The sequence below is a fragment of the Ovis canadensis genome, chromosome X, assembly GCF_042477335.2.
Source record: "Ovis canadensis isolate MfBH-ARS-UI-01 breed Bighorn chromosome X, ARS-UI_OviCan_v2, whole genome shotgun sequence".
NCBI classification, from domain to species: domain Eukaryota; kingdom Metazoa; phylum Chordata; class Mammalia; order Artiodactyla; family Bovidae; genus Ovis; species Ovis canadensis.
The window spans coordinates 109,904,122-109,976,210 of record NC_091727.1 but is presented as its reverse complement, the minus strand read 5'-3'; positions in this window follow the sequence as shown (position 1 = coordinate 109,976,210).

Here is a 72,089-nt window from a genome sequence, read left to right as displayed (position 1 = left end):
ATGTTAGTACGTATTCTAGTTTCATTCTTTTAGAAGTGGTTGACCAGTTTTCCCAGCAGCACTTGTTAAAGAGATTGTCTTTTCCCCATTGTATATTCTTGCCTCCTTTGTCAAAGATAAGGTGTCCATAGGTGTGTGGATTTATCTCTGGGCTTTCTATTTTGTTCCATTGATCTATATTTCTGTCTTTGTGCCAGTACCATGTTGTCTTGATGACTGTGGCTTTGTAGTAGAGCCCAAAGTCAGGAAGGTTGATTCCTCCAGTTCCATTCTTCTTTCTCAAGATTGCTTTGGCTATTCGAGGTTGTTCCATACAAATTGTGAAATTATTTGTTCTAGCTCTGTGAAAAATACCATTGGTAGCTTGATAGGGATTGCATTGAATCTATAGATCGCTTTGGGTAGTATACTCGTTTTCACTATACTGATTCTTCTGATCCATGAACATGGTATATTTCTCCATCTATTAGTGTCCTCTTTGATTTCTTTTACCAGTGTTTTATAGTTTTCTATATATAGGTCTTTAGTTTCTTTAGGTAGATATATTCCTAAGTATTTTATTCTTTTTGTTGCAATGGTGAATGGAATTGTTTCCTTAATTTCTCTTTCTATTTTCTCATTATTAGTGTATAGGAATGCAAGGGATTTCTGTGTGTTGATTTTAGCTCCTGCAACTTTGCTATATTCATTGATTAGCTCTAGTAATTTTCTGGTGGAGTCTTTAGGGTTTTCTATGTAGAGGATCATGTCATCTGCAAACAGTGAGAGTTTTATTTCTTCTTTTTGAATTTGGATTCCTTTTATTTCTTTTTCTGCTCTGATTGCTGTGGCCAAAACTTCCAAAACTATGTTGGATAGTAGTGGTGAAAGTGGGCACCCTTGTCTTGTTCCTAACTTTAAGGGAAATGCTTTCCATTTTTCACCATTGAGGATAATGTTTGCTGTGGGTTTCTCATATATAGCTTTTATTATATTGAGGTATGTTCCTTCTATTCCTACTTTCTGGAAAGTTTTTATTATAAATGGATGTTGAATTTTGTCAAAGGCTTCCTCTGCATCTATTGAGATAATCATATGGCTTTTATTTTTCAATTTTTTAATGTGGTGTATTATATTGACTGATTTGTGAATATTGAAGGACAGAAATGGTATGGACCTAACAGAAGCAGAAGATATTAAGAAGAGGTGGCAAGAATACATGGAAGAACTGTACAAAAAAGATCTTCACGACCCAGATAATCATGATGATGTGATCACTTATCTAGAGCCAGACATCTTGGAATGTGAAGTCAAGTGGGCCTTGGAAAGCATCACCATGAACAAAGCTAGTGGAGGTGATGGAATTCCAGTTGAGCTATTTCAAATCCTGAAAGATGATGCTGTGAAAGTGCTGCACTCCATATGCCAGCAAATTTGGAAAACTCACCAGTGGCCACAGGACTGGAAAAGGTCAGTTTTCATTCCAATTCCAAAGAAAGGCAATGCCGAAGAATGCTCAAACTACCACACAATTGCACTCATCTCACACGCTAGTAAAGTAATGCTCAAAATTCTCCAAGCCAGGCTTCAGCAATACGTGAACTGTGAACTCCCTGATGTTCAAGCTGGTTTTAGAAAAGACAGAGGAACCAGAGATCAAATTGCCAACATCCGCTGGATCATCGAAAAAGCAAGAGAGTTCCAGAAAAGCATCTATTTCTGCTTTATTGACTATGCCAAAGCCTTTGACTGTGTGGATCACAACAAACTGTAGAAAATTCTGAAAGAGATGGGAATACCAGACCACCTGACCTGCCTCTTGAGAAACTTGTATGCAGGTCAGGAAGCAACAGTTAGAACTGGACATGGAACAACAGACTGGTTCCAAATAGGAAAAGGAGTACGTCAAGGCTGTATATTGTCACCCTGCTTATTTAACTTCTATGCAGAGTACATCATGAGAAACGCTGGGCTGGAAGAAGCACAAGCTGGAATCAAGATTGCCGGGAGAAATATCAATAACCTCAGATATGCAGATGACACCACCCTTACGGCAGAAAGTGAAGAGGAACTAAAAAGCCTCTTGATGAAAGTGAAAGAGGAGAGTGAAAAAGTTGGCTTAAAGCTCAACATTCAGAAAACGAAGATCATGGCATCTGGTCCCATCACTTCATGGGAAATAGATGGGGAAACAGTGGAAACAGTGTCAGACTTTATTTTGGGGGGCTCCAAAATCACTGCAGATGGTAGTTGCAGCCATGAAATTAAAAGATGCTTACTCCTTGGAAGAAAAGTTATGAGCAACCTAGACAGCATATTCGAAAGCAGAGACATTACTTTGCCGACTAAGGTCCATCTAGTCAAGGCTATGGTTTTTCCTGTGGTCATGTATGGATGTGACAGTTGGACTGTGAAGAAGGCTGAGTGCCAAAGAATTGATGCTTCTAAACTGTGGTGTTGGAGAAGACTCTTGAGGGTCCCTTGGACTGCAGGAAGATCCAACCAGTCCATTCTGAAGAAGATCAGCCCTGGGATTTCTTTGGAAGGAATGATGCTAAAGCTGAAACTCCAGTACTTTGGCCACCTCATGCGAAGAGTTAACTCATTGGAAAAGACTCTGATGCTGGGAGGGATTGGGGGCAGGAGAAGGGGACGACCGAGGATGAGATGGCTGGATGGATGGCATCACGGACTTGATGGTCGTGAGTCTGAGTGAACTCCGGGAGATGGTGATGGACAGGGAGGCCTGGTGTGCTGCAATTCATGGGGTCGCAAACAGTCAGACACGACTGAGTGACTGAACTGAACTGAAGAATCCTTGCATCCCTGGGATAACGTCCACTTGGTCATGGTGTATGATCTTTTTAATGTGTTGTTGGATTCTGATTGCTAGAAGTTTGTTAAGGAGTTTTGCATCTATGTTCATCAGTGATATTGGCCTGTAGTTTTCTTTAATTTTTGTGGCATCTTTGTCAGGTTTTGGGATTAGGGTGATGGTGGCCTCATAAAATGAGTTTGGAAGTTACCTTCGTCTGCAATTTTCTGGAAGAGTTTGAGTAGGATAGATGTTAGCTCTTCTCTAAATTTTTGGTAGAATTCAGCTGTGAAGTAATCTGGACCTGGGCTTTTGTTTGCTGAAAGATTTCTGATTACAGTTTCAATTTCTATGCATGTGATAGTTCTGTTAAGATTTTCTATTTCTTCCTGGTTCAGTTTTGGAAAGTTGTACTTTTCTAAGAATTTGTCCATTTCTTCCAAGTGTCCATTTTATTGGCATATAATTGCTGATAGTAGTCTATTATGATCCTTTATATTTCTGTGTTGTCTGTTGTGATCTCTCCATTTTCATTTATAATTTTATTGATTTGATTTTCCCCCCTTTGTTTCTTGATGAGTCTGGCTAATGGTTTGTCACTTTTATTTATCCTTTCAAAGAACCAGCTTTTGGCTTTGTTGATTTTTGCTATGGTCTCTTTTGTTTCATTTGCATTTATTTCTGCCCTAATTTTTAAGATTTCTTTCCTTCTACTAAACCTGGGGCTCTTCATTTCTTCCTTTTCTAGTTGCTTTAGGTGTCAGTTCAGTTCAGTTGCTCAGTCATGTCCGACTGTTTGTGACCGCATGAATTGCAGCACGCCAGGCATCCCTGCCCATCACCTTCTCCTGGAGTTCACTCAAACTCACATCCATCGACTCAGTAATGCCATCCAGCCATCTCATCCTCTGTCTTCCCCTTTTCCTCCTGCCCCCAACCCCCCCCCCCCAGCATCAGAGTCTTTTCCAATGAGTCAACTCTCCACATGAGGTGGCCAAAGTACTGGTGTTTCAGCTTTAGCATCATTCCTTCCAAAGAAATCCCAGGGCTGATCTCCTTCAGAATGGACTGGTTGGATCTCCTTGCAGTCCAAGGGACTCTCAAGAGTCTTCTCCAACACCACAGTTCAAAAGCATCAATTCTTTGGTGCTCAGCTTTCTTCACAGTCCAACTCTCGCATCCATACATGACTACTGGAAAAACCATAGCCTTGACTAGATGGACCTTTGTTGGCAAAGTAATGTCTCTGCTTTTCAATATGCTATCTAGGATGGTCACAACTTTTCTTCCAAGGCGTAAGCGTCTTTTAACTTCATGGCTGCAAACACCATCTGCAGTGATTTTGGAGCCCAAAAAGATAAAGTCTGACACTGTTTCCACTGTTTCCCCATCTATTTCCCATGAAATGATGGGACCAGATGCCATGATCTTCATTTTCTGAGTGTTGAGCTTTAAGCCAACTTTTTCACTCTCCTCTTTCACTTTCATCAAGAGGCTTTTTAGTTCCTCTTCACTTTCTGCCGTAAGGGTGGTGTCATCTGCATATCTGAGGTTATTGATATTTCTCCCAGCAGTCTTGATTCCAGCTTGTGCTTCTTTCAGCCCAGCATTTCTCATGATGTACTCTGCATAGAAGTTAAATAAGCAGGGTGACAATATACAGCCTTGACGTACTCCTTTTCCTATTTGGAACCAGTCTGTTGTTCCATGTCCAGTTCTAACTGTTGCTTCCTGACCTGCATACAGATTTCTCAAGAGGCAGGTCAGGTGGTCTGGTATTCCATCTCTTTCAGAATTTTCCACAGTTTGTTGTGATCCACACTGTCAAAGGCTTTGGCATAGTCAATAAAGCAGAAATAGATGTTTTTCTGGAACTCTCTTGCTTTTTCGATGATCCAGCGGATGTTGGCAATTTGATCTCTGGTTCCTCTGCCTTTTCTAAAAGCAGCTTGAACATCTGGAAGTTCATGGTTTACGTATTGCTGAAGCCTGGCTTGGAGAATTTTGAGCATTACTTTACTCGCGTGTGAGATGAGTGCAATTGTGTGGTAGTCTGAGCATTCTTTTGGCATTGCTTTAGTTGTAGAGTTAGGTTATTTATTTGACTTTTTTCTTGTTTCTTGAGGTATGCCTGTATTGCTATGAACCTTCCCCTTAGCACTGCTTTTACAGTGTCCCACAGGTTTTGGTTTGTTGTGTTTTCATTTCATTCATTTCTATGCATATTTTTATTTGTTTTTTTATTTCTTCTGTAATTTGTTGGTTATTCAGCAGCCTGTTGTTCAGCCTCCATACGTTGGAATTTTTAATAGTTTTTCTCCTGTAATTGAGATCTAATCTTACTGTGTTGTGGTCAGAAAAGATGCTTGGAATGATTTCAAGTTTTTTGAATTTACCAAGGCTAGATTTATGGCCCAGGATGTGATCTATCCTGGAGAAGGTTCTGTGTGCACTTGAGAAAAAAGTGAAATTTATTGTTTCGGGGTGAAATGTCCTATAGATATCAATTAGGTCTAACTGGTCTATTGTATCATTTAAAGTTTGTGTTTCCTTGTTAATTTTCTGTTTAGTTGATCTATCCATAGGTGTGAGTGGGGTATTAAAGTCTCCCACTATTATTCTTTTATTGTTAATTTCCCCTTTCATACTTGTTAGCATTTGTCTAACATATAGCAGTGCTCCTATGTTGGGTGCATATATATTGATAATTGTTATATCTTCTTCTTGGTTTGATCCTTTGATTATTATGTAGCGTCCTTCTTTGTCTCTTTTCACAGCCTTTGTTTTAAAGTCTATTTTATCTGATATGAGTATCGCTACTCCTGCTTTCTTTTGGTCTCTGTTTGCGTGGAATATCTTTTTCCAGCCCTTCACTTTCAGTCTGTATGTGTCCCTTGTTTTCAGGTGGGTCTCTTGTAGATAACATATATAGAGGTCTTGTTTTTGTATCCATTCAGCCAGTCTTTGTCTTTTGGTTGGGGCATTCAACCCATTTACATTTAAGGTAATTATTGATAAGTATGATCCCATTGCCATTTACTTTATTGTTTTAGGTTCGAGTTTATACACCCTTTTTGTGTTTTCTGTCTAGAGAAGATCCTTTAGCATTTGTTGGAGAGCTGGTTTGGTGGTGCTGAATTCTCTCAGCTTTTGCTTCTCTGTAAAGCTTTTGATTTCCCCTTCATATTGGAATGAGATCCTTGCTGGGAACAGTAATCTGAGCTTTGATTATTTTCTTTCATCACTTTAAGTATGTCCTGCCATTCCCTCCTGGCCTGAAGAGTTTCTATTGAAAGATCAACTGTTATCCTTATGGGAATCCCCTTGTGTGTTATTTGTTGTTTTTCCCTTGCTGCTTTTAGTATTTGTTCTTTGTGTTTGATCTTTGTTAATTTGATTAATATGTGTCTGGGGGTGTTTCACCTTGGGTTTATCCTATTTGGGATTCTTTGGGTTTCTTGGACTTGGTTAATTATTTCCTTCCCCATTTTAGGGAAGTTTTCAACTATTATCTCCTCAAGTATTTTCTCATGGTCTTTCTTTTTGTCTTCTTCTTCTTCTGGGACTCCTATGATTCGAATGTTGGGGTGTTTAACATTGTCCTGGAGGTCTCTGAGATTGACCTCGGTTTTTTTTATTCGTTTTTCTTTTTTCCTCTCTGATTCATTTATTTCTACCATTCTATTTTTTACTTCACTAATCCTATCTTCTGCCTCTGTTATTCTACTATTTGTTCCCTCCAGAGTGTTTTTTATCTCATGTATTGCATTATTCATTATATATTGACTCTTTTTAAAATTTCTTCTAGGTCCTTGTTAAACCTTTCTTGCATCTTCTCAGTCCTTGTCTCCAGGCTATTTATCTGTGATTCCATTTTGATTTCAAGATTTTGGATCATTTTCACTATCATTATTCGGAATTCTTTATCAGGTAGATTCCCTATCTCTTCCTCTTTGGTTTGGTGGTCATTTATCCTGTTCCTTTACCTGCTGGATAGTCCTCTGTCTCTTCATCTTGTTTATATTGTTGTGTTTGGGGTAGCCTTTCTGTATTCTGGCAGTTTGTGGAGTTCTTTTCATTGTGGAGTTTCCTTGCTGTGGGTGGGTTTGTACCAGTGGCTTGTCAAGGTTTCCTGGTTAGGGAAGCTTGTGTTGGTGTTCTGGTGGGTGGAGCTGGATTTCTTCTCTCTGGAGTGCAATGAAGTGTCCAGTAATGAGTTATGAGATGTCAATGGGTTTGGAGTGACTTTGGGCCGCCTGTATATTGAAGCTCAGGGCTGTGTTCCTGTGTTGCTGGAAAATTTGTGTGGTATGTCTTGCTCTGGAACTTGTTGGCCCTTGGGTAGTGCTTGGTTTCAGTGTAGGTATGGAGGCGTTTGATGAGCTCCTGTCAATTAATGTTCCCTGGAGTCAGGAGTTCTCTGGTGTTCTCGGGATTTTGACTTAAGCCTCCTGCTTCTGGTTTTCAGTCTTACTTTTGCAGTAGCCTCAAGACTTCTCCATCTATACAGCACTGTTGATAAAATATCTCCTTTCCAAGACAATGGGCTGCTTTTCTGGGTGCCTGATGTCCTCTGCCAGCATTAAGAAGTTGTTTTGTGGAATTTACTCAGTGTTTAAATGTTCTTTTGATGAATTTGTGGGGGAGAATGTGGTCTCCCCATCCTATTCCTCTGCCATCTTAGGATCACCTCACATTAAAAGAATTCTAAAACATGACTAACTGGGATTTACCTCAGGAAAACAAGGATGGCTCAAAAATGAAAATCAATGGCTTTAATACACCATATTACTAGAATGAAGGGGGAAAAAATCCACATGGTCATCTAATAAATACCAAAAAAAATTTTTTTTAAACTGCAACACACTTTCATGAGGGAACAAAAAAACACTCAAAAAACAAAATAGAGAGGAATGTCCTCAACCTGATAAAGGGCATTTATGAAAAACCCATAGCTAGCATTATACTCGGAGAAGGCAATGGCACCCCACTGCAGTGTTTTTGCCTGGAGAATCCCAGGGATGGGGGAGCCTGGTGGGCTACCATCTATGGGGTCGCACAGAGTTGGACACGACTGAAGCGACTTAACAGCAGCACAGCAGCAGCAGCAGCATTATACTAAATGGTGAAAGACTCAAAGCTTCCCTGCTAAGATCAGGAACAGATAAATACCACATGTACCGTTGCTATTCAACATTGTCCTAGAACTTCCAGCTCAAACCATTAGATAAGAAAAAGAAAAGTTACCCAGATTAGAAAGGAATAACTAAAATTGTTTCTCCTTATAGAGGACATGATCCTATATACAGAAATCCTCAAAAAATCCACAAGAAAGTACTAAAACTAATAAATTCAGCACAGTGACAAGGTACAGGATCAACATGCAAAAATTAGTGGTATCTCTATTCCATTTCCAGAAAATTATGAAAAGAATTTCACTTTCAGTACTGTCAAGAGAATAAAATACTTAGAAATAAATTTAATCAAAAAAGTACGAGACTTATACACTGAAAATCATGAAGCATTGCTGAATGTCCTGCTGCTGCTGCTGCTAAGTTGCTTCAGTTGTGTCCAACTCTGTGTGACCCCATAGACGGCAGCCTACCAGGCTCCCCTGTCCCTGGGATTCTCCAGGAAAGAACACTGGAGTGGGTTGCCATTTCCTTCTCCAATGCATGAAAGTGAAAAGTGAAAGTGAAGTCACTCAGTCATGTCTGACTCTTTGTAACCCCATGGACTGCAGCCTACCAGGCTCCTCCATCCATGAGATTTTCCAGGCAAGAGTACTGGAGTGGGTTGCCATTTGCTGAATGTGAAGAACACCTAAATAAATGCAAAGACACCTCATGTTCATGAATTGGAAGGCATTGTATTGTTAAGATGGCAATACTCTCCAAGTTCATTTCAGTTCAGTTGCTCAGTCATGTCCAACTCTTTGCGACCCCATGAATTGCAGCACGCCAGGCCTCCCTGTCCATCACCAACTCCCAGAGTTCACTCAAACTCACATCCATCGAGTTGGTGATGCCGTCCAGCCATCTCATCCTCTGTCGTCCCCTTTTCCTCCTGCCCCCAATCCCTCCCAGCATCAGAGTCTTTTCCAATGAGTTAACTCTTTGCATGAGGTGGCCAAAGATCTGGAGTTTCAGCCTCTTCACAGTCCAACTCTCACATCGATACATGACTACTAGAAAAACCATAGCCTTGACTTGACGGACCTTTGTTGGCAAACTAATGTCTCTGCTTTTGAATATGCTATCTAGGTTGGTCATAATTTTCTTTCCAAGGAGTAAGTGTCTTTTAATTTCATGGCCGCAATCACCATCTGCAGTGATTTTGGAGCCCCCCAAAATAAAGTCTGACACTGTTTCCACTGTTTCCCCATCTATTTCCCATGAAGTGATGGGACCAGATGCTCTCCAAAGTGATCTGCAATTCAGTACCTATAGCCTTTATTTTTTCCAAAAATGTAAAAGCTGATCCTAAAATAATCATTGAATTGCAAGGGACTCTAATAACCAAAAAAAGTAAAGTTCTAGGAGTCATGTTCCCTGATTTCAAAACTTACAAGGTTAGGGTATCAACACAGAGTGATACTGGCATAAAGATAGGGATAGAGAGTCCAGAAATAAATTTATCATCTGTGGTCAATTGATTTTTAAGGGCACCAAGACCAATCAGTGGGAAAGGAATCATCTTTTCAACAAATGATTTGGAGGTAACTAGATATCCACATGTAAAAAAATGAAGGTAGACTATTCAGTTCAGTTTAGCCATTCAGTTGTGTCTGACTCTGTGACCCCATGGACTGCAGCACACCAGGCCTCCCTGTCCATCACCAACTCCCAGAGCTTACTGAGACTCATGTCCACTGAGTCGATGATGCCATTCAACCATCTCATCCTCTGTCATCCCTTTCTTCTCAGGCATCAGGGTCTTTTCAAATGAGTCAGTTCTTCACATTAGGTGGCCAAAGTACTGGAGTTTCAGTTTCAGCATCAGTCCTTCCAATGAACACTCAGGACTGATCTCCTTTAGGATAGACTGGTTGGATCTCCTTGCAGTCCAAGGGACCCTCAAGAGTCTTCTCCAACACCACAGTTCAAAAGCATCAGTTCTTCAGCACTCAGCCTTCTTTATAGTGAGGTAATAGTCTCACATCCATACATGACTACTGGAAAAACCATAGCTTTGACTAGATGGACCTTTATTGGCAAAGTAATGTCTTTGCTTTTTAATATGCTGTCTAGGTTGGTCATAACTTTTCTTCCAAGGAGCAAGCATCTTTTAATTTCATGGTTGCAGTCACCATCTGCAGTGATTTTGGAGCCCCCCCAAAATAGTCTGTCACTGTTTCTACTGTTTTCCCATCTATTTGCCATGAAGTGAAGGGACCAGATGCCATGATCTTAGTTTTGTGAATGTTGAGTTTTAAGCCAACTTTTTCACTCTCCTCTTTCCCTTTCATCAAGAGGCTCTTTAGTTCTTCTTCACTTTCTGCCATAAATGTGGTGTCATCTGCATATCTGAGACTGTATATCTGGTAATAGGTAGACTATTACCTCAGTCCATATACAAAAAGTAACTCAATTTTTTGTTTGTTTTGTCTATTGTTGCTAGTTGTTTTGAGTTATTGTCATTTTAGCTACTTTTCTAAATTATTTTTATAAAATTTCTATTTATCATATGTGGCCATTGAAACCTCTGTTCCATTAGTTTAGTGGTCAGCTAATGTATTAACAGAGTATCTCTAAACACCTAAAGCCCAATAATATTTTTTAAAAGAATTTTTAAAACTCTTCCCCACTCTTGGAAGATTGTTTTGGCACATGGCTTCAATGCTTAGCAAAGCCATTTACAACCCTGCCCTCACCTTTACTTCCTGCTTGTGCAGAGCCTGAAGGTCAGCCAGAGGTGAAAATTTAGGATCTTTTGTGAGCATTAGGCCTTTTCTAAATATGTATCCAGTCTTGGGCATATGCATGGCCTTCTCAATTCCCTGACTTAAGCAAGAGATTTCAAAAACTCTCATTCCCCCATAGATCCCCTTTCCCAAACTCTTTCTTATCAAGGCTTTTTGATCTGTCTCTTGTTTTTCCTGATGGTTGTCCCTTGACCCAAGCTGCTCTGGCCAATAGTTTTGCTTTTAAGCGCTTTTGGCAAATGCCACTTGGGAAGCCGCCCCAGATCTGGGAATGCTCTGAACTGGGCAAAACAAAGGCAAGTGCTTGTGTACCAGTCCTTCCAGGAGCCACTAGACAGATTGAAAATAAATAAATAAACAACCATACTTCTTTTAGAATAAGGTCTATAATTGCTCCCTGAGGTGCCCAACAACCTGCACCAAGAGTACAGGCTGCTCTCCTCATGACTGCCTCCCATTTGGTATGTGGGGAAGGGCTGGTAGACAATTTAAAACACCAGAGAACTCTCTCATTGCAATGCAGCAGCATCTTTCTTCATTAAGTTTTCCCCCGGTTGTTATAAGTTTTCAACTAGATTCCAGAGTTCTGTAAAAGTTGATTCTGACAGTTTTTTGCCAATTCATTAGTTGCTTTAATGGAGGGACAGCGCCCCAGTGTTCTCTACTCTGTCACTTTGGGTATAAAGAAAGCTATCATAGCCCCAAACCATTAATAATTCAAGTAAGATTAATTTCATCTCCTTGTCATCTCTCACTCATCCTTCCAGCTCAGCTATCACCTCCTCCAGGAAGACCACTCTACATCCCATACTGTAATGAGTTTTCTAGTCTGCTTTTTCACCAATGAGTCTTTCTGGAGCAGACTGTATCCCTTCATTTCTGGATCCCTAGCACCTAATATAGTTCTAGTTACTTAATGGTGCTTGTAAATGCCAAAGGGAAGGAACAACAGAATAATGGAAGATATGGGGAAGAAAGAGGGAAAAGCAAACTATTCCATGATTTCTATAATGCTGTTTAAAATTCAAACTGAACCCTATAAAAGATGTCCCTGTCATGGTTTCAATTTTTTAAAAAAGTAATTTGGGGAATTCTCTGGTGGTCCAGTGGTTAGGACTCCACAGTGTGATCCCCCCTCCTGCCCCCACCCCCACAAAAAAAGACATACACATCCCTAAAGAAAAAAATTCACCAGTGCCAAACTGAGGCGTCTATCTTGTGGGGAAGTGCTTTCATACAATGCCAAACTTTATAACAGTTTCAAACTATTTCTAAATGAATGCAACAATGCTTCATAAATGCCAAGGTTTTTAAAAATTATTATCAAATTTAAGATACATTTGACCTTTAAGACCTTTATGGAATCAATTTCCACTGTATTGGAACAAGAAAGTGATAGATAATGGCCTATAAAGTGAGATTTTTAAAAGTAACCTGACTGAGTTATCATTCTTGATGAAACAATGATAACATCACAAATACCACCACACTTTACTTTGCAGGTGTGCAAGTTTGCAAAGTGTGAATATATGTTTACAAGAGAGTAGAACAATTCAATTGCATAAATTAATCAATCTGAGAAACCACATTAAAAACATAGCTAATTTTTACATGATTTTCAGTAAGTTCATATACTTTCAATTTTAGTGTCACCTCTCTCACAAAGCCTTCATAACAACTTTAAATGATAATCATTGATGATAAAGGAAGGAAAATAACACTTTAAAGTTCATCATATTAGTATGTATCTACGCTTGTACAGATTTAATCTCCTAGGAATCAAAGGTGGTAAATAGAATAGAGAAAAGCATATACAGTAAATATAAGCTATATATGCTGAGTACTGAGGAACAATTTTATACTGCTTTAGGAAAATTTACACCTTTTATTACATATGCTTTATTTTCTTGTACTTTGCAACCCACAGTGACCTCTGTGATATGGCTGTCCAGAAGATGCCAAAAGAAAAGAGAGGCGGCACCTGGGCAGTTAATCTTAGAAACACTAGAGCCCCGTTCCATGAATTCTTTTCCCCATGAGAACAGAATATATGGGCAGAAAACCATTGTAGATAATCAACACAAGCGCGAGCATAGCTGAATACAGTGTCACATCATAAGTAAATATAGCTTACAATCAATTTCATCTGACTCGTATTGACAACTTGCATAGTTATTATTGTTCATACAGTAAAACTAGCTACAAAGAGTAAACAGATTCTGTAAATTCATTTTATATAGACAAACTGGACTTTTGTATTTCCTTTCTCCATGTTTAATTCTCAAGTATCTGTAAGTTACAACACTGTTGAACATGTTCGCTGAAGTCACTCACAGTTTTATGTCTTCCTACCCCCATTCTCACCACAAACAACTCATACACAACTTCTTACATCTGCTCACATTCCAAGGTGTTCTGGAGAACTTAAGGAAGCAGGAACTCTTGGACATTAAGCTCCAGCAGACTCACTGACTGACAAGTCATGCTTGGATCATCACACTGGGAGGGGAGGGTGGGTACAGATGAGCCACCAACCCAGAGCCGCAGTGTGAAACAAAGAGAAATGAACTCTCAGTCCCTAAGGACCTGAGAGTTTTAAGGTTGGAACAGAAGGTAGGGGACTGAAGCAGAAGGGGAGGAACCAACTAATGGCAGACCTGTGATCAGTAATTATCTCAGGACATGCATAGACTGACTGGGACAGAAAAACTGGGGGCACAGCCTTTGAGAAAAATCACTGGACTAGAACTGAAGGAAATTGACAGGCCTTTTTTGCCCTAACAGTTCTTAGAAATAGCTTACCAGTTGTGCCATCTTTAAAATACATTTATGTTATTAATATAAATTCATTTATACAAGAGTGTAAAATGACTATTGCTCTGGTTTTATTGAAAGAGACACATGTACCCCAATGTTCATCGCAGCACTGTTTATAATAGCCAGGACATGGAAGCAACCTAGATGTCCATCAGCAGATGAATGGATAAGAAAGCTGTGGTACATATACACAATGGAGTATTACTCAGCCATTAAAAAGAATACATTTGAATCAGTTCTAATGAGGTGGATGAAACTGGAGCCTATTATACAGAGTGAAGTAAGCCAGAAAGAAAAACACCAATACAGTATACTAACGTATATATATGCAATTTAGAAAGACAGTAATGATAACCCTGTATGTGAGACAGCAAAAAGACACAGATGTATAGAACAGTCTTTTAGACTCTGTGGGAGAGCAAGAGGGTGGGATGATTTGGGAGAATGGCATTGAAACATGTATAATATCATATATGAAACAAATCGCCAGTCCAGGTTTGATGCATAATACTGGATGCTTGGGGCTGGTGCACTGAGACGACCCAGAGGGATGGTACCAGGAGGGAGGAGGGAGGGGGGTTCAGGATGGGGAACACGTGTATACCTGTGGCGGATTCATGTTGATGTATGGCAAAACCAATACAATATTGTAAAGTAATTAATCTCCAATTAAAATAAATAAATTTACATTTAAAAAATAAAAAGAATTTATTGATTCCACCTGTATCTAAAAAAAAAAAGAATGACTATTGCTCTGGTTTTGATCTAATGGCAGCAAGAAGGAGACTTTTGAGGGTACTAGATACCTAAAGGTCAATAGACTAAAGCTGATGATTGAATAAACAGGAAGAGGTGAAGTCAACTTCTATAATATTTTTATCTGGTGAGGGTAGTACCAACAAGCCTAACCCCACATTACCTCACAGCCTTTTTTTTTTTAATGCCACAGAATGCCATTTTTCAGTACTTTCCACAGGGCAAATGGGTGGTAGGTTGGCTCTAGCCATGAGTTCCAGGCTTAAAACTTAGTTTTAACACCAAGAACAGATCCAAATGCTGGACTGGATGAAGCACAAGCTGGAATCAAGATTGCCAGGAGAAATATCAATAACCTCAGATATGCAAATGACACCACCCTTATGGCAGAAAGCAAAGAAGAACTAAAGAGCCTCTTGATGAAAGGGAAAGAGGAGAATGAAAAAGTTGGCTTAAAGCTCAACATTCACAAAACTAAGATCATGGCATCTGGTCCCTTCACTTCATGGGAAATAGATGGGGAAACAGTGGAAACAGTGACAGACTATTTTGGGGGGCTCCAAAATCACTGCAGATGGTGACTGCAACCATGAAATTAAAAGATGCTTGCTCTTTGGAAGAAAAGTTATGACCAACCTAGACAGCATATTAAAAAGCAAAGACATTACTTTGCCAATAAAGGTCCATCTAGTCAAAGCTATGGTTTTTCCTGTGGTCATGTATTGATGTGAGAGTTGGACTATAAAAAAGGCTTAGCACCAAAGAATTGATGCTTTTGATGGTGGAGAAGACTCTTGAGGGTCCCTTGGACTGCAAGGAGATCCAACCAGTCCATCCTAAAGGAGATCAGTCCTGAGTGTTCATTGGAAGGACTGATGTTGAAACTGAAACTACAATACTTTGGTCACCTGATGAGAAGTATGACTCATTTGAAAAGACCCTGATGCTGGGAATGATTGAAGGCAGGAGAAGGGGACAACAGAGGGTGAGATCGTTGGACAGCATCATCAACTCAGTGAACATGAGTCAGAGCAAGCTCTGGGAATTGGTGATGGACAGGGAAGCCTGGCGTACTGCAGTCTGTGGGGTCACAGAGTCAGACATGACTGAGCGACTGAACTGAACTGAACTGAAGGTACCCCTGTGATTTTTTTTTTCCATAACCTTTTTGGGCCTTGCTCAGTTGACTCCATTTTGCTATTAAAAAGGAATGGGCAACAGGCAGCACTGACAGGACTCTATCTAGATTTCCCTAACCTGAAAAGGACATAAAGCCATTGGCAGAAGAAATCAATTATTCTTCCAGACTTGCCTCAAGGCTGAGAAGAGAAGATGATGACTTCTTCACCAGCTCTGCCAGTGTCTGAGTTCAGCACTCCACTCTGTCCTACTCTTCACAAGTCAATGGATAGGAGGACAGCAGACATCTCTAGAGGTGCCACCTCTTTCTATGGAAATTTGGGATTAAAACCTTGTATCAGATAAGGGCACTCATTCCCCACCACCCTAAGAAAGACAAACTTACACAGCTACTTCAGAGGAGACAGACGCTGTACCCAATGGAGCAGCACAATGAGAAGGCAACATTCCAGCCCTGCTCCCTCTGCCCAAGGGCACCCTCAGCACTGTGCCCTCACCAGAGGGGTTTTGGCTCTGAAGTGCCACTCATCTCCCTCTGGAATGCACTTTTTCCCATATGCCCTTACTGACCCATAGCTGAGTAAATGCTTTGGACCCTTTCTTGCTGGTAATAATAACAGCTATGATTTAGGGAGTGCTCACTTGGTGACTAGGGCTTCCCTCATAGCTCAGTTGGTAAAGAATTCGCCTGCAATGCAGGAGACCCTGGTTCGATTCTTGGATTGGGAAGATCCACTGGAGACGGCATAGGCTACCCACTCCAGCATTCTTGGGCTCCCCTTGTGGCTCACCTGGTAAAGAATACACCTGCAATGCGGAAGACCTGGGTTTGATCCCTGGGTTGGGAAGATCCCCTGGAGAAGGGAAAGGCTACCCATTCCAGTATTCTGGCCTGGAGAGTTCAATGAACTATATAGTCCATGGGATAGCAAAGAGTTGGACATGACTGAACGACTTTCACTTTCATTTCACTTCACTTTCACGTGGTGACTATGCAAAAAAAAACAATACACACACTATATATATTATCTCATTTAATCCTCAAAACAACTTTATGAATTACAGGTACAATTATTATGCCTTTTTATAGACAGAAAACTGGGGTTCATAAAGATTAATTAATCTGTCCAAGATCACAGAGCTAGGAAGTTGTGGATCATAACACTTTGGTGAAGATAGCGTACTTACTTTCAATCTTTTTCTTTAGAGAAATTTAATGTTAGAGATACAGCTAAAGTTCTCCTCCATCATATTTTCTCCCTGTCTCCCTCTCTCCTTCTTTCTCCAAAAGTAACCCAAGGTTGGTGTATATCTTCCTGGGTATGCTTTTATAAATGTATGTTTATCCATAAACAATATATAGTATTGCCTCTGTGGTAAATGGTATCAACTTTTTTTCAGACTTTTTCACTTTATATGCTGTTTTCTAAATCTTCACATGTTGATAACTGTAAATTGGTGGTGGTTTAGTCACTAAGTAGTGTCTGACTCTTGTGGGCCCATGGACTGTAGCCTGCCCGGCTCCGCTGTCCTTGGGATTCTTCAAGCAAGACTACTGGAGTGAGTTGCCATTTCCTTCTCCAGGGGATCTTCCCAATCCAGGAATCGAACCCAGGTCTCCTGCATTACAGGCAGATTCTTTACTGACTGAGCTATGAGGGAAGATTAGTTCATTCATTCTAACTGCTGTTTGGGAATTCCCTGGCAGTCCAGAGTTTAGGACTTCGTACTTTCATTGCAGGGGGCATGAGTTCCATTCCTGGTTAGGGAACTAAGATCCTGCAAGCCGTGTGTCATGGCCAAAAATAAATTTTTTTACCTGCTATTTAATAGTTCACTCTATGAATGTGCACTTTCCATTTTTTTCACCATTAGCAACAGCTGCGAACAACAACATTGTACATGTCTACTGGGATATACATGTGAGTATATGCCTAGAAATGGAATTTTCTCCATACATATACCTCTATGAGACATTCTTAAGGAATATTCACCTGATTGCAACAGCCTGTGTAAAATTAGCTCCTTAAATGTCCAGTGATTGTCTTTCACATCATCTTTATTGTTTTCATCCTTCTGCAATCTTTGAACTAATTTTTTTAACTATGAGCTTAGCTCTTTAAATTTCAACCTTTCTTCTTTTTAATATATACATTTAAGGCTGTAATTTTCCCTCCAGGTACTACTTTAATTGCATCCTACAAATTTTTATATGTAATATATTCACTGTGAAATTCAAAATATTTCTTAATTTTCAATATCTTACTTGATCCAAGTGTTATTTCAAAATCTATTTTTAATTTCTCAAATATGAGGATTTTCTAGATATATTTTTGAAATTAATACCTAATCTAATTGCATCAAGGTTGGCATATTCTCTGATTTTAATTATTTGAAATGTTAGGCATATTATTACAGCCCGGTTCATAATCATATTTGAAAAGTGTTCCACATGTATGTCAAAAAATTATATTCTGCAGATGTTGATAAAGTGTTCAGTATCTTTTTATTAGCTGAAATTTGTTCATTTACAATTCGAGCAATAAAACAGATAACAATAATATTGGATTATACAGAGAATAAAGTAAATATCCATGAGTCTCTACAGGTATAAATAGATTGAATAAATATATAAATGGGGGAGAAGGGACAAAATTCCCACACAAAAGTATTTGAAATAAATTATGTAGATATCCTACCCAAAAGGAGGGGGAGCTTAACACCCCATTCCTTGAGGGTATGCTGGATTTAATGACTCAATTCCAAAGAATAGACTATGGGAAAGGGAAAACAGTAACTTCACAGAGGAAAAACCTGGAAGACACCACCTTAACCAAGTGATCAGAATTAATATCATCAGTAATAAGTGATATTGAAGTCACATACCTCCATATGATGCAAAGAAATGGGTATTTTACTTCTATGATGTTCTTTCCAAAAACCCATAACCCAAGAGAAATCATGAGAAAAATTTCAATCATGAGAAAATATCGCATCAAACAAACCCAGATTGATAAACATTCTATAAAATACTTGATCATGCAAATTTAGCCAAGGTCATAAAAGACAAAGACTGACAAATTGTGACATACTGGTGGAGACTAAAGAGACATGATAACTAATGCAATGTGGCATCTTGGATTGGATACTGGAAAAGAAAAGGGATGTTAGTGGAAAAATTGGTGAAATCTGAATAAAGTATGCACTTTAATTAACAATAAATCTACCAATGTTAATTTCTCAATTTTTATGGATGTACTGTGGTCACTTAAGATGTTCACATGAAGGAATTCCCTGAAGGTCCAGTGGTTAAGACTCCATGCTCCCATGCAGGGGGTGTGTGTTCCATCCCTGGTCAGGGAACTAAGATCCCACAAGCAGCATAGCACAGCCAAAAAATAAAGATGTTCACATTAGGAGAAGTTTGGTGAAGAGGGTATGGGAACTCTGTACTATCTTTGTAACTTTTCTATAAAGTTATTCTAAAATTATAATCTTATTAAAAACACATTTATTCATTGTATTAAAATTATATATGTGTGTATGTATATATATATATACACACACATATATGTATGTATGTATGTATATATACACAGAGAGAGAAGGAGAGAGAGGATTTTTTTTTCTGTTTGTACTATCATCTTTTTCCAATAGTCACGTATGGATGTGAGAGTTGGACTATAAAGAAAGCTGAGTGCCAAAGAATTGATGCTTTTGAACTGTGGTGTTAGAGAAGACTCTTGAGAGTCCCTTGGACTGCAAGGAGATCCAACTAGTCCATCCTAAAGGAAATCAGTCCTGGGTGTTCATTGGAAGGACTGATGTTGAAGCTGAAACTCCAATACTTTGGCCACCTGATGCAAAGGACTGACTCATTTGAAAAGATCCTGATGTTGGAAAAGATTGAAGGCAGGAGGAGAAGGGGACGACAGAGGATGAGATGGTTAGATGGCATCACCAACTCAATGGACATGAGTTTGGGTAAACTCCGGGAGTTGGTGATGGACAGGAAGGCCTGGCATGCTGCGGTTCATGGGGTCACAAAGAGGTGGACACGACTGAGTGACTGAACTGAACTGAACTGTACTATATTGAGAGAAGTATGTTGAAATCTACCACTATAATTGTGGATTTGTTTAATTCTCCTTATGGTATTCTCAATGCTTTGCCTTTATATTTTGAGGTTATGTTATTAACATAAACATTTTCTATTTTTATCTCTTGATGAATTGAACCATTTATTTGTATGACGATTCCCTTTTCATCTCTAGTAATGATTTTTACCTTAAATTTTGTATTGTCTGTTATATTGTTGGGCTTCCATGCTCTTTACCATTTTCCCTTCATTTTTGACATGGTATTCCTTACTGTGTTGTTAGTTTTCAGTGCTTTTGAGAAGCTGTCATTAATAAGCCAAGACAATTCAATGGGGGAAAGAATGTTCTTTTCAACAAATGGCACTGGAAAAGCTAAACACATGTCAATGAATAAATTTGGACCCCTATCGCATAGTGTATACAAAACTAAACTTAAAATGGATCAAAGACTTAAATGTAATAGTTAAAGCTATAAAACTCATTCAAGATCCAATGGGGTGGGTAAAGATTTCACAATAGAACAGAAAAAACTTTCATCATAAAAAAAATACTGATTATTTGGACTTTGTTAAAATTGAGAACGTCCATCTATCAAAGAGACCATTAAGAAAAGGAAAAGACAAGCCATTTGTAATACATGTATACAATAACAAACTCATAGCATACTAAAGAACTTCTACAAAACAAGAAAAAGACAAACAACCCAATTTTTTAAATGGCACATCACAAAAGTACTGAACAAGCACTTCATGAAAAGGATAGCCAAATGACCATTAAACACACGAAAATATGCTCAGCATCATTAGTCATCAAGGAGATACAAAATCAAAACAACGAGATACCACTAAATACCTGTTAGAATGGCTGAAATTTAAACAGCTGAGAATACCAAGTATTTACAAGGATATGGAGCAACCAAACTCTCATACATTGTTTATGGGTGTAAATTAATGCAATCACTTCAGAAAACTATTTGGCAATATTTTCTAAAGCTCAATCCTAGTCTGCTTTCTGACCCAATAATTCTATTCCTGGGTACATACCCAAGATAGTTGAGTACATATACCCTTTGAAAGACATGCAAAAGAATATCAATAATAGCTTTTTTTATAATGGCCACAAACTAGAAACAAGTCAAAATGTTCATCACTAGCAGAATGAATAAATAAATTGTGGTATATCCATATAGTGGAATATGGGCAACAGCAATAGAAAAGAGCAGTCTACTGCCACACAGAAAAATATGGCTGGATTTCACATACATAATGTTAAACAAAAGAAGCCAGAAACAAGAATACTATCAGTATGACTCCATTTATATGAAGGTTAAGAACAGGCAAAATTAACAAATTGTAATGTGATTTTTTAAAAATGGCCACAAGCTTTTTTGCAGCTCCTGCCCTCAGGAAGTAGAGTTTATTTCTCCACTCCTGGAATCTGAGATGGCCTTGTGTCTTGCTTTGACTAAAAGAATGCACTAAGGGTGACACAGTAAAACTTCTTGGCAATTTGTTGTTGCCTTTTTGATGCCCTGATATCCCCATGTAAAGCAGACCAGTCTAACCTCTTTGAGGATTAAATATCCATTTGGAGAGTGGGGCCCACCTGACAGCCAGCACCAACCAGCAGATATACGTATGATAACATCTTGGGCCATCCAGCTAAAAAATCTGCCTGCAATACAGGAGACCTGGGTTCGATCCCTGGGTCAGGAAGATCCCCTGGAGAATGGAATGGCTACCCACTCCAGTATTCTTGCCTGGAGAATTCCATGGACAGAAGAGCCTGGTGGGCTACAATCCATGGGGTTGCAAAGAGTCAGACACAACTAAGTGACTAACACTTTCACTTTCCTTCCTCCGGTAGTAAGGCAGCTCTGAGAGAGCCAGGGCAAGAACAGTTCTCTTGTGCACAGCCTCAGAAAACCAAGCCCATCATCCAGGGCTGGCTTCATGGGTGTACAATCCATGCAGTCACACAATGCCTTTTGCAGAAGGGCCTTGCCCTTGGTTTAATGCTTTGCTCTTGCTGTCTTGAAATTCATACTACTTTGTGAACTAGGGGTCTGCCTTTTCATTTTGCACTAGGTGCCAAATTATATTGTCAGTTCTGCCGCCACTGTCTGCACTCCTCTTTACTTAGTGTCAGAGCCAGCCCACCAGACCAGCCTCTCTTTAAATTGCTGGTAATTTTATTTCATGAGTCCTATTATCCTTCCCTGGCATTAGGCCTTGAAAACAGCCATTCTCTCTACCTTGATAGATCCCCCTAACTCTAAATCCCAGGACAGAGGGGCTGGACGTATAATTCTCTTCCCTCCCTGTACTTCTCATGGTGGCTGGCCCACCCTTGCCCCAGACTGCTGTACATCTGCCTGGTGAACATCTGCATACATGAGATGGCCTCTCAAAGACCTGCCCTTCTAACTGCCTATATGGAGAGTAACTGGCATCTTCTTTCTCTAAAGAGGAGAAAATATACAGTCAGTCCTTGATATCCTCAGGGGATTGGTTCCCAATACCAGAATCTGTGAATGCACAAGTCCCTTATGTAAATGGCATAGTATTTGCACATAACCTACATATATCCTCTCATATACTTCAAATCATCTCTGGATTACCTATAGTACCTAATTATATTGTCAGTGTAATTCTGAAAGTAATGTAAATAGTTGTACATACAATGTAAATAGTTGCTGGTGTGGCAAATTTAAGTTTTGCTTTTTGGAATTTTCTAGAATTTTTTCTAATATTTTTGATCAGCAGCTGGTTGGATCCATGAATTCAGAACTTGTGGATACAGAAGACTGATTGTATCTTGGATAGGACACCCACTACATACAGAATAGTAGTGCCTGGAGATATTAATAAGTTACCCAGAAAAGGAGTTATGTGGCCAAGGAACTTAGTCAGACTAAGTTTAAAAAATTAAATAGGTTTTTTTCCTGAAGGACTTATCTCTCTTAATGTGCTAAAGGACATTACGATTTGCCAAGGTGGGGACTGAGGGAAAACTGAAGTATTAACATGTAGTGCTTCACAAACTTATTTGACAAGGCACCTCTTTTCTCCTAGGAAATCATGCAGGACTAATTTTCCACAGAAAAAGTTTAGGGAAATTGTCTCTTTTTCCACTGAATATAAGCATGCAAACAAACATATATCTAAGTGAGAAGACTCTCTTTGTCTCTAATTCCATCCTTCCACTTCCTTGCTGCTCACATACATATATGCTATACTAGGGGTTCCCAACCTCCAGGATCCAATGCCTGATGATCTGAAGTGAAGTTGATGTAATAATATTAAAAACAAAAGTGAAAGAAAGTGAAGTCGCTCAGTTGTGTCTGACTCTTTGCAACCCCATGGACTGTAGCCTACCAGGCTCCTCTGTCCATGGGACTTTCCAGGCAAGAATACTGGAGTGGGGTGCCATTTCCTTCTCCAGGGGATCTTCCCCACCCAGGGCTTGAACCCAGGTCTCCCACATTGTAGGCAGACGCTTTACTGTCTGAGCCACCAGGGAAGTCCTATAGAAACAAAGCACACATAAATGTAATGTGCTTGAATCATCCCGAAACCATCCCCCACCCCAATCTATAGAAAAATTGTCTACCATGGAATCAGGCCCTGATGCCAAAAAGGTTGGGAACCACTGCTCTATACAGAAGGACAGCAGTCAAGAGAGCAGAATTCAAATTCATGCTTCTTGAGTGGAGTTATGATGGTGTTAGTGATGGTGATGATGACGGTGATAGCTAACATTTTTAAAAGACTTATTGTGTACCAATAAGCTCTGTTCTAAGCACTTGTCAGATATGGTTTTAATTACTACCATGGCTTAGTTTTAATTAATACCCTGCAGAAAAAGAGAATACCCTGCCCTTATAATGCAGGAGCCTCAATTTATTTAATACAATTGATAAATCTCAATGGACACCACTAATGGTAAACCCAGCGTTATTTTTGTCACAGGGTAGCAACGTTTCCAGTGACACATCTCCACCTAAAGGATTAGAAAATTCCTTTTTTGTACATAAGTCAAACAAACCAAAAACAAACCTTTTAAGACCAACAGCGTACTACTGACAGCTTAATTGCAAATCTTAAGGGGATGAAGTTGAAACACCTGGCATTTTTTCCATTCAAATATACATCAATGAATGACTGATGATACTGCTGTTTAAGAAAACTAAAATTTGTTCTGGAAGCTGGGAGCTGATTACCCGAGTGAGCTCTAAAGCAACTGCTGGGGGAAATGTGCTCTCAGCCTCTGAAGTTACACTCAGGTCATAAAACATTTCTGTAAACACATGTGGAAGATGTTCAGCTAATGGAATATTGAACACAAAAAGGAGAACTCACCTGGTTTTTATCTTTTATATTAAAAAGTAACAATAAAAGCCAACATGATGGCTATCACTCTCACAACAAATGGCTTTAGAACACAAATTTCTTCAGGCCGCTCTAGCCGGTGGGTACTACAGAACTAAATGTAATCACCAAATTTTACTGTTTCTTCCACTCAATGTACCCCAAACCCCAAGTTCTTCAATTAAGGGTCCTCTGAAACAGTGGTTCCCAACCTTTTTGGCACCAGGAATTGATTCTGTGGAAGACAATTTGTCCATGGACCCAGGGTGGGGGTCCATGATGGTTTGAGATGATTCAAGCACATTACATTTACTGTGTACTTTATTTCTATTATTATATTACATCAGCTCCAACTCAGATCATCAGGCACTAGATCCTGGAGACTGGAGACCCCTGCCCTAGAGTGTTTCTAGGTTTTCCTGGGGAGTGGTTATCAACTAGGCATGACTGTTCCCCTCTAGGCATCTTCTGCCATCTCCTACCAGGATTCTTGATGTCTCACTGAAGCCAAGGCACTGGACTCTAGAGCTGTCAGATCTGCATGGTACTGTGCTAAGTGAAGAAGCACAGTACCCAGTACCCATTATCTTATGCCCCATTATCTTTTTTAGTGAATGGGGGAGAAATGGATATTATAAGTGAACTGAAAGCCTTGTCATTCTTATTGGGAGCATGTAGACATTGTTTTCATCATAAGTTACTAAAGGGGAGCAGAATTTGCCACATGAAACTATATCTCTTTGGCACAAGGATTATTTTAGCTTGATTATTTCTTTTAAAGGATTTTATTTGATGTGGACCATTTTTAAAGTTTTTATTGAATTTGTTACATTATTGTTCCTGTTTTACACTTCAGTTTTTTGGCCATGAGGCATGTGTAACTCCCTGACCAGGATTGAACTGGCACCCCCTGCACTGAAAAACAAAGTGTTAACCACTGGACTGCCAGGTTGGTTATTTTTAAGAAACAGTAGACACAGGAGAAGTTCCAACAACCAAGTAGAAGTTACCCTTTTATGAGAGAAATTTACATTTATTAGAATTTATTAGGACACAACTGAAGCGACTTAGCAGCAGCAGCAGAAGGGAAATATCCTAAAATTGCTCCTTGGAAGAAAAGCTATGACAAACCTAGACAACATATTAAAAAGCAGAGATATCACTTCACTGACAAAGGTCTGTATAGGCAAAGGTATGGTTTTTCTGGTAGTCATGTATGGATGTGAGAATTGGACCATAAAGAAGGCTGAGCACTGAAGAATTGATGCTTTCAAACTATGGTGCTAGAGAAGACTCTTGAGAATCCCTTGGACAGCAAAGAGATCAAACCAGTCAATCCTAAAGGAAATCAACCCTGAATATTCATTGGAAGGACTGATGCTGAAGCTGAAGCTCCAATACTTTGGCCACCTGATGCAAAGAGCCAACTCATTGGAAAAGACCCTGATGCTTAGAAAGATTGAGGGCAAGAGGACAAGGGGTCACCAGAGGATGAGATGGTTGGATGGCATCATCGACTCAATGGACATGAGTTTGAGCAAACTCTGGGAGATAGTGATGGACAGGGAAGCCTGGCATGCTGCTGTTTATGAAATGGCAAAGAGTCAGACACGACTTAGCAACTGAACAACAAGGAAATATCCATTTGTAAGGCACTCTCTCTTTTTCTCTGTCTTTCCCCCAAGAAAAAGAGGGGAGACTGACTAAATCTCTAGAAACTTATCAATGGAGAAGGCGATGACTTAATATTACATAACAGCATTACCCTTGTTTATTGTGCTTTTCCTGGTTACCTCCCAAAACTGCCCCTCTCCCACCATCTTCTTTTGTCTTTAGCTGGAGACAGTATTTAAGGTGTTGACCTTGGGCCATTTCAAAATTACTTAGCTTTCCTGGGTCTCTCCCATGTATGCAAGAGGAATATATGCTACTAAATTTCTGTTTATTTTTCTCCTTTAATCTGTATTTCATTTCAGGGAGGAGTCCTAGCTGAGACTGTAGAGGGTAGAGGGGAAATAATTTTTCTTCCCCGACAGTACTCACTCTCACATTTCAATGGACAAGGAGACAAATGTAAATGATTCTTTTTTCCTTAAATAGGAGTTCCTGACCCTTTCTTTGTGTGCCATGCAACCTTTTGGCAGGCTGGTGAACTCTGTGGACTCTTCCTTAGAATAATGTTCTTAAAGGTATAAAATAAAATACATCAGATGACAAAGGAAGCCAATTATGTTGAAAGATAGTTATCAAACAACTTTTACCACAAATTTTATATGGTAATATGTATGCTTTTTATTAGCATGTTAAAGAAATGATCTAGCAGCAAGCCTATTACCACAATAATTCAAAGTAGTGATGAGTAAATAATATTTTGAGACATCTGGAAAAAACTGCAGTGTGGTATAAAAATATCTATAATTTGTTTCCATGACAGAGTCACAGATACTGTTACTACCATTGTGGTCTGTTGCCTATGTTCATAATTGAAAGGAAATGCTAAATTTCAAAGATGTTAATTGCTTTCCCTCGTTCACAGACTCCATGAGTTCTATTCTTGAAGCCCAGGTTAAGAATCACTGCCTTAGAATGAGTTCTCTTTAAAGAGCACCCCTAGGGCCTCATGCTAAAAGACATAGCTGCCCACCCCTGCAGTTCATTGCACAAGCCCAGACAAATCCAAATCCCATTCAGGACTCAAGCTGGGAACCCTACTATATTTAGATGAAACATTTTTAAAAATAGATGGGTCTATTATTAGCATATTTCTAGATAATGAAGAGATCTTCTTGACTGGGTCAGTTTTAACCTGGCATTGCTTCCAGGTATCCACAATCCCCACCAATCTACCTACCACATTGTGACAGGAGTGGTCATTTAAAATGCAAATATTATCATTTACCTCCCCTACTTAAAATACTTGGCCCTTCTGGCCCTCTATCACTTTCAGAAAAAAAGGCATTTCATAAGCAGGTTTCCACATGTTAGCCCATCTCCTTCCCCTACCCAACCATACTTTAGACCGTCGTAATTCAAAATCACTAAAACACATGCAGTTGCCTCCTACTTTTGTACATACCATTCTTTTTTTCTGGAATGTACTCCCACCCCATCCTCACCCAGACATTTCTTCTTATTCTTTAAAATCCAGCCCAAGCATTAACTCCTCTGAGAGAAGGTGTCAGGCCTTCCCTGGCCTCCCTGGAAAAAGTTTATTACTTTCTCCTGTGTGCTACCACTCACTGAACCTTGACTATACATATAGTGTGGCACTTATATAAACTAGTTTATTGAATGAGCTAGACACAGTAGGGTGTAAGCAGAAAGCAATATAATTCTTTCACACCACTGCTTCACACCACAAGCTCTGTGGAATCATTTTTCCCCACCCCTGCATGAAATTTCAGACAGAGCTCATACCTTTTTCAGTCACTCTCAGATATTAAAAAATAGTTTTGTTTTTTAGGCATTAAAAATTCTACTCTAGTCTAATATATCACAGTTTCAATCTGTCACCCATTTCCAACCTTCTTCCCTCCCCCAGCTCAGGTCTAACTCAGCCAGGAAATTTGCAGTGGGGGAAGGGGAGGGAGTGTGGTTGGCTTCCTCCCTCATCCATTTCCTCCTTCATCCCTCCTCCCTCAATTACTGTACTGCCTCAGACCAGTGCCTCCAACGTTGAAGCACAGGGAAGGACTAGAAAGAGTGGCCAAAACAAGCTTTTCTTCACTGGTTCAATTTTAACCTGGCATTGGAGAGTGTCACAGATGTCCAAAGCTGATACTTTCTCCAGAGGGTTCCTTGGAACTCCCCTGTCACTGGAAATCTCTCACCTACAGTTTCCTTGACTTGGGCAACACCTCCTCTGGCTGGCCTTGAAATGGAGCAGGACCCTGTGGGATCCTCCTGGGTACAAAAGAAATGTCCCATTTCTTGTTTGCAGGAAAAAGATTTCAGGCTCCCTCTCAGAGTACCAAAGTGCAAATTCAGTTGTTAATAATGGAAGAGAAGGAATGCAGAAACAGAGGAACAGTCGAGAAACAATAGTACAGCAATAAACCAGAGTCCTAGTTCCTCCTCAAGGACTATATATAACAATATCTTTGAGGGAGTTCCCTGGCGGTCCAGTGGTTAGGACTCAGTGCTTTCGTGGCCCTGGCCGAGGTTCAAGCCCTGGTCCAGGAACTAAGAACTATATATATATATATATATATATATATATATATATATATATATATATCTTTGAGTTATTCTTCAAGAACTAAAGTACCTATCTAAGTGGAGGATTGTACCTTTAGGATGAGCACAGGATTCCTAGAACTCCACCCTGTTACATTACCACCAACCAACCAGAAAAAGTCAATCATCCTGTAGCCTTCACCCTAAATTTTGCCTATAAAAACTATTACCCCCAAACCATCAGAGAGGAGATCTTTTGAGCAGGAGCCACCTATTTTCCTTGCTCGGTCCTGCAATAAACTTTTCTGTGCTTTTCTTGGTTTGTTTGGCCTCACTGTGTGTTGAGCACAGACTTGCATTTGGCAATAGCCTCTTTCAACTCCTCTGCCCCTGGTTTCTATCAGTCCATTCCTCTACTGGGGTTACTTCATACCTCTGAGTGTTCTTCTTAGGGGACATCCCTTATAATATGACCCAACTGTAAATTCCTACTATGGGGACTATTTCTGGCCCCTGGAAAACAGACAGCTTTGCCCATATGTTGGTGGAAATACAGCTCTCTGCAAGTGTTGCCCTTTTGTCTGTTGTCACAGGTTGATTTAGCCATAGCCTCTCTCACCTTAAGATTTTGTTTTCAAATGTAAATCAGTTGCCAGTCCCTGCAAAATGTCAGTCTCCAGAGAAACCATGTCAAGCCATTGGATTATTTCTCTTGTAGCCTCATTCCTCTTAAGTGAGCCTCGAGTACCTCCTCCACACCCCAGGAGCAGGAAAGACTCCAACGCATTCTTAAAACTCTCTTCAAAAAATCATCCTCTCTACTACTTTTCTTTCAATCAATCCTCTGGCTAAGGGGCCACAGATCATGTTTTGGAAGTCATCCATTAGCAAATTTCATAAAGATGGTGTGTCACCTTTTTAAAAAAATATGTGATCTCTTTGTTTTAGGCTTTGGATTCTCATATAAAACCAAAACAAGAAAGTTTCATCATAATATTTTTTGCATAAGACTGCATTCATTACTATACTCTGAGCTACTTGACACCAGGAAATAAGTTTAACTCATTTTTATACCCCCAGAACCTAGCATAGTACATGGTAAGGGGAAGGTGCTCAAAATTGTTTGTTGCATCCAGTTCAAGATATTGGACTAGGTACATGCATTGTTCACAATCCCTCCTATAGTCCACTAAAATAAAAGTATAGCAGTACATAAAGGAATAAACCTCTAACAGGAAAAAATGAGATGAAGGTTAGAGGACTGCCAACAAGAGATTCCAACAAATTTCTGGGACTAGGAAAGTGGATATGAGCAAGTTGGCAGGCGAAACAGATGGATGAAACCACAGTCTGGAATATATTATGAGGAAGCTACAGAGGAGATGGGAGCCAGCCTGCCTGGCAGAACCCTGGAGATACTCTGGGCTCTGAGTCAGCAAGTACAGAGAAAGCAGGAAAGAGAAGTGAGGATTTAAACTGGGGAATTAATTGAAGATTTGTAAAAGAGAACAGCTGCATCAGTCTCCACCACCAAAATCCTTCCCAAATTCTTTGCCCAGAGTACCAGTTACTGGCATTTGCCAACAAGCAAAAAACAAAATTAAAAACAAAGCAAACAAAAACTAGAAGGCGTTTAGCTAAAAAATATTGAATGCCATGGAGAAAGTTAAGACTTCTAGTTTGAATATCAGCTTCCCACTGGGCATTTAGAGGGCTAATAGCCAGATAATCAATTTCCAGCTTACTGACCCTGAAATAAAGCTTGCCAAGCCTACCTTACCTCATAAAGTCTTTCCTGTCAAAATTCCCAGTCAGCCATTAGAGAAGAGAGCTACCTGGAAAACAGACCTGCTTTACCTGGGAAACAGTCTTGGTTTCCAAAACAGCAAAGACAGAAATCCACGTTGACTACCTAGTAATTTTTCTTTCAAAACAAATGGACAGGGTACTGACATCACCAAAAATTGTGAAGTGGGGAACTTCACTGCTCCATCCCTTCACAAAAGCAACTAATTACTTGTTAAAAAAAAAACTGTCAGAAACAACTTTTGCAGAACTCTGGATTCTACTCAAAAACTTAAAACATTCATAGAAGGCTTGGTGAAAAAAGAAGTGGTTGCTACATGGTAAAAGAAAGAGATGTATCGTTTTAAATTGCCTCTCTATCATCCCCCAATCTCCAGATTGGTAGTGGCTCTGAAGATGGTAGCCAACACCCCTGGAGTACCAAAGGGAGCAACACAACTTATTCTCAAACACTTGCGGTTGTCCTTTTCTACCTCTCTGGCAGCGCTTTGAAAAATAGGCACAAAGATTTTCCTTTGTTTCACACAACTGAGAGTGTTCTCAGGACTGGGACAGATTCTTAGGTAGCATTTACCAAAAACAATATAAGGCACAGATATTGGCTACAGAAGATTGTGGCAAGGGTCTGCAATGGGGACAAGTAATAGACAGACCAAAACACATGGAAAGGAAGAGGTTATGAAAAGAGCTATGTGTGGATATAATGAATTTTGAAAGCTCACAGGGCTGAATGCCTTCACAGAGAAGGCCAGAGAGGACTGTAAGTTTCATTTATGGCTGACCTTCAGGCTCTATATAAGCATGAAGTGAAAGCTGAGGCAGAGTTGTAAACAATGTGGCTAATGTTTCAAGGAGTGCAAGACAAAACTAATGTATCAAGAACAGCAGCCAGTTTTTTTTTTTTTTTTCCTTCTCTGGCCACAGGCACTTAAGAAAACTGTCAACACACTAGCTTACCACCAAGTTCATAGATCGTAGATGTTATTGCCCAAATCAAACAAAGAATAGAGTTCATACAAAAATAGTTCTGAAAAGTCACTAAACAAACAACTATAATTCAAAGTAAGCAGCAACAAAAGGCCATGAGAAGGGAGAGAATCTGATCTCCGGATGTACCAAATTAATAGTCAAAATGTCCAGTTTTCAACAAAAAGTTTCAAAACATGCAAAGAAATGAGAGTCTGACTCATTCCCAGTAAAAGGTGAAATCAATAGAAATTGTCCCTGAGAAAGCCCAGGCATTGGACTTACCAAACAATGACTTTAAACCAAGTGTCTTACATATTTGTGTTTCTTTCCCCTTTCTGAATTACTTTGCTCTGTATGACGGTCTCTAGGTTCATCCATGTCCATCCACATGTATCACTTACATGTAGAATTACGTATAGAATCTAGAAAAATTACAGATGAACTTATTTGCAAAGCGGAAATAGAGGCACAGATGTAGAGAACAAACATATGGATGTCAAGGGAGGAAGGTGTGGGATAAACTGGGAGATTGGGACTGACTTATAGACACTACTATGTATAAAATAGATAACTAATGAGAACCCACTGTATAGCACAGGGAACTCTATTCAGTGCCCTGTGGTGACCTAAATGGGAAGGAAATTCAAAAAAGAAGGGATATGTGTATACATATAGCTGATTCACTTTGCTGTACAGTAGAAACCAACATAACATTGTAAAGCAACTATATGTCAATAAAAGAAATTTTAATAAAATAAATCAAGTATCTTAAATATGCTCAAAGAGCAAAGGAAAATCATGGACCAAGAACTGAAGGAAACTAAAAGAATACCATGTTAAATACAGAATATCCAATAAAGCAAAATAAATTATTTTAAAAAGGAAATAGAAATTCTGGAATATAATAACTAAAAAAATTCACTAGAACAGTTCAACAGATTTCAGCAGGGAAAAAACAATTGTGAGAAGTTGAAGACTGATCAGTTGAAATGATTTCATCCAAGGAGCAGAAAAAGAAGAATCAAAATAAATGAACAGAGCTTAAGGAACACATAGACTACCACCAAGCATGCCAACATAGGCATAATGGAAGTCCCAGAAAGAAAGAAAGAGAAATAAGCAGAAAGAATATTTGAAGAAATAACGGCTGTCAAATTCCAAAACTGGATGAAATATATGGATCTAAATATCCATGAAGCTCAACGAACACTAAATAGGATAAATTCAAAGACTTACACCAAAACATACTATAATCAAATTGTTGAAAGATAGAGAATCTTCAAATAAAAAAGAGAGAAGTGACTCATTATATATAAAGGATTTTTATAAGATCAACAGCCAATTTCTCTTTAGAAACCAAGGAGGCCAGAAGACAATACTATAAAATATTTAAAGTGCTGAAAGAGAAGAACTTGTCAACCAGGAACTCTATATATTTGGTGAAACTATCCTTCAACAATGAAGAAGAAATAAACAAATAAAACCTAAAGGAGTTCCTTGCTATTATATCTTCTCTACAAGAAATACTAAAAGGAGTCTTGTGAGCAGAAATTAAAGCACACTAGATAGACAGTAAAAGCCCTACAAAGAAATAAAGAACATCAGTAAATGTTTTTTACATACAGAGGTAAATATAAAATCCAGTATTTTGCATTTGTAACTCCTCCTTTTTTCCTATATGATTTAAAAGACAGATGCATAAAACAATAATTATAAATCTATATTAATGTGCACACAGTGTAGATGTAATTTGTGACAATATCAACATAAAGGGAAAGGACAAAGCTGTATAAATGATCAGAGTTTTATATGCAATTTTTACATACTGTTGAAGATAAGTTAGCATTAATTAAACTTCTTTTGTTATGCATTTAGCATGTCAATTATAATTATCAGGATAACCAATAAGACAATAACTAAAAACATAGGGAAAATAAATGAGAAAGGAATTAAAATGATACACTGAAAAAAATTAATGGAATATGAAAGAAAGCAGTAATAGAGGAATTGAGAAGGAAAAAAGATATATGACATATAAAAAACAGAGCAAAATGGCAGAAGTCCTTCCTTATCAATAATTAATGCAAAGAAATTTAAGTCTGTAATTAAAAAACAGATATTGGCAGAATGGATAGAAACACATGACCAAACTACATACAGTCTATAAGAGACTTACTTACTTTAGATAAAAAGATGCAATTTGTAAGTGAAAGGATGGAAAAAAATATTTCATGCAAATAGTAATCAAAAGAGAACTGGGTTGGCTATACAAATGTCAGACAAAATAGTCTCTAAGTCAAAAATTTTTATAAAAGATAACAAAAGACTTTATATGTTGTTAAAAGAGTCAACCCATGTGAAAGATACAGCAATTGTAAACATATCATACCAAACAACAGAGTTCCAAAATACATAAAGCAAAAATTGGCAGGAATGAAGTGAGAAATAGTACTTCAATAATAGTTGAAATCTTTAGTACTTTTAGAGCCTATTTGGTGGCTCAGAGGTTAAAGCGTCTGCCTGCAATGCAGGAGACCTGGGTTCGATCCTTGGATCGGGAAGATCCCCTGGAGAAGGAAATGGCAACCCACTCCAGTGTTCTTGCCTGGAGAATCCCATGGACGGAGGAGCCTAGGAGGCTACAGCCCACAGGGTCGCAAAGAGTCAGACATGACTGAGCGACTTCACTTCACTTCACTTCACTTAGTACTTTTAATCATGAATAGACAAAAGATCAATGAGGAAATGATAAACTAACTAGACCTAACAAATGTATACAGAACATTTCATGCAAAAAGAGCAGAATGTATATTCTTCTCTAGTGCACATGGAATGTTCTCCCAGATAAGCCATATGGTAGGCCACAAAATGGGCTTCCCAGGTAGTTCAAATGGTAAAGAATCTGCCTGAAATGCAGGAGGCCTGGGTTCGATACCTGGGTTAGAAAGATCCCCTGGAGAAGGGCTTGGTAACCTACTCCAGTATTCTTGCCTAGAGAATTCCATAGACAGAACAACCTGGTAGGCTACAGGCCATGGGGTTGCAAAGAGTTGGACATGACTGAGCAACTAATACTTTCACTTTCAGGCCACAAAATAAGTCTCAATATATTTGAAAATTTTTAAATCATACAAACTATCTTCTCTAACCATAATGAAGTGGACCTGGAAATCTACAACAGAAGGAAATTGGGAGAATGTACACATATGTGAATACTCTCAAATACCCAATGGATCAGAGAAGAAATCAGAAGAAAAATTAGAAAATATGATGACTGAAAATGATAAAACAACAGAACAACTTATAAGATATAGTGACAGCAGTGCTCAGAGGGAAATTTATATATGTAAACACCTACAATAAAAAAAGAAGGAAGATCTCAAATTAATAACCTAGCTTTCTACCATAAGGAATAATAAGAAAAAAAGAGAAAACTAAAAGCTAGCAGAAGGAAGGAAATTAAGTTTATAGCAGATATAAATGAAGTGGATAATATAAAAAAACAATGAAGTAAATCAATGAAATCAAAAGTTAGTTTTGTGAACTTTGAAAAAAAGATCAACAAAATTGTTAAACCTTTAACTAGACTAAGAAAATAAAAGATGGAAATTACTCAAATCAAAAGTGAAAGTAGGGAAATTACTACCAACCATATAGAAAAAGATGCTCAACATCAGTAGTCATTAAGGAAATGCACATCAAACCATGAGATACCACCTCACACCCACTAGGATGGCTACAATCCAAAAAGAGAAAATAACAAATGCTAATGAAGTGGGCCTGATACTTCTCTAACTGGCTGTACAGGCAAGCCCTGTGGCAACATATAGGGGATATATGTTCAATTCTCTTAAAGGGAGGAATGAACAGATGGCAATAATCATCTATCTCTTTTTATTTGAACTCCTCCTTCATTGTACTTCCCTCACATTAAGTTTGAAGTGGTTATAGGCGATTTGTATCTAACTAAAACGAAGATCATGGTATCCGGTCCCATCACTTCATGGGAAATCGATGGGGGAACAGTGGAAACAGTGTCAGACTTTATTTTTGGGGGCTCCAAAATCACTGCAGATGGTGACTGCACCCATAAAATTAAAAGATGCTTACTCCTTGGAAGAAAAGTTATGACCAACCTAGATAGTATATTCAAAAGCAGAGACATTACTTTGCCTACTAAGGTCCGTCTAGTCAAGGCTATGGTTTTTCCTGTGGTCATGTATGGATGTGAGAGATGGACTGTGAAGAAGGCTGAGCATCGAAGAATTGATGCTTTTGAACTGTGGTGTTGGAGAAGACTCTTGAGAGTCCCTTGGACTGCAAGAAGATCCAACCTGTCCATTCTGAAGGAGATCAGCCCTGGGATTTCTTTGGAAGGAATGATGCTAAAGCTGAAACTCCAGTACTTTAGCCACCTCATGCGAAGAGTTGACTCATTGGAAAAGACTCTGATTCTGGGAGGGATTGGGGGCAGGAGGAAAAGGGGACGACAGAGGATGAGATGGCTAGATGGCATCACTGACTCGATGGACGTGAGTCTGGGTGAACTCCGGGAGATGGTGATTAACAGGGAGGCCTGGCGTGCTGCGATTCATGGGGTCGCAAAGAGTCAGACACAACTGAACGACTGAACTGAATTGAATGAGGATAAAACCCATTCCAGTATTCTTGTCTGGAGAATCCCCATAGACAGAGAAGCCTGGTGGACTACACTTCATGGGGTTGCAAAGAGTAGGACATGACTGAGCAACTTAGCACGCAATGAGGACGTAGAAAAATTAGCACCCTCATACATTCCTGGTAAGAATGAAAATGGTACAGCCTCTGTGAGAAATAGTTGTGGTTATTCCTCAATAGTATTAAACATAGAATTACTATATGACCCAGGAATTCCCTCCTAGAAATATACCCTAGATAACTGAAAACATATGTTCACACAGAAACTTAAAACAAACCATCATAGCAGCATTATTCATAGAAGCCAAAAATCAGAATCAACCCAAATGTCCATCAACTGATGAATGGATAAACAAGATGTGGAATAACCATACAATGGGATTTTGTTCAACCATAAACAATAATAAAGTCCTGATACATGCTACAACGTGGATGAACTTTGGAATCAAATGCAGAGAGAAAGAAGCCAGATACATAAGACTACATATTATATAATTCTGTTTATATGAAATATCTAGAATAGGCAAACCCATGGAGACAGAAAAGAGATTAGTGTTTCCCTGAGGCTTGGGAAAGGAGGGACTAGGGGATGACTGCTCAGTGGTATGAGGTTTCTTTTTGTGGTGATAAAAATGTTCTAGGACTAGATGGGGTGATAGTGGCACAGCATTGTAAAAGTACTAAGTATTTTTTTCAAATGGTACATTTTATGTCATGTGTATTCCTACCACAATTTAAAAACAAAAGGAATGGGCAATTCAACCAACTGAACAAAACTAACATTACCATGGATACAACATAGAAATGAAAATGAACAAATGACAGCTATTCATAATCGTTTGATGAATCTCACAAATATAAGCCAAACATAAAAGAATACATTCCGTATGATTTCACTTATATAAAGTCCCAAAACAAGCAAAATAGTTTTTTTTTTTCAGTTTGACCATACTCATTTAGAATTTTTCAGATATACCAAACATTAATTTTTTAAAAAAAAATGCTGGCGGTTGAGGGTTTTATGAGCAGTATTTTTTCTGTTTTAACTGATGTGTTAGTAGCTCAGTCATGTCCAACTGAACCCATGGACTGTAGCCTGCCAGGCTTCTCTGTCCATGAAATTCTCCAGGTAAGAATACTGGAGTGGGTTGCAGTCTCCTTCTCCAGAGGATCTTCCCAACCCAGGGATCAAACCCAGGTCTTCTGCATTGCAGGCAGATTCTTTACCATCTGAGCTACCTGGGAAGCCCCAAAGTGTCTGTAGGTCAGGACAATATTCTGGTTTCCGTTACATCTAAGTTCTTTACCTGGGGTTTGTTTTAACTGAACGAATCATTTTATTTATGTATTTATTTTAAATTGAGGCATAGTTTATTTATAATGTTGTATAAGGTTCAGGTATACAACATAGTGATTAAAATTTTTAAAGGTTATACTCCACTTATAGTTATTATGAATTATTGGCTATATTCCCTGTGTTATACAGTATGTCCTTAAAACTTATTTATTTTGTACATAATAGCTTGTACCTCTTAATCCCCTATCCCTATATTGCTCACCCCACTGGTAAACGCTAGTTTGTTCTCTATATCTATGAATCTGTTTCTGTTTTGTGTATACATTCATTTGTATTATTTTTTAGATTCCACACATAAATGATATCATACGGTGCTTCTCTTTCTCCGACTTACTTCGTTAAGCCTAATACCCTCCAAGTTCATCTGTATTGTTGCAAATGGCAAAATTTCATTCTTTTTTATGACTCAGTATTTTCATTGTGTGTGTATGTATCTATATATACACATATATATGTGTATATATATACATATATGTGTGTCAGTTCAGTTCAGTCGCTCAGTCATGTCCGACTCTTTGCGACCCCATGAATCGTAGCACACCAGGCCTCCCTGTCCTTCACCAACTCCTGGAGTTCACTCAGACTCACGTCCATCGAGTCAGTGATGCCATCCAGCCATCTCATCCTCTGTCATCCCCTTCTCTTCCTGCCCCCCGCCTTCTCCTCCTGCCCCCAATCCCCCCCAGCATCAGAGTCTTTTCCAATGAGTCAACTCTTCGCATGAGGTGGCCAAAGTACTAGAGTTTCAGCTTTAGCATCATTCCTTCCAAAGAAATCCCAGGGTTGATCTCCTTCAGAATGGACTGGTTGGATCTCCTTGTAGTCCAAGGGACTCTCAAGAGTCTTCTCCAACACCACAGTTCAAACGCATCAATTCTTCGGCACTCAGCCTTCTTCACAGTCCAACTCTCACATCCATACATGACCACAGGGAAAACCATAGCCTTGACTAGACGGACCTTAGTCAGCAAAGTAATGTCTCTGCTTTTGAATATACTATCTAGGTTGGTCAAAACTTTTCTTCCAAGGAGTAAGTGTCTTTTAATTTCATGGCTGCAACCACTATCTGCAGTGATTTTGGAGCCCAAAGTAATAAAGTCTGACACTGTTTCCACTGTTTCCCCATCTATTTCCCATGAAGTGATGGGACCAGATGCCATGATCTTCTTTTCTGAATGTTGAGCTTTAAGCCAACTTTTTCACTCTCCTCTTTCACTTTCATCAAGAGGCTTTTTAGTTCCTCTTCACTTTCTGCCATAAGGGTGGTGTCATCTGCATATCTGAGGTTATTTGATATTTCTCCCAGCAATCTTGATTCCAGCTTGTGCTTCTTCCAGTCCAGCATTTCTCATGATGTACTCTGCATAGAAGTTAAATAAGCAGGGTGACAATAAACAGCCTTGATGTACTCCTTTTCCTATTTGGAACCAGTCTGTTGTTCCATGACCAGTTCTAACTGTTGCTTCCTGACCTGCATACAGATTTCTCAAGAGGCAGGTCAGGTGGTCTGGTATTCCCATCTCTCTCAGAATTTTCCACAGTTTATTGTGATCCACATAGTCAAAGGCTTTGGCATAATCAATAAAGCAGAAATAGATGTTTTTCTGGAACTCTCTTGCTTTTTCAATGATCCAGCAGATGTTGGCAATTTGATCTCTGGTTCCTCTGCCTTTTCTAAAACCAGCTTGAACATCAGGGAGTTCACGGTTCACGTATTGCTGAAGCCTGGCTTGGAGAATTTTGAGCATTACTTTACTAGCATGTGAGATGAGTGCAATTGTGTGGTAGTTTGAGCATTCCTTGGCATTGCCTTTCTTTGGAATTGGAATGAAAACTGACTTTTTCCAGTCTTGTGGCCACTGTTGAGTTTTCCAAATTTGCTGGCATATGGAGTGCAGCACTTTCACAGCATCATCTTTCAGGATTTGAAACAGCTCAACTGGAATTCCATCACCTCCACTAGCTTTGTTCGTAGCAATGCTTTCTAAGGCCCACTTGACTTCACATTCCAGGATGTCTGGCTCTAGATTAGTGATCACACCATCATGATTACCTGGGTCATGAAGATCTTTTTTGTACAGTTCTTCCATGTATTCTTGCCACCTCTTCTTAATATCTTCTGCTTCTGTTAGGTCCAGATCATTTCTGTCCTTTATGGAGCCCACCTTAGCATAAAATGTTCCCTTGGTATCTCTAATTTTCTTGAAGAGATCGCTAATCTTTCCCATTCTGTTCTTTTCCTCTATTTCTTTGCATTGATCGCTAAAGAAGGCTTTCTTATCTCTTCTTGCTATTCTCTGGAACTCTACACTCAGATGCTTATATCTTTCCTTTTCTCCTTTGCTTTTCACCTCTGTTCTTTTCACAGCTTCTGTTCTTTGTAAGGCCTCCCCAGACAGCCATTTTGCTTTTTGCATATCTTTTCCATGGAGTATGTATGTACATATATATACACACCACATCTCTTTCATCCATTCATCTACTGATGGTACACTTAGGCTCCTTCCATATCTTGGTGATTATAAATAAAGTTGTTATGAACATTAGGGTGTGTGTGTCCTTTTGAATTAGTGTTTTAGTTTTCTTCAGATATATGCCCCAAAGTGGAACTGTTGGATCATACATATGGTAGTTCTATTTTTAGTTTTTTGAGGAGCCTCCCTATTGTTTTCCACAGGGCCTATATCAATTTACATTCCCACCAGCAGCATACAAGGGTTCACTTTTCTCCATATCCTAACCAACATTGGTCATCTGTAGTCTTTTTGGTGATAGTAATTCTGACATGTGTGAGGTGATATCTCTTTGTGGTTTTGATTTTCATTTCTCTGATGATTAGCAATGTTGAGTATCTTTTCACATGTCTCTTGGCCATTTGTATGTCTTCTTTGGAAAATGTCTCTTCAGGTCTTTTGCCCATTTTTTTAATCAAGTTTTTTTTTTTTTTGATGTTGAGTTGTAGGAGCTGCTTATATATTTTAGGTATTAACTTTTAATCAGTAATATAATTTGTAAATATTTTCTCCCATTCAGTAGGTTGCCTTTTCATTTTGTAGATGGTTTCCTTTACTGTGCAAAAGCTCTTAGGTTTAATTAGGTCCCATATGTTTATTTTTGCTTTTGTTTCCTTTGCTTTAGGAGACAGATCCAAAACTATGTTGCTACAGTTTATGTCAAAGAGTGTTTTGCCTGCTTTTTCTTCCAGGAGTTTTATGGTTTCCAGTCTTACATTTAGGTCTTTAATTCATTGTGAGCTTATTTTTGTTTATGGTGTTAGAAAATGTTCTTATTTCATTCTTTTACATGTAGCTGTCCAGTGTTCCCAGTACCATCACTGTACTGTTTTGGTTACTGTAAGTAAGTAAGTGTTAATCGCTCAGTTGTGCCTGACTCTTTGTGACCCCATGGACTGCAGCCCACCAGGCTCCTCTGTCCATAAGATTTTGGTTACTGTAGCTACAAGCAAAATAATATTAATTCCAAAAGTCAGGACAGTGATTATTTTTCAGGAAGATGGGAGTGGTAAGGGAGACAATATATTATAGGAATATTTGGGATGTCAGTAAATATTTTTTGACCTAGTGGGTTTGTTAACTTTGTGATAGATTCATGATAAATTTGTGACAAATTTATGGTCATTTTACTTTTCTCTATATGTGCTATATTTTTAACTAAAAGTTATTAATTAATTTATTTATTTTTCAGTGCAGCTTGTGGGATCTTAGTTTCCTGACCAGGGATTGAACCCAGGCCCTTGTCACTGAGCGCAGAGTCCTATCCACTAGACTACTAGGGAATTCCCATAAAATTTATTTTAATTGTTTTAAATTAATATTGCCAATAATGGGAAGGAAGAAAGGGGAGGAGGAAGGAAGGAAAGAAAGAAAGAGGGAAGAAAGGAGGGAAGGAGGGAAGGAAGGAAATAAAATAAGTATAAAATAACAGAAAAATTTTTTAAATGTACAAGAAGCCATATTCCAAACATCAAGCAAACTAAATTAGTATAGGTTTTATTCAACTAGTGAATTGCAAGAAAATACTATAAAATACACACATACAGAAAATTCATTTCACCTTGATTCTAGGATCCATAGAGAATGTTATATGCTTTTAGCACACTGATTAGCTTGGCGTTTCTTAGCCCAACATTACATGGCTTAGTATTGAATAACAATTATATGAACATATCTAATTTTTTACTTGGCTTTCTAATTTTAGAGTTGGCCTATGGACAAGGCATGAGAACTTAGCTGTATTTGCAGAAAGGATTTAGTCAAGAAAGCAGAGTCATTATGTGTATTATGGAATAAGAGATTTGTTATAAGACTATAACTTTACATAATTGTAAAAGAGGATGGGAGAGGAAGGGTCAGAAAGAGAGCTGGAAGATCAGGAGAAAGAAACAAAACATCCAGATACGTCCTGCTGTCAGAGTGGGAACTCACAGGATTGATGATGGAGAAGTCTATGGTATAAAGACACATACGTATATATATATATATATATATATATATATATATATATATATATATATGTGTGTGTATATTTTAAATATGTGTATAAAACATATACATGTGCATATATGTATATATGGTTATATACATCTTTTAAACATATTTTACAAAGAAATACATTTTATATTTTAAAAGTATATATATATATATATATATGTATGTATATATGTATATGTTGTGTATGTGTGCTTTCCTGGTATCTCAGCTTGTAAAGCATCTGCCTGCAATGCAGGAAACTCCAGTTCAATTCCTGGGTTGGGAAGATCCTCTGGAGAAGAGATAGGCTATCCACTCCAGTATTCATGGGCTTCTCTGGTAGCTCAGACAGTAAAGAATCCACCTGCAATGCAGGAGACCTGGGTTCAATCCCTGGAGGAGGGCATGGCAACCCGCTCCAGTGTCCTTGCCTGGAGAATCCCCATGCAAAGAGGAGCCTGGTGAGCCCCAGTCCATGGGCTTGCAAAGAATCGGACATGACTAAGCGACTAAGCACAGCACAGTATGTTTGTAATCCATACGTATTCTAAAAAATTATCCATTGTTTTTCTGAATTCAGTTTAACTGGTGTCCTGATTTACCTGGCAACTCACAGCCCTAGCCTGGGATAGCCCTTAGTTAGCAAGGCTGGCAGTTGGGAAGAAGAGCAGGACTCCAAGTCGGGGGAAAGCAAGGACAAGCTGGAACTGGCAGGCACCTCTGCATCTGGCTCTCCCTCCATATAACAGCCTTCAGAGTGAAATAGCTGCTTCAATTCTCCCTTCCAAATCTCAAATTTCTCTTTAGGCCAACTCTAACCTGGTACCATAAAAGGAGGGACATTCTGAAAAATGTAGTTCCAGCTTAGCTAAGCCGATAAAAATTACAGAGGATTGAAACCCATCTAATAAATGTGTAAACTGTAGGAAGTATACCACTGGTTAACTCCATAGCAGATGAGGGCAATTGCTCTTCATAAAGCTATTCCTGCTAATGAATGAAAAAGAAACTATAACAAAATGTCACTATTTTGCAACCTCTATGGCTTAGTAGATATAAGCATTAAGCATCAATAGCTACTAACATTACAAAAAGAGAGACAGCCAGACACTATAGTCCTCCTCCCATATTCTTGCCAAACACCACCTATAGTTTTGCCAAAGGGATCAAACCTGAGTTTGATCCAGTCTCTGCATTCACCTGCCAATGTGCCAGAAAACACAGAGAACAGAGAAACATGTTGGATTTCACCACGAGTGTAAAATCAGCAAAACTCCAGCTATGGAAAACTACAGATTTTATTATCTGAGTTCATTAAGTGTTAAATTGTAAAGAAAAGAGAGGGATAAATGGTGAACCTTAAGATTAAACACACTGAAAAGATGTATCAAAATGTGCATATTTTAATGATAAAATAATTTTTAAACACAAAAAAGCAATTACTCTCAAAGTCAGCAGAGTGGTTTCTTAGGACAGAAATGAGGTGTTTATGACTGGGATTGGGCTATGAAAGGGCTCCTGGAGTAGCCAGCAAAGTTCTATTACCTGATCTAGGTGATAGTTATAAGAATGTTTGCTGTACAGTAGTTTATTGAGTTATAGGTTTGTTTTCTTTATTTTCTGCATCTTTTGATTTATGATAAAAACAATTTTCAAAAAGCAATTTGGAGGAAAGAGTTATTTGAAGGAAACTTTTAAAAACATTAGTAATATTTTAATATAGATAAGAAAGGATACTGCATTGACAGAAAATAGCAAAATTCCAAAGCAACTATCCTTCAATAAAAATTAATTAATTAATTTAAAAAAACTTAGCACAGGAAAAAAAAAAGAAAGGAGATTGCAGGATTTCCCTGGTGGTCCAGTGGCTAAGACTCTGAGCTCCCAATGCAGGGGGCTGGGATTCGATCCCTGGTCTGGGAACTAGATCCTACATGCTGCAATAAAAGATCTGCAGGCTGCAACTAAGACAAGGGGCAGCCAAATAAATAAACAAAAATAAATATTAAAAGATATTTTTTAAAAAAGAAAGGAGATTGTATTCAAAATACAAAACAAGGCTCTATATAAAAAGAAAACTTGGACACCAGAAAGAAAAGCTGACAGAAATTTAAAACTGCATAACAGAAATGAAAAAAAAATAATCAGAATGAAAATAAAGCTCAAAAATAAAGTTGAAGAAATTAGAGCAAAATGATAACTAAGTTCTGGCCAGTGAGATATCAGTGAACTATATACTTTGAAAAGGAAACTGGCTTGTCCTCCACCCCTCATTCCTTCTCTCCATGGCTAGAGTGAAGAAGTCATGGTCATTATCCTGTTTGAAACATGTAGACATGGACAACACCATAGGGTAAGGATCAGCAAGCTCTTTCTTATAAAAAGCCAGAAAATAAATATTTTAGTCTTTGTGGGCAATGTAGCCTCTGTCCCAATTACTCAGCTCTGTCACGGTAGCTCAAAAGCAGCTTTGGACAACATGGAAACAAATGGATATGGCTGTGTTCCAATAAAAATTTATTTATGGACACCAAAACTTTAATTTCATCTAATTTTCGTATGTCACAAGTCTTTTTCCCCCAATCATTAAAAAATATAAAAACCACTTATAGTTTGTGGCTCTAAAAATAAATAAAAAACAAGTGGTGGACAGGATTTGGCAGGACTATAGTTTAGACTCCCTGGCCTAGGAATGTCAGAGCATTATGACAGAGGAGCCTGAGGTTCTGGAACAGCTCATGGAACAGAGCCACCTATCTGAACTGACCTCTAGACCACCACATGAGAGAGTTCAGTTCAGTTCAGGCGTTCAGTCGTGTCTGACTCTTTGCGACTCCATGAATCGCAGCACACCAGGCCTCCCTGTCCATCACCATCTCCCGGAGTTCACTCAGATTCACGTCCATCGAGTCCGTGATGCCATCTAGCCATCTCATCCTCGGTCGTCCCCTTCTCCCCCTGCCCCCAATCTCCCCCAGCATCAGAGTCTTTTCCAATGAGTCACTCTTCGCATGAGGTGGCCAAAGTACTGGAGCTTCAGCTTTAGCATCATTCCTTCCAAAGAACACCCAGGACTGGTCTCCTTTAGGATGGACTGGTTGGATCTCCTTGCAGTCCAAGGGACTCTCAGAGTCTTCTCCAACACCACAGTTCAAAAGCATCAATTCTTCGGTGCTCAGCCTTCTTCACAGTCCAACTCTCACATCCATACATGACTACTGGAAAAACCATAGCCTTGACTAGACGGACCTTAGTAGGCAAAGTAATGTCTCTGCTTTTGAATATACTATCTAGGTTGGTCATAACTTCTCTTCCAAGGAGCAAGCATCTTTTAATTTCATGGCTGCAATCACCATCTGCAGTGATTTTGGAGCCCCCAAAAATAAAGTCTGACACTGTTTCCACTGTTTCCCCATCTATTTCCCATGAAATAGAGAGAAATATACTTCTATTTTGTTTGGCCAGGGTATTTTGTATCTCTGTTATATTGACATATTCTAAACTCTAATCCAAAGCACTCTTTAAAAGTCTCAGAGACACTGAAGTTAAATAATTGTTAATAAGCTACTAAAGCATTTGATGAAGAGGAGGGGAAAGGAGTACAGCCTACAACCTAGCAATTCCACTTCTAGGTAAAAACTTTAGAGAATCTCTTATATATGAACATAAGGAAACTAGTATAAGAAAGTTCATTGCTGTATTTCTCACAACAAACTTAGGAGCCACCTAAATGATTACCAACAGGAGAATGGATGAATAAATTGTGATGTATTCATTGAATTGAATACTATAGAGAAGTCAACATGAGTGAACTAGAGCTACATATATCAACATGGAAAATCTGACAAACATGACTGAGCAAAAAGCAAGTTGCAAGATAATAAATACACAATGATGCCACTTATGTAGTTTTAAAAGAGAAAAATAATATTAAATATCATTTATGGATATATATACATTGAAAAACCTGGCTTAAAACTCAACATTCAAAAAACTAAGATCATGGCATCTGGTCACAGCACTTCATGGCAAATAGATGGGGAAAAAGTGGAAACAGTGACAGATTTGATTTTCTTGGTTTCCAAAATCACTGCAGACAGTGACTGCAGCCACAAAATTAAAAGATATCTGCTCCTTGGAAGAAAAGCTATGACAAACCTAGACCATGTGTTAAAAAGCAGAGACACAACTTTGCCAACAATGGTCCATATATAATCAAAGCTATGATTTTCCAATAGTCGTGTATGGCTGTGAGAGTTGAACCATAAAGAAGGCTGAGTGCCAAAGAATTGATGCTTTCAAATTGTGGTGCTAATGAAGACTCTTGAGAGTTCCTTGGACAGCAAGGAGATCAAACCAGTCAATCCTAAAGGAAATCAACCCTGAATATTCATTGAAAGGACTGATGCTGAAGCTGAAGCTCCAAAACTCTGGCCACCTGATGTGAAGAGCTGACTCATTGGAAAAGACCCTGATGCTGGGAAAGATTGAAGGCAGGAGAAGTGAGTGAGAGAGGATGAGATGGCTGGATGGCATCATTGACTCAATGGACATGAATTTTAGCAAACTCTGGGAGAGAGTAAAGGACAGGGAAGCCTGGCATGCTGCAGTCCATGGGGTTGCAAGGAGTTGGACACAACTTAGCAACTGAACAACAACAAAACATCGTTGTTTTATTGAACAGCAACAGTACGTATATACTGTGCATGGAAATGTTAACTATGAAGTTCAGGGTAGTACTCATCACAGGGGAGGGAAGGATAGAGGAAAATGGGACCCAGGAAGGGTACAAGAAATGTTTCAATCACATCTTTCAAAATGATCACTGTGAAAAATTTAGTTGCCATCTGTCACCATACAGAGATATTAGATATTTTTTTACTATATTCTCCACACATTTCATACCTGTGACGTCTATTTTGTAACTGGAAGTTTGTACTTCTTAATCTCCCTCACCTATTTCTCTCATGCCCGATCTCCTCCCCTCTAGAAACCACATGTTTGTTCTCTATATCTATGACCCTCTTACTGTTTAGTTAGGTTCGTTCTCATTTTGTTTTTTAGGTTCCACATATAAGTGATATCATGCAGTGCCGGGAGCCAGTGTGAGGAATCCCGCCCGTGACAAGGTCATGAGGAAGGAAGCTGACATACGCAAGGCGTGCTCAGACTTCAGGGACCCCTCTGGAAATTCCTAAGCATGTACCCCAACAAAAATCTGCCGGCTTTTGTGCTCTGCTTTTCCATTCTTCTGACATTTTCTGGAAAAAGTCAACTCAGGGCTTTAGTCTTCTGCATTTGAAAGAGTGTTTCAATCCAAATACCCCTCTGATGGCGTTCTAGCCTGCCTGCAGGACTCGTACAGCTGCGAGTGTGATTGTTTGAGGCCTCCTGACTGCAGGAGGCACAGGAAGCTTAAAACATCCTAGGAATGTAGGGGCTTCCGAGGAGTCAAAATCTTTAGAATAGGACTGATTAAAGGTTTCATTTGTTGAGTCAATGCTTGCTGCCAAATTTTCATATCCTTTATTTTTAGATATAGTTGGTATATAGAAATGCAAGTAGTAGACCTGGTATTAGCAACATTAGATCTTTGAGTTAAGTACCTTCTTTGTTATATCCCACTGTACCTTTGTTCTATAGAGATGTACCTTTAATGCTTTAAGGAGATGCAGATTAAAGAAAAACACTTCAGGGGAAACAAAATTAACATTCATTAAGGAAGAGCGCCAAAAAGTGTTAACAAGCCTCTTGGCCAGAAGATAATGGAAATCACCTGAGACCTTTTGTATACAAAATGATATACGGAAAGAATCTGGGTTGCGAACGCTACATAATTTTGTGTTACCCATTGATCTCCATGTTTCATCAAAAGTATAAAAGGCCTTCTGAACAATAAAGGAGGGGACCTGTCTCTCGGACCAGCTTCTCGGACTAGTTTCTGGAACTAGTCTCTCGGCCTGGTTTCTTGGGACTCTGGCTCCCCCCGTGTCTTTTTCTCTCTCTTCTTCTCTCCCTTCCCTCTCTCTGCTCTTTACTTTAACTTCAGGCTGAATCTCCACCTGGGGCGCGGAGGCTCGCCAGGTCTACTTACTTGCCCCGGCTGTTAAGACCCGCACGAAAGGGAGCTTAAGGCGAGGCACCCTTAGATATTCAAGCGGGCGCCGGTGGCCCAACGTAGATGGTGCAAATTCCTTGTCTGGAATTTTATTGGCCTTCCGCATAAACCAAGCTATTCAGCCCTCTTCCTCCACTTAATCTTCTTACTACACTATAGTTTCTTAATCTAATCTTATATTAATAAATAAACAAGTCTTTCCATGCCAACGCCATCCACCCTTCGAATTCCCTGGATCCACCGGGGCTGGACCCCGGCAATGCAGTATTTCTTTCATTGTCTGACTTATTTTACTTCTCTAGGTCCATCATGTTATTCCAAATTGCAAGATTTCATTTTGTATGGCTGAGTAATATTCTGTTTTGTGGTATGTGTGTGGTGGTGGTGGTGGTTTAGTTGCTAAGTCATGTCCAACTCTTGTGACCCTGTGAACTGTAGCCCGCCAGGCTCCTCTGTCCATGGGATTTTCCAGGCAAGAATACTGGAGTATACATATATTTTTTTAATAACTTTTTTGTCCATTAGTCTATTGATGGACACTTAAGTTGCTTCTATACCTTGGCTGTTATAAGTAATACTGCTATGAACACCAGAGTACATGTATCTTTTATAATTAGTGTTTTCATTTTATTTAAATAAATACCCAGGAGTGGAACTGCTGTATTGTACAGTAGTTCTATTTTAATGTTTTGAATCATTTACTGTGTTATTTTTTTTAAATCAAAACAAACCAAATTAAATGTTCATTGAATGAATGGTAAATTCATCAATGTATACATCAAATACCCTGATATTTTGTATATTTGCAATTTCATCTTGAGCTTTAGATTTACAAAGATTTCATGACTAACTATTCAAGGCTAGCTAACATAAAAGTGTTAGTCACTCAGTCATGTCTAACTCTTTGTGACCCCGTGGACTGTAGCCTACTAGGCTCCCCTGTCCATGGGATTCTCCAGGCAAGAATACTGGAGTGGGTTTCCATTTCCTTCTCCAAGCTAACATAAGAGCAGTAATAAATTCACTCAGTGTCCTTTTGTTTATGCATCAAACAAAGTTTCTAGCCCAAACATCCAGGAATGGCAAAACGGCATTTCTTCTACCAAGATTTCTAAAAACAATTGGGATATATATGATTTGCATTATATAGACCTTCAAAGATTAAAACTAGATAGTGAGCACAGCCATCAAGAGCAAGTACATCAAATGCAAAGGTATTTTTCTGTTTGCCATGTACTCTGGTGGATTGTTTATTGTAACAGTGTGTGATGAATGATAAAGGTGATGAGGATATGGGAGAAATCCAAGCTACAGACTACAGCAGTGAGTGGAATAGAAAGGCAACTTACTTTTAAACAAAAGCTAACTGTAGTCAATTTGCTGGATTTGCTCTGTGATGCCTAGGTTATAACTAAACATTTATAGCAATATTTTTTAACCCTGCTTTTACTTAAGATTCCTATAGGAAACAACCCCAAAATATCCATCAACAGTAAACTAGATAAATTGCAGCGTATTTATAAATGAAATACTACATGTCAGCTTAAAAAAAGAGACTACCAATAAGCTCAAGAACATGAATGAATTTCAGAAATACATTCTTTTCTTTATAGTTTTTTTTTAATTTTTTAATTTATTTTTAGTTTTTTATTTTTTAAATGTTAAAATCTTTAATTCTTACATGCGTTCCCAAACATGAACCCCCCTCCCACCTCCCTCCCCACAACATCTCTCTGGGTCATCCCCATGCACCAGCCCCAAGCATGCTGCACCCTGTGTCAGACATAGACTGGCGAAAGAAGCCACTCAGAAGAGTACATACTGTTTGATTCCATTAAATCAAGTTCTACAACAGGCAAAACTAAATTATGGTAATATCAATTGGAACAGCAGCTGTGGATCAAGAAGGATTTACTTTAAAGTTTCAAGGAAATGTTATTCATCTTGATTTAGGGTAGTGGTTAAACAACTGCATACATTTGTTAAAAATAGCAACAAAACCACCTCATTGACCTATATATTTAAACTGCATGCATTGTATTTTATGCAAATCGTACCTCAAAAAAGCTCATTATTTAGAATCCCTATAGAAAAATAGCATCCTAATTATGAGTTTGGAAGCTCTCTAGCCTAGAGATCACAAACTGGCAGCCCACAGATATATTTTGTTTGGATTCCATTTTTCAAATTGAATTAGTAGCCAACATTTGAAAATTGACATTAGTTTTTCATTTTTGTTTAAAAAACAAAGTCCAATTTTTCCTGAAAAATCTTGAGATCTTACAATATTGGGCCCACATTTTTACATGACAATAATTTGCTGATACGCTTGCCCTGTTATACAAAGAATGTACTATCCATTCTCCACAGCTCCCACCACTGAACATTATGTTATAGAAGACCAATTTCATTCAATCTCTATTTTCTGTCATTAGACTAGAGAGGCCAGACATGAAAAAGCAAGAAAGAAAGTGTACATTGCCAGAAGCCAAGAGAAGAGAGAGCTTAAAGGTATCAGTTGTGAAGTTTTACAGAGAGAGCAACTGGAAATGAGAGCTGAGAAAAGGTCATCTGGCTAATTAAAAAGGTCATTAGTGGTTTCAGTAGATACTGGGAATGGAAGCAAGATTATAAGTGGTCCTTTGGACTGCAAGGAGATCCAACCAGTCCATTCTGAAGGAGATCAGCCCTGGGATTTCTTTGGAAGGAATGATGCTAAAGCTAAAGCTCCAGTACTTTGGCCACCTCATGCGAAGAGTTGACTCATTGGAAAGACTCTGATGCTGGGAGGGATTCGGGGCGGGAGGAGAAGGGGACAACAGAGGATGAGATGGCTGGATGGCATCACGGACTCGATGGACATGAGTCTGAGTGAACTCTGGGAGTTGGTGATGGACAGGGAGGCCTGGCATGCTGCAATTCATGGGGTCGCAAAGAGTCGGATGTGACTGAGCGACTGAACTGAACTGAACTGAACTGAAGGGGTAAAGGGATGGTTAATAAATAGGAGAAACAAATGATAGAAGGATGATGGAACATAAATAACCAATCCCAATATCCAAAGTCTATCACCAAAGTTTCTTGGGTTATAGAATACATCATTGCCACATCCATCTTCTTATAGCTCTGCTTTAAGAAGTGGGGATAAAATGCAGAGCAAATATAGACCCTGTCCCCACCCTCTTAGAGCTCACAGTTGAATGAAATGATACCAGGTAACAGTCACTTTGAAGGTGGGATAAAACAGAAATGCGAAGTAAAAGGTTATCAAGAAAAGAAAAAGAAGAAATCAAATGAAAGCTACAGGATAGAAAAACAGGGATAAAGATGGAAATCTTCCAATTTACTTTTCAAAGTAATCATAATTCTTATTCCACGCTGATAGTGTGTGCGTGCACACACAAACATAAGATCAATATTAGCTATGAGTATACATGCAAAAATTCCATGTAAAGTACCAGCAGAATGAATCCAATAGCATGTAAAAAGAATAATATGTTGCTAAATATGGTTTATTTCAAGGATACAATGAATACAATGAAACCTATCCATACTATTCAAGTCATTGGAGCAAAGGAAGAAAATATTGTGTTTATAAACACAAATGGCAATAGTACATTTGATTAAATTCAGTTTTAAGATGGAAGAAAGTCTCTTGATAAACTTATAAATAAAAGGATGTTTCTTTGTTAAGATAAAAATGTTTCTTAATCCAAATGTCAAAAATCTTACTTAAGGGTAGAACACTAGAAGCATTTTCTTTAAAATCAGGGACAAAGCAAGGATTTCCCCTACAATCAGCATTATGTACATTTTCTAAAATTGTACTTAGTAAAGCATGAAATTATTTAGAGACATAATTATTAAATAAGATATACAATTATAATTTTTCCAAATTATATGTTGTCTTCCTAGAAATGCCAAGAGAGTCAATCAACTGAAAATCTAACAGAATAAGTGGCAGTATACCAAATAAACACACAATATCAGTACCCTTCTCATTTAACAGTAATAACCGATTAAAAAATATAATGGGAGGAAGAAATTCCATTCACCTTATACTATATGAAATAACTAGAAATAATCTCACTTACAAGTATGCAAGCAAGATCTCTTTAAAGAAAACTACATGAATGAACTAAAAGATAAAAAGAAAAAGAGCTGAATAAATGGAGAGACATACAAAAGGCCTAGATAATAAACATAAGGCTGATAATCATAAAGATGTCAATTCTTCACTAAGTTATGGCTATAAGGCAATTTCAATCAAGTTGATAAAGGAAAAATTATTTAACTATTAGAAAAACAAAAGAAAGTGAGAGCATTTCTTCAAACTTTATACCAAAATGAATTCCAAATGTATTTAAGAGTTCATTTCTTTAAAAAAAAAAAAAAAACTTTAGGGAATTCCCTGGTGGTCCAGTGGTTAGGACCTGGTGCTTTCACTGCCAGGGCCTGGGTTCAATCCCTGGTTGGGGGACTAAGATTCCACAAGGTAAAAATAAATAAAGCTTTAAAAATATTTTTTAATATTGATTCAAGTGTAGTTGATAGACAACATTGTGTTAGTTTCAGGTATACAGCAAAATAATTCAGGTGTGTGTGTGTATATATATGTATCTATTCTTTTCCATTATAGGTTATTATAAGATATTGAATATACTTCCCTCTGCCATATAGTAGAACCTTATTATTTATCTATTTTATATATAGTGGTTTGTATCTGTTAATCCCAGACTTCTAATTTATCCCTCCATCCCCTCTCTCCCCTTTGGTAACCATAAGTTTGTTTTCTATGTCTATGAGGCTGTTTCTGTTTTATAAATAAGTTCATTTGTATCATATTCCACATACAAGTGATATCACAAGCATTTTTAACCTGACTTCACTTAGTACTATATTCTCTAGGTCCGTTCATATTGTTGCAAATAGCATAATTTCATTCTTTTTGTGGCTGAGTAATATTCCATTATATGTATATACCACATCTTTTCTATCTATTGAGCTATCTATCTATCTAATGGACATTTAGTTTGCTTCCATGTCTTGGCTACTGTAAATACTGCTGCTATGACCATCAGGATACATGAATGTTTTAGCATTAGAGTTTTCTCAGGGAGAAATGCCCAGGAGTGGAACTGCTGGATCATATGATAGTTCTCTTTTTAGTTTTTTGGAGAAACCTCCATACTGTTTTCCATGGCGGGTTGCACCAATTTACATTCCCACAAATAGTGTAGGAGGCCTCTCTTTACTCCACACCCTCACCAGCATTGTTACTTGTAGACTTAAATGATGGCCATTCTGACTAATGTGAAGTGATACCACATTGGAGTTTTGATTTGCATTTTCTAATAGTGATAATCAGCATCTTTTCATATGCCTTTTGACCATCTGTATGTCTTCTTTGGAGAAAGGTCTATTTAGGTCTTCTGTCCATTTTTAGCTGTTTTGTGTTTTGTTTTGTTGCTATGCTGTTCACCTTGTGGAATCTTAGCTCCCCAACAAGGACTCAAACCTGGACCCCCTAACCAATGGACCACCAGGGAATTCCCAGGTTATTTGGTGTGGGTGTTTTTTTTTTTTTTTTTTGCTGTTATTGAGTTGTGTGAGGTGCTTGTGTATTTTTGGAAGTAAGCCCTTGTCAGTCACATCGTTTGCAAATATTTTCTCCCAATCCATAGGTTGTCTTTTTGCTTTGCTTATGGTTTCCTTGCTGTGCAAAAGCTTATACATTTGATTAGGTCCCATGTGTTTCTTTTTGCTTTTATTTCTATTGCCTTGGGAAACTGACCTAAAAAAGCATTGTTATAATTTACGTCAGAGAATGTTTAGCCTGTGTTCTCTTCTAGGAGTTTTATAGTATCCTGTCTTATGTTTAGTCTTTAAGCAATTTCACATTTGTTTTTGTGTACAGTGTAAGGGTGTGTTCTAGCTTCATTTATTTTAGATGTATTAATAGCTGTCCAGTTTTCCCAAAACCATTTGCTGAAGAGACTTCTTTCTCCATTCTATATTCTTGCCTCCTTTGTCAAAGATTGTAGATGTATGGGTTTATTTCTGGACTCTCTATTCTGTTCCATTGATCCATATGTCTGGTTTTTGGTTTGGGTTTTTTATTTTTTTTTTGCCAATACCATGCTGTGGTGATTACTGTAGCTTTATAGTATTGTCTGACATCTGGGAGGGTTATGTCTCCTGCTTTGTTCTTTTTCCTCAGGATTGCTTTGGCAATTCTGGGTCTTTAATGTTTCCATATTAATTTTAAAATTATTTATTCTAGCTCTGTGAAAAATATCATGGGTAATTTGACAGGGATCTCATTAACTCTGTAGATTTCTTTGGGTAGTATGGCCATTTTAACAATATAAATTCTTTCAATCCAAGAGCATAGTATGTCTTTCCAAGAAATAAAGTATTTTTAATAAAAAAAATCACATGGAGAATAAGTGGTACAGTCCAAAATAATGTGTTAGAAACAATTCCCACTGCCCTATCCAGCTTGAAGATTAGGAAGCTGCCCTAAAGATGAGAAAATTCAACTTCTTCAATGACATGTGCTAAGCAAGGACTGAACTCCCAATCAGGAATGTGAGTAAATCTTTGCTTATAATGAATCTGGATCTGTCTAAAAAGCATGTATAAACTAAAAATGGTCAAGAACATACAACCTATGTGCGGTGCCTCCATGAGTGGATTTTACTTACAGTGTTCGATTTTACACAATATTTAATGTTACAGAACTTTTTATTATATGCAATTATAGCAAGTAATAATTCTCTTTATATATAATTCTAAAGCACAAATGTCCTTTATTAATATTTATTTTATTCCAATGTTATTTGTAAATTACAAATTTATTTAGAAATATAGAAAATTCATATATATTATAAATCTATACATAAATTATTGATAAAATATATTTTATAAATCCATATTTATTCCTAAATTATTTTCTAAATTAATTTGTGATTTTTAATAAATTTGATTTGTAATATTATAAGCAGAATTTGTGAAGTATTAATTTTATAAGTATAAATCTATTTGGTAATGTAGATATCATATAACTTATAGAATTAATTCCTGAATATAATTTCTAAAATGGATTATTTTATAAATGATTAATAAAAGAGGAAGAAAGCAGGCATTCTGAGGCATTTCTTTCTGGATTCCTGGTTTCTCATTTTGATCTTCAGAAATCAAAGGCAAGATTCAATTACTAAGGAAAGAATAGCTTCCTCATTGTGTATGCTCCAGTGGAGTGCACGCCTGATTAACTCACAACTGCTTTAAAGCCGTAGGAACTAGATTCATTCCAGGTACTCACTAAAAAGCAGGCAAATGGGGAACCAAGGCACTGTTATTGATTACATTTAACTGCTCTGTTCCTTCCACACTAATAGTTGAGCCTCCTTCAGTTGTGGTAACAGAAAGCCATCATAGCATATATATATAGTAGGATAATATATCATCACTTCTCTAAGATTTTAAAGCTCATTAAAAAGTATATTGTCCAAATAATCTATCAATTGTTTTTACGGTGCATCCATGGAATGAGACATATTCTGACAGCATGTTAACAAAGTGTCAGGCCCTGTAAAGATACTTGGGAGTTATTTATACCATTCTATTCAGTTTGCTGGGGGGAAGGGGGTTCTTACAAATTTCTTTTATAAATTTGATTCTAAAGTTTGCTATATCTGAATGCTCCTTCTGGTTCATAAATCTATGTTACCAGAGAGAAGAAGATGCTTGACTTACTATGTGTTTATTCAGTATATTCAATTATCAAGTTATTTAAATGGAAGATGTTGAGAAGGGCATCTAGGACAAAGCCCTGCTTCATTCTACTTCCAGTTATAATTTAAACTGTCATGTATTTCTATTTAGATTCTTAAAGGATTTTTTAAAGAAATTTAAAATGTACTTAAAACTTCAGAAGACAACATAAAAACACATATATTTTCATTATACAAAACTGAGGATTGTTAATATTGTCATGAACGGTTCAAGTTTTCACACACAGAATATTGCACCGCAGCCAGTTCATAATGTTTTCTCAAGAGCTGTTTGTTAAATTTTGGGGAGTTTTGAGAGCTGATTGCTAAATCTTTGGTGGGAGTATTATACCACAGAAATCTACAAACACTATGAATCATGTTTGTTTGGTTTTTATTCTTGGAGAGCCAGTTGTTAAACATTTATCAGAATACTACTGCTTATATATAAAGAAAGAAAGCCTTTACAGGTAAATTCAGCTTGTCTTGGATTCCCACTCCCAATCCTATTATCTATCCCCCTCTTCAGAGGCAATGGCCATCATAAATTTGGTGTATGTTATTCCAGAACATCTTCTCTATTTTAAATACATCTATATACATCCATAAACAACAGAATATACTTTGGGTATGTTTTAAAATACATAGATACCACAACTTGCTTTTCTCATACAACATTTTGTTGTAAATGGATCTAGATCATTCCTTTCTTCTTCTATTTGGTCTATATATGAATATACCTTATTTTATCTATCCATATTTCTATTAATGGACATCTGGACATCTAGGTTGTTTCCAATTTTTTATCATTAGAAACAATGCAAAAATGAATGGTTTTTGTCCATGTGTACATGAATTATCTAGACACTTGCCTAGAAGTATAATTAATTGCTAGGTTATGTGCACAGTGTCAAGTTTACATATGTGTCCGACTTTGCAACCCTATGGACTGTAGCCTGTCTCCTCTGTCCATGGGATTTCCCAGGCTCCTCTGTCCATGGGATTTCCCAGGCAAGAATACTGGAGTGGATTGCCATTTCCTATTCCAGGGGATTTTTGCAACCCAGGGATCAAAGCCATATCTCTTGCATCTCCTGTATTGGCAGGTGGAATCTTTATCACTGAGGCACCTGTCAAGTTTACTATATATTGTCAAATTCTCTCAACCAATTTATGCTTTTACTCAACAGGAGTGAATGCAAATTCTCTTTGTTCCACATTTCAGCCATAATAAGTACTGTCAGACTTTCAATTTTTGTCAGATGGGTACACAATGACATCTCATTGTGTTTAATTTTCATTTCCTTGATCACTAGTGAGGCTGAGCATTTTTTCTCATATTTATGAGCCATTTGTGTTTTCTACTCCTGAATTCCCTTTCATTTGCCTATTTTTCTATTGGGTTGCTTGCCTTTTTGTTCTTGATTTATAGTTCTCGATATACTCTGGAAACGAATACTTGTCTTTTTACTTTGTTTATGGTGAGGTGATTTGTTTTGGTGTTTTGGATGGGGTGAAAGGCAGGTACATTTCATCTCTGTGAGATCTTTGAGGATGTGGTCTGTGGGCCTAGTGGTCAGAGGACTTGTCTCACACACCCAAAAGATACAGTTTCCAAGGCCACAAGTTCTGGCTGGAGGCAGATCTAGAAACAATAGACTTACTGTCTAGTCCAGACAAACAGTTATTTTTTTTTCAATTGTTCCACACTATCTTTCTTCTAGGCCTTTGCACATGCCATTTCATCCACCTGGAATACTTTTTAGTCCCCTGTCTGTGCCCCCAGAGTACCTTTTACTTTCCGTCTCTTAGTGCTCACCACACTGCACTGTGATAAGCTGTTAGCTTATCTGTCTCCTCCATATCTGCCTCTGTAGCCCCAGTGCCTAGTAGAAGTCTTGATAGAGTCATTGCTTAAAAAAGAAAACAAGTTTGTTGTAGGAATAATTGAGCAACTGGGTGAATATGGTTGAGTGTGTACACATATGTGCGTGCACACGCATACACATACACTATAGGGGCAACTATATTGAAGGTCAGAAAATGTTTCATTCATTCCTCCAACAACAAATCCATAACACTTGCCAGGCACCCGCTAGTGATGCGGACCCTTCCCTCACCAAGCTCATAGCCAGATGGGGAAGACAGACTCGTACCTGCCAAGCACCATACACTGACATCAATGTCTTGATGGAGAGAACACAGAGTACTGTGAGTATGCAGAGGAAGGACACTTATTCCAGCCATGACTGGGAAAGAGTTTGGAAAAAGATCTCTCAAAGATGGAGATCAGCCAAGAAGAGCTGACAATTCAATAATCAGGCCCTTAATTAAAAATGTAAATGAAATTCTCCCTAGCAATCCCAGGGGCTACTGTTAGGCTTTCTTGAAGTGAAGTGAAGTGAAAGTCACTCAGTCATGTCCGACTCTTTGCAACCCCATGGACTATATAGTCCATGGAACTCTCCAGGCCAGAATACTGGAGTGGGTAGCCTTTCCCTTCTCCAGGGGGTCTTCCCAACCCAGGGATCGAACCCAGGTCTCCCGCATTGCAGGCAGATTCTTTACTTAGATTATGTCAATGAGTGAATCTGACCATGTGTTTTCCTCCTTGGTTCAGGTTACAGCGGCACCTATCAGTGAATTCCCAGTACTAGAGCTCCACCCTTGGATAACAGGTTAAACCCAAGGATCACCCACTGCCCTTCCCTTGCTCACTTTACTTCCCATTTTTTCCTTCTAGCTACAAACTGCCTCACATCCCCATCTTTGTCTTCATCCACACCCCCAATCCTGGCCCCTCCACCTAATCTCTGCAGCCCCTTCCTATCATCAGGCCAAAAGAAACACAGTTGCCCCACTGCAATCTGCTCCCAATCAGTGTTTCCTTGGTGCCAAGTATGTACTAGGCACTGGCAAGGCCCTGCAAACTGAAGAATGAGTAGGAGCCAGCCATCAAGGATCTGAGGGAAGAGCTTTCTAAGCAGAGAAAAAAGCTAGTAGCAAATTCTGCTACTGAGAGAAGGCCTAGAGTTTTCCAGAAACAGATAAAAAGCCAGGGAGATAAAAGCATAGTAAGTGGGGGGAGAGTGGTATGAGTCTGTAGAGATGAGCAAGAGAACAAAAATGATAGGTTTTGTACTTGGTCGTTTCTCTTTTTCTTTCATGGCATCTGCCAGTTCTGGCCATATACTAGTTGGCGTAAAATAGAGTGTAGTCCAGCCCTAAGGGATAATCTGTGTACCGTCGTGGGATTTCTAGGAGAAATCCACAGATAAGAAAAGTTCGGATTCTTTTTATCAAAAGGGGGCTTCAGTTCAAGGAAAGCAGGGTAAGAAAACCTAAGACTGGAAGAGCTAGAAAACTCTCTGGCCCTGATTCGCTGGCTCTTCCTGAATCACATTGCAAAGCTTTTTTCATCTCTATCCCCAGAGTAATCATCATTCAGGCATTAAGACCCAAACTGGGCCAAAATGACATGCACAGGTTGGAGCACGCACAAGTTTATTTGTGACTTGCTGTCTGGGACTTAGGAACACGCACCTGCATGGGAACAGCCTTTACTCCCAGGGCAAGGGACAGCTCGCACATCTCTAGTTAGGAGTCATTTCAATTGAGCATTACATCATTGACACAGCATAACGGCCTCCTGGGTCCCTTTGCTATTATTCAAACATCTGCTTCCTCTCACCTCCCCATGCCTTCTTCTGGGGTCCAGGAGCCCTCTTTTGCACATGGCTCCCTTCCTGAAAAATCAATCATTCTTATTATTTTCCTGGAACTGGAGAAGAGCTGGAAGGTCTGGCCCTCTCCCTTCTAGGCCCTGCCTCTCTGTCAACTGTTAAAGCCTCTGACACCCTAAAGGTGCTGGAAACAGAGGGGGCTTATCTTCTCTCAGGGACAAGAAACCCTGTCAGAACTTTACTTAGGCTTCACCTATGCCCTCACAATGCCTACTGTTTGTTTGGATGCAAAGTTCCTTGCTTAGTGCCTAATTCCTTGATCTCTGGTCTAGTGCAAGAGGGTCCATCTCTGGCGGCCACATATTACAGCCAAGTGAAGTCTCTAGAGCAGGGCAGGCAGTCTTCAGCAAGGTGGAGTGTCCCAGATGATCAGCCCAAAAAACCAACCTTCCTCTCCAAAGGAGCCAGTGCTTTGCTCTAGGAAATTTGCCAGAAATCTTTGAGACCTCTTTCTCAGAATTAAAAAAAGGCAAAACCATGAGAATGGCATTGAAACATGTATAATATCATATATGAAATGAATCGGCAGTCCAGGTTCGATGCATGATACTGGATGCTTGGGGCTGGTGCACTGGAATGACCCAGAGGGATGGTATGGGGAGGGAGGTGGGAGGGGGGTTCAGGATTGGGAACATGTATACACCCGTGGAAGATTCATGTTAATGTATGGCAAAACCAATACAATATTGTAAAGTAATTAGCCTCCAATTAAAATAAATAAATTTAAATTAAAAAACAAAGGCAAAACCAGTCACTGGGTCTTTATTCCTAATAGACATCCATCACTAGAATAACAAAGCTCACACAATTTACCAGCAAAATGGGATGTTTAAATCAAACAATAAATGATGTTTATCTATATTCAACTTTGGATCCCCTTACATAGAAGGAATTATATTTTCATCAGGTGATTTTTTTCTCCAGTCAGTGCACTCCTCCCTCCAACTTTTTCTAGATCTGATATGAAGTCAATACTTTTTAATACTACTGGGAAAAACAAAGAAAGAGGAAGTCTGAGAAGCAGCAATGGATCAAATATACATGTTTGTGATTCTGTATAGGTAAAATTCTACCTCACCTCTCTCTCTAACTCCTGAATCTGCTGGGAAGACAGATGGCATATGAAAGGGAAAAACATAATAGCATGCCCAAAGCATCAAGCCCCCATTTGCCTTTCCTTTTCTTATTTATATAAAATAACTTGATCTAATACTAATGGAAAGGATGTGCTCCAAAGCTTTTTTTTTCTCCAGAAAGAGCTGAAAGAGCCACCTAGACTCCCAGCATTGAATTAGAGATCACTCAAAATACATTTCATTTCAAAGTCCCTCCAACCAGTGTTTTTCTCTTCATAGGCATATTTCTTCCTGTCCCTCTACACCCACACATTCTCATAGTTCCCTTTAAGAAATGTGTCATGAAAGAGAAAAGTTATCAAGGTTGTATTTTATTTTTTCAGCTTTATTGAAGTGTAATTGACAAATACAATTGTAAGATATTTACAGTGTTCATCTTGATGGCTTGATATACATGTACATTGTGAAAGGATTCCTCCCATCTAGTTAAACATCCATCACTATATATCTGTGATATATATACACACACATATATAAAGTTCTACTCTTCTAGCAAATTTCAATTATACAATACAATGTTGTCAACTATAGGCACCGTGTTTTACATTAGATCCTCAGACCTTATTCATACTCTTACCAATCTCTGCCTATTTCCCCACCTCACAGCCCCTGGCAACCACTTTCTCACTCTCTATGAAACAGTTTTTAAACCTGGGCGGTTCTACTTCCCCCAGCCTCCTCCCTTCTCCCTTGGTGGGGCCTCTGTTGGGTCTGTTTGACCTTTTTTTTTCCTTTTAACTTACTGAATTGAAATTCATATAATATAAAATTTGCCATTTCAGTGACATATAGTATATTCACAGTGTTGTCAGCTACCTTCTTTATGTAGTTCTAAAACATTTCCGTGAGTCCAGAAAGAAACCCTGTACCCATTAGGCAGTTTTCCTCATCTCCCCTCCCCCAGCCTCTGGCAACCACCAAGCTGCTTTCTGTCGCTGTGGATCTGTCTATTCTGGATATTTTATATAAATGGAATCACACAGTATGTGACTTTGTGTCTGGCTTCTTTCACTTAGCATCATGTTTTTAAGATTCATCCACAGTGTTGTAAAGCAATTATCCTTCAATTAAAAAATAAATTATAAAAAAGATTCATCTACAGTGTAGCAGGTATCAGTACTTCATTCTTCATAAGGATAAATACTATTTCATCGTATGGATGTATCACATTTTGTTTATCCATTTATCCATTTCATGGACTTTTGGGCTGGCCTCTTATCTTGAGCCTCCTCCTCTTGCAATCGTGAAAGTCTTTGGATCCTGTCTGTCAAAGTGAGTACAGCAGAACCATGTGATCTGTAGGGAACTAAAGTCAACTTATGGAAACCTGAACCTTTACCATCTTCTAACCCAGGAGGTTTCAAGTTGGGGCAATTTCAAACCATCCCTTTAGCCCCCTGAGGACCTCTGATAGCATCTGCAGTTATTTCTGGTTGTCACAACTAGGAGTGCACTAGTAGCTTCTAGTGGGTAGTGGCCAGAAATGCTGTTACACATTCTACAATTCAAAGGACAGGACCCAAAATAGAGAATTATCTGACCCAGAATATCAACAATGCCGAGGATGAGAAACCCGGTCAACTTACTCTAAGAGATCAGCAGCATTGCCAGAGGTTCCAGAGAGATTTAGTAGGATAAACAACTGTTCATAGAGCTGATCACTTTGACTGTCTTGAAACTGCAGGTATGTATAAGACATTCATGGGCAACATACATGTACTGAACACCCGTATATGAGCCTGACTCTGGCCTGCCTCAAAGTATTCACAACTTGAACTTCATATAACCATTCATTTATGTAATATCTATTGATATTATATATAAGATGTTGTAAAGCTAATAAAGTAGATTCTTAAGGGTCTGAGGTTTTTGATTCTAGCTTTTTAAATTGTGGAAACATTGAGAAACTAGTTACTACATCTACAATATATTGTATTAGTATTATTTCAACACAACAAACCAACTTCTTTAATTTGGCATCCCTCAGTTTACCCATTCCCGTGCCTTAGTCATTTGTGTAAGAGATTTCATGCTGCTACTAAGTCACTTCAGTCGTGTCCAACTCTGTGCGACCCCATGGACTGCAGACACCCAGGTTCCTCCGTCCATGGGATTTTCCAGGCAAGGGTACTGGAGTGGGTTAATGGACTCTATAAACCTTAAATCCCATCATTTTAGACTGAGTGATTCTTTCATTTCTTTTAAACAGAAAAGCCGTGTTTTTCCCTGCCTTCTTATTGTTGTGGTGGTTGTTTTGCATGTTTTGAGTTTTTTGGTATTTGTTTATTTAATGGCAAGAAAGAGAAGTTCAGTGGCAAGAAAGAACAAGACGTTATTTGAAAACCCAAACTGTTAACACAGGACATGTCAAAACCTCCTCTCCGCTCTCCACCCACTGTGAAAGACAATTATATATAAGGCCCCCAGGAAATGCACAATGTTAACATCTACCAACCCCCTTTTCCGAGCCCATGCCACATTCGTTTGTGATTAAGAGAAAATCTTGACTGTTGAGGCCATACCCGAAGTGTTATTGCAAGGCAGGCAGTTGGTCCTGTTGAGATTTATATCATTTGTTTTACTGCTGCCATGGGAGATTAAAAATTAAATCATAATTTTAAATATTTTCATAAAGGTTAGGTAGGCATGTTTGATTTCTTTATTGCTCTATTGAATGTCAGAGGCTAGAGCATTTACAGAGGACTGACAGTGAGGAATGATGGTATTTATAAAACAAATGTCATTAAGTTTACCTTTGAAGAAGATGCATTCTTGACTTTACCTAGAAAATTATGCACAAATTAATTCCAATGATAAACTAGTTTTTTCCACACGAAGACTGTTATACTCTATTTTAAAAACCATGACAACAAAATATGTCTAAAGCAGTGAATGATTCCCATTCCAGGGTTTCATCTAAGCTGGGCACATACACAGGCAGGACCACACAACCTCAGAAGGCTCCAGAAGAGCCTTGGCTTGCTCACACAACTGAGGATAGCAGCGAGAACCTAAACCAGACTACAATTTTTTTTTCTTCAGGGCCCAGGTCTCACGTTGCAGTGTTCTTTGTATCCATAAGGAAAGATAAAGTCAGCAAGTATAAACCTGGCCCAGCAACAGAGCCAGAACTCTCTGCAAAGCTGGTCACATGACATAAGGATGGGACTCTCATGGAGAGAGAATTCCACTAGAGAGCCTGGAACCTTAAAATGGAAGCAGATTCCGTGCATGTTTTTCCTGTAAGACTTCTCAGCACCTTTAATATCCTAATATGCACTATGACTCTCTAAGAAAGAAGGTAGTTTATTCTGCAAACATAATTGACCATTTATCAAGGTATATTCACATCTTGTGAGACCCTATGGTTTCGTGGAACGTGTTTGGGGAAGTGTTGCCACAGGAACATTATATCCAAAGGTCAGCAAGGCATCTAATAAAGTTCTTATAATCTTCTTGTGAAAACGATAGAGTAATGAGAACTGAATAAAATCACTCTTGTAGGGTTGCCACATAAAATATAGGACACCAAATATTGCATGGCACATACTTATATTTAAAATGTAATCATTGTTTATCTGAAATTCAAATTTAACTAGCCATCCTAGGTTTCTTGTTTGTTTGATTTTGTTAAATCTGACAATGCTACACTGTTAAGGTTTGCGAGTCTCTGAAACAAAGTTGTTGGTTTTTTTTTTTTTCCTGTCTTCAAAAGACACATTTCCTCCTTAACCAGAAACTGGTTGTTCTGCCATGAGGCACAGTCCAGAAAATTATATCCTGCTCAACATTATGAATGTGGTCAACTGTTCATTTTCTATATTATCTATTCTCTGCCAAGGTCATCCCTTTCACGTTAGGAAAGAAATAAAAATGCTACCTGTAACTCCCAAGCCATTCAAGTTTCACATCTGACTTCAGAATCAGTAACAAGTCAGTTCAGTTTCTTGATTATATCATTTGTGCCCACATGAATCAGCAAATGTGGATAGAGGTCACTGAGCTTGAGAAATCTTAGCAGAATTTGTTCTGTGGCTGTACACTCCAGGAAGAAAGTGTGCCGTCTGTCCTTCTCATTCATTCACTGAACAAAAAATAGCTCCTGATCACCTAGAACGCACCAGGCACTGTGCTAAGCATTGGTTGTCTACAACAGCTCAACATGACAGACATGGTCCCTGTTTGCATAGAGCTTATAGTCTAGTGAGGAGGGAAGAGGGGAAAAACAAGTCATAAACTAGATTATTTCAGATTGTGATAAACTGCTTTGAAAGAAATTAGAGGAATATGATACAGAGACTGAATAGGCTGGGGAGAGGCCAGCTCCAGTAGATGGGCTGGTCAGGGGCTGGTCTTTTTGAAGAAGTAATATACATATAACCTGAGGAGTGAAGAACTAGGAGTTCAAGATGCCAAGAGCCAAGGGAAGAGCAATCCAAGCAGAACGAAGGCCTCAATGCTTGGTCCCAGAGTTAGTCACAGGAACAAGACTGATACAACCTGATAAGTGCATCCTCTCACCAGCAAGATGTCAATCCTCACCCCATGCTGGCTTTCACACTCTTTCCACTAAAGGACAGCAACTTAAAAGACTGGAGCGAAGGAAATAGTACCAAAAATAGGTCAAGAAAGAACAGAGAAGCAAATGGTATTTGGCCTCTGTTGCCGTTTAATACGAGAGAGAGAACACAGAGGCAATGGCTGGAAAACAGTATTTTTATCACATGTAGCCTTTATTTGCAAAGAAGTTCTGGAAGTTCTCCCCTAAAACCCACTGTGCTCTTTCAGATTCTCTCTCCCTATCTTGTTCCTTGGGGAACCTATGCAGCAGTGTTTTTTTGAACTCAGATTTGGCTCTGAGCAGTGGAATGAAAATGATCAAACCCTTTGGGGAACTTTCCCTCCCATGACTGAGTAGCAAGAACAGCAAAAGTAATTTGCCCTCAAGCTCATCTTGGGCTCAAGTTTTTACATGTATTTTAAAATGACTCCTAAATTATGTGCCTTCTTAGGTGACAGAATGATCAACTGTTTTCTCATATTTTGGTGTGGTTTACCATGAGGTTGCTAAAAGTGAAGAAGGTGGCCAACTGAAAATTCGAGTGTCAAATACCACAAGTAAGAGATACAGACTGACTAATGTAGGTTGTTTCAGGGTGGTACTTACAAAATGTAACACAGTGAATGTAGGCCAGATATGGAAAAGAAGATGAACTAAGATCCAGTGTTTTAATTAAGTATGAAAAATACATCAAGTTATTAGCTTGCAGGTGAGAGGAAAAGGTGTTATGGTTGCCAAAAGGTGCTTTTAAGGAAGTTTCAAATAGAAAAGGATGGGACTTCCCCAGTGGCCCAGTGGTTAAATATCTGCCTTCCAATGCAGGGGACATGAGTTCGATCCCTGGTTGGGGGACGAGATCCCACATGCCATGGGGTCAACTAGGCCTACATGCTACAACTAAGTCCATGAACCACAACAAAGATCTTGGCACTCAGCAACAAAGATGCAGGGCAGCCAAAAAGTTAAAAAATATTTTTTAAAAAAAATTTTAATAGAAAAGGACCATTTGGGGGCTTTTCAGCAATGTGTCTGGGTGTCTTTCAGGGCAATAGCAACTTAGTGAACTTACTGTTGTCTAACCTTCAGGCTTATGATCCCAAGAGGCTTATTTTCTCAGTAAATGCAGGGTAACCTTTAGTCATTCAACAATGTTCATTGAGAGCCTTCTGTGTGCCAGACTCCATGTTCTAGGCACTAAGATGTAATAGTGAGTAACAGATACTAACAAATCCCTTCTGATGGAGGCATTCTTTTTTCAACTGGGTTAGTACATTTACAACCTAATTATGTCTGATTTCACTGACCTGTGACATCACAGACAACCTTTTAATGACCAAATCTGAGCATTATCCCACCTCACTACAGAAAATCTATTCTTTTACCAAATTTCCGTCCCCAGGAATCTTTAAGAGTCCCTAAGCAATATTTACATTGTCCTTAGATCTAGCCTAGTTATCCAGCACAGCAGGTGCTCAGTAAACAATTATTATATGTGTAAATGAATTTTTATAATACCATATATTTAGGTTTACAAAGCACTTTTGTGGTTTTTTCATCTTAATCACTTACTGTGTGCTCTGCAGAATACATGGCCCTGTGGGTGATAACTCTCCTTGCCTTTGGGAGCAGGGGGTCAAATCTCACTTGTGGGAAACAAAAATATAACATACAACACTTAGATAGCTAAGACTCTGAGAAGTATACTAGTGAGCGTTGTAGGAGAACTCAGTGGGTATTGAGCAGTCAGAGTGTCACATTTGGGAATGGGAGATCTTAATGTGGCAAAAGGAAAATATAAGAATTGGGACTCTGCCCAATTAGAGCCCAATGGTAAGACCCATCTGGCTGGAGCACAAGGCATGGTAGGAAATAGATTTGAGTAGGTCAGATGGGGCCAAGGTAAATGTCAGGCCTTCAGTGCCAGATTCAGGAGTTTGGGCTTCACTGGCAAACAGGGAAGAGTCATTTTTGAATGGTGGTGTTTATGCAGAGAGAAACATCATGATATTGCTAGCACTGGCCTATTAGGTCGATGGAGAGGAAAGACCCAAGTATTTCAAACTTTACAAATAAAAAGTAATACCACTGATGAAAAAGGGAAGATTTTGGGTTTTCCCCTAGACAATGAAACTTGTATAAATATATGAAAAGAAATGCTGCATCAAGATCCGAGATCAGAAAGCTTCAGAATGCTGTTCCAAAAGAAGTCATTTTAGCAGGTGGAAGGAGGTAAATTGATCAAAAGTGTCTAACCTCAGCTTGCACTAGATTCCTAATCAACCTTGTTGCTGATACAGCTTTCCCACTAACTCTGTTCAGTTCCACAAGTACTAACTGAGCACCTAGTATACACTGATCTCTGTGTTAGACACTGTGGGCATAGGAAAGAAGCATAGAGTATCTACATGGTTCCAACAACAATCAGGAGGTAACAACCTGGAGGATAATGCTGTTGCTCTTGAGTACCTGCTCTGTGCCAGGTTCGTTACTAAATGCTTTCTATGAATTTACATGAATTTAATCCTCTCAACCACCATGTAAGGCAGGTTTAGTACAGTCGGCCCTCTGAATCTGCAGCTTTCATATCTACAGATTCAACCAACTACGGATCTAAGTATTCACAGGAGAAAAGTTCCAGAAAGCTCCAAAAAGCCAAACTTGAATTTGCTGTGCATCAGCAAATATTTACATAGCATTTAAATTGTATTCACAACTATTTACTTAGCATTTACATTGTATTAGGTATTAGAAGTAATCTAGAGCTGATTTAAAGTACAGGGGAGAATGTGCATAGCTTATATGCAAATACTACACCATTTTATACAAAGGATTTGAACATCTGCACATTTTGGTATCCACAGAGGTCCTGGCACCAATCCCCCATGGATAACAAAGGACAAGTCTATCTTCATTTGGTGGATGAAGGAACTAAGATTTAAAAAAAAAAAAAAATAATCAAAAGATTGGTTAAATTATTTGCCCTAAGTCACAAAGTCGGCAAGCAAACCATGGAATCAAGATTCAAATTAAGGCCTGTCTGATGTTCTTGCTTTTAACTACTACTCCATTATCCAGGGCTTACATGCATAAAACAATTAAGGAACAATACCGGATAATAGCACTCAGCACTTTTCACTCCTCTTTATGGTCTCGTATGTTTTCTGTGAACTGGAGGCAGGTTCACAAGGAGAATGAGAAGTACTATAGAATATTATCTTGGGATGACCTTTCTAAGGACTAAAGGCGGGTCAAGCTGGAAATGGAGAATGTCAGAAGATTTCAATTTCACCATACCTTGGTACATTTCTCCCTCTCTGGTTGTCTGTGTGTGTGTGTGTGTGTGTGTGTGTGTGTGTGTGTGTGTGTGTGTATTCAGTTGCTGAGTTGTATCTGACTCTTTGCCTATAGACTGTAGCCCGCTAGGCTCCTCTGTCCATGGGATTCTCCCAGCAAGAATACTGGAGGGAGTTGCTATGCCCTCCTCCAGGGAATCTCCCTGACCCAGGGATCAAACCCATATCTCCAGCATTGCAGGCAGATTCTTTACTGCTGAGCTACTGGGAAAACCCTCTCTGATTAGTGACCCACATTCATTCTCTAATACCTTTCAGCTTCTACTGTTTCATCTTAACCCACCTTAGACCTAGATAGGAGAAGGAAATGGCAACCCACTCCAGTATTCTTGCCTAGAGAATCCTGTGGACAGAGGAGCCTAGTGGGCTGCTGTCCATAAGGTCACACAGAGTCGGACACAATTGAAGCGACTTAACATGCATGCATGCATTGGAGAAGGAAATGGCAACCCACTCCAGCGTTCTTGCCTGGAGAATCCCAGGAACAGAGGAGCCTGGCGGGCTGCTGTCTATGGGGTTGCACAGAGTCAGACACGACTGAAGCGACTTAGCAGCAGCAGCCGCAGCAGGCCTCCTAGATATGAAGCCTTTCAGTGGTCTACCTTGAGCCAACAGACAACACATAATATCTATAGGAGTAGAGGAGGTGAGAGTGGGTAACATATCTCTTACCTAACATCAGTTATTTCAACCAGGCTCTTGATAGAGCTAGACAATCCAGTTATATTCACTATCAAGTATCTGGTGCAAATGGGTAGTCCAGTTCAGCAGCCTCCCAGTTTTTAACACAATCAAGTTTAAAAAGATACATAGTCCCCAAAAAAGTAAATATAAATTTATCTCCAAATTATATATACGTACTACAAAAACTCCAATACTTTGGCCACTTCACGCGAAGAGTTGACTCATTGGAAAAGACCCTGATGCTAGGGGGATTGGGGGCAGGAGGAGAAGGGGACGACAGAGGATGAGATGGCTGGATGGCATCACTGACTCGATGGACGTGAGTCTGAGTGAACTCCGGGAGTTGGTGATGGACAGGGAGGGCTGGCGTGCTGTGATTCATGGGGTCGCAAAGAGTCGGACACGACTGAGTGACCGAACTGAATTGAACTGAACTGACAACTATTATATATACATACAACTATACTCAAGTATTGCATACGTCATGATATAAACGTACACAAAAATATTAATTTTAAAAAGATAAGAAATGATAAAATCAGTCATATTTAAAATGAAACTTAAGGAACTTCCCTGGTAGCCCAGTGGCTAAGACTCTGTGCTCCCAGTTCCAGAGGCCCAGGTTCAATCCCGGGATTGAATCTCACATGCCGCAGCTAGGAGTTCACATGCCACAGGGAGACCTGGTACAGCCAAATAAATAAATAAATATTTAAAAAATAAAATAAAACTTTAGGAGGGAGGGGCAAAATAGGGGCAGGGGATTAAGAGGTACAAACTACTGTGTTTAAAATGAATAATCTACATGGATATACTGTATAGCACAGGGAATATAGCCAATAATTTATAAAAGTCTTAATTAGAATATAATCTATAAAAATTTTGAATCACTATGTTGTATACCTAAAACTAATATAGCATTGCAAATCAACTACGCCACAATAAAAACAGACTTTGTATTAATGGCACAAAAATAATTTTGATCTGCCTTAAAAGTATTATTCAGCTAAATTTATTAAATGAGAGCAGTATGACAAAACAATTTCTTAATCTTTAAAATCTTATAATATATCCATTTGAAGGACTACTTCTAAATTTAGATTATCTCAATACTAGGTTTTACTGGATATCTTGGTTAAAAAGAGAGAACACAAAGATTCATAGATCCAAACAGAAAAAGGACATCATTGTCTGTGCTTAATGTATCATCACAACAGCATTTTTTTAAATTTCATACTCCAATTATTCAAGAGTTTTTGTGAGTTGCCTAGCAAATTTCTATATTCCTTCATGTTCATCAGTTATGCCTACATACTAATTAGCAAATGTGGTACCTTAGTGTTTTGAATAAATAGGGTCAAATTTTACTAAAATTCTTCATTTGGAAAAGTTTTAAAAAGGATAGAAATATTTTCTGAGTTTTAAAAATTACACAGATACCAGAGATTTTTCTTAGGTGACAAAAGTAACAGAACCACATAAAAGAAACATTTTCCAGTATCCATTTTTAAAATACACTTTTTTTAAAAAAAAAAGCAGTTACTTTTCACTCATTAAAATTCACCTTGAAGGAATAGATTAAGTCTTCTTCTTTTTAAATAATATCTTCTGGGTATCAAACTGTTGCCAACTGCTTAACAAGTAAAAGTCAGCAAATTTGGAATACTCATTTTTGCTTAAAAGAAAAGAATGTAAAATCTCTAAGTTTAATAACTTTTAAAATCTTTTTCTCAGGATAACTTGTGAACCCTCTGGGTGCTACAAAAAATTTCCATGGTCGTTCTCCCTACAAATTATTCAAAAGATTCTATTATTTAAGATTATATGAGCCATAACCTTCTCCCTGAACAGGTGGACCACAGTGTGTTACAATAGACTGAAAGCAAAAACAATTGAGGCCACTGCTGAGAACCGCTTTGAACTGTGAAACACTCCTTCTTCCTTCATGGTGCTGATGGAGGCATACGATATGTCTAACCCAGAGATCCAAGTGAGGAGGGCAATGTCAACCCAAAGATGAAACTTTAGTCTGGCTTAACCTTTTCCTTTTTGAGATTAAAAAGGCAATATAAATTTTAATGTTTTCCCCATCCTCAGATAGATCATCATGCATACCCCCTGGGGGTCCATACATCTTCCACTTCGGAGACCACAGGCCTAGGTTACTGATTAAGTGCAAGCCATAAACTTGGAAACCAAATGAGTAAGTGGGTGGTAGGGAGAGTAGTTAAGAGAGCTGAGAAACTCACACAGTGTCCTTAACCAGGAGAAGGCCATCCTAGGTCTGCTCACAAGTGGGCTGAAGGAGTAGCTAAGACAAAATAGCATCAGTGGCTAAACTTGCTACCATCAGCTGTTAAAGCATATTTTCAATTCCGTACTGTGAGACATTCTTGGGAAAGTAACAAACATTTCTGAGAAAGAAAAGCTAATAAATTCCCAGGGCTTCCCTGATGGCTCAGTGGTATTCACCTGCCAATGCAGGAGACACATGTTCAATCCTTGGTCTGGGAAGATCCCACATGTCACAGAGCAGCTAAGCCCACGTGCCACAACTACTGAAGCCCACATGCCCTAGAGCCTGTGCTCTGCAACAAGAGAAGCCACGACAAGAAGCCTGAGCACTGCAACTGGAGAATAGCCCCCGCTCACTGCAGCTATGGGGCTTCCCTCATTGCTCAGCTGGTACAGAATCCACCTGCAATGTGGGAGACCTGAGTTCGATCCCTGGGTTGGGAAGATCATCTGGAGAAGGGAAAGGCTACACTCCAGTATTCTGGCCTGGAGAATTCATGGGGTCGCAAAGAGTTGGACACGACTGAGTGAGTTTCACGCTCACTGCAACTAGAGAAAGCCCACACAGCAACCAAGACCTAGCACATCCAAAAATAAATAAATAATGTTTTTTAAAAAGAATAAGTATTCATGTAGAATGTGTGCTAAGTTGCTTCAGTTACATCCAACTTTTTGCGACCTCGTGGGTTATAGTCCGCCAGGCTCCTCTGTCCATGGGATTCTCCAGGCAAGAATAGTGGAGTGGGTTGCCATGCCCTCCTCCAGGGGATCTTCCCAACCCAGGGATTGAGCCCACGTCTGTTACATCTCCTGCATTTGCAAACGGGTTATTTACCTTTAGCACCACCTGGGAAGCCCTCATATAGACTACAACACACCCAAAACATAATTATTCATAATTACTAATATTTCTAATGCTGTCTATAGATGTAAAGCAGTCTATTTATTAACTTGCTTGATCATCTCAACAATGAGGTATATATAGTCTCATACCCACTTTATAAGTGAGGAAACTGAGGCCCAGAGGGAAGACTTTACTTGCCCA